The sequence below is a fragment of the Malus domestica genome, chromosome 14 (genome assembly GCF_042453785.1).
Source record: "Malus domestica chromosome 14, GDT2T_hap1".
Classification (NCBI taxonomy): Eukaryota; Viridiplantae; Streptophyta; class Magnoliopsida; order Rosales; family Rosaceae; genus Malus; species Malus domestica.
In genome coordinates, this window is record NC_091674.1 from 24,657,623 (window position 1) to 24,728,110 (window position 70,488).

Sequence of the window (70,488 nt, forward strand, 5' to 3'; positions counted from 1 at the left end):
TCTGTAAGGCCCGTAAGATCATGCTCATCTTCTCGCCCAAGGCCGCAATCTTCTTGCCCTTGGCTGCAATCTTATCGCCTTGGGCCGCAATCTTATCGCCCTGGGCCGCAATCTTAGCTTTTAGGGTTTCCACTTCCTTCGTCAAGGCGATGACCTATGTTGTGGTCGATCTGGAAGAGGAGGCACCCGTCTCACGAACCCGCGCCTTCCCTATACCCCGAACAACCTTGCCATAATGATGATCGAGCTTCTGATCCAGAACGAAACTACAACAGGTAGCGATGCTGCTATGCTGCTGTGAGGTAGCCACTCCACGATGTCGCGAGTCATACGCAATCTTGATCAATTTGTTGGACCTACGTACGTTGTGTACCGACTTCAGCATTCGATTAAGCCGCCTGGTGTTTTTTTTAGCTGCCCAAAATAACTTAAATGGTGAAAACTCTAATCTTAAATTTCTACAAAAAATTTAGCAAAACCTCCCTTAATAGTATATCATTTCCCAAAACCTGAAAATAGTAAAATAACATTAATTCACACCCACAACACATTTTCACAATGCAGCAAATTTTCACAATCATAAAAATAATAGTTTTAAAATGAAAAAATACAACGTAGAAGGACTTAGAAAAAACTAACTGGCTGGGAGCCCCCACCCTCAATTGTGGATGCAAAGGAAGTGTGATCAGAAGGCTCCGGATGGCAGCGGCGTCGAAGAGGCCGCCGTGCACTGAGCGGCTGAACCGACACTGATGACGCCGATGATGCGGGCACCTGGGATGCCCTAGGAGTAGCCTCAGTAAACGATGTAGGCTCCCCAATGAAGCAGTAGGTGCTGAAAATGCGGGCAGCGCATTGGTCACACCTTGACGACAAGTGATCAACTGCGACATCTATACAATTTTTGAACCATAAAAATATAACATTAGAAACTAATCATTTCTTGCATTTGAAACTAATCAATTAGCAGCCAAAGTAATATCATATCCTTTCTTGCGTTTGTTCACATATATATAAAGCAGTATTGCAAAGGTAGAAACAATACCAATTCAAAAGAAGTTTTGGTTGATCAACTCCAAACACATGTTTTACTTGAAATAGCTAAAACAATAAATATAAAAATATACACACATGTGTATAGTTTCATGCCGTGCAAGCTAGGTTCATTTAGTTTCCTTATATACATCCACACATATATACTAAGAAATACAAATATACACTAGCTATTATGCATATCGTGCCCCCTATGACCTGCCCATGGCCTAGGCTCCACCACAGCGCTAAGATGATAACTACATTCTTTCATATGCATAACAATCAAATACCTATGTATTAAAGCAAACTGAATGAGTATAACTACACTAGGACAAACAATACTTAGGAAAAGAATGAAAGCAACAGCGCACCACAAGCCATAAACACACTAGAAAGTCATAACCTATCAGACCATAAAGTTTTAATTTTGAAGAGCACCCCATTCTAGAATATCCAGAATGAAATATAAAACCATTACGCAGAAAAAACATATAATCCATAGAGATACAAATTTGTGAAATTTGTGAGACTTGATGTACAAAGCAAAACTCAAGCCTCACAATTGATCACAAGCAGAAACATATGATTGAATTCAGGTTTACAATCATAAAGTTCTGTGGGTACAACACTTCATTAACTACGGAAGGCAACTACTACCCTCAAAGTCTTATTGACTTATAAGACTTGCAACATAGATAGAGGTTTTACACAGAAATCACACATCAAAAGGCCATAACTGGAAAATCAAATAATGGCACTTAATATCAATTGTAGCAACCGAAACACCAATACAAGCCGTAAAATAGTACGATTCTTCAAGGCTTTATCACATTAAAGTTCAGCTTCCACTTCATTATATTTAATGGTTCTCACAGCAAATTGAAAGCTTAAGAAAACACTCTAGTATTCAAGATTCATAAATGGCTTTCAAGTCCCAGTACAAGGTAAGCGACTAAGTTTAAATGACCATACCAAATTCTACTACCCCATAAATTTTACAGCAACCTATTTCCAGAAATTCATAATATCAAGAAAATAAATAAATTTATTAATTTATTTTGTACTAGAAAAGATAACAAATTATAAACGAAAAAGAATGAGAAAAAGGAAAATCAGCAAAAAAGCTAGCTGAAGAAAGCAAACAAGTACAGACCTTCCATATTAGCAAGCACCATTGTCATCCATAGTGGATGAGCTACCAAGATCAACCAGAGACAAACTGAATTCCCAACCTTTATCTCCATTTCTCTCACTTGCATTTTACAAGTCTCAGATCCAAAGGGTATCTCACCCCCAAACACACCATCCCAGAAACCCCCTAAAACCAACCCAACTCACTCAGATTACCAAATCCCAGCTCACAAATCTCACCCTAACAACAAACTCACCATTACCCGCTTCCCCAAATCATAAAAATCACCCACTCTACCAAAAAACAATCCACCGATTAAAGCAAAAAGCAAAACATTGAGAGAGAGAGAGATGTGAAAGGACCTTCGGAATTGAGGAAACGGCAAGGAATTCCGATGGAGTTGAAGCGGAGGAGGAGCAGATGGGTGGGTAGTGGCTGTTGTCTTCCTTCGTCTTTGTTTTCGTCTAACGGAGTGGGAGAGAAGAGCGAGATGGAGTTAAAGAGCCACATCCTCAGTCAACTCAACAGTGCCAACTAGGATCCAAGTCCTTAGTACAGTAAGCAATTACTTAGTGTATAAGTTTAGTGTTACTTTAGTATTGTAACTAATCTTAGTTTAATGTTAGTTAGTTACAATAGTTAATATCTAAGCTTTATTTTAGCTTACTGGTATAAATACCATCATGTAAATCATTTCTTCAGTTAATAAGAAATATCTTTCTAAATATGGTATCATCCCTTTTTGCTTAACCGTCTTTCTCTCTCTCTCGATCTTCTTTCTCGTTTCCTGCGATCTCTGATCTTCGTGGTTGTTGATCTTCGCAGTTTCTGTAACCTTTGCGATCTACAATTTTTGTGATTTCTGTATTTGCTTCAATTTGTGATCTTCGACTCTTGAGATCTGTCGTCGTATTTTCGATTTCTGGAAGGTGGAAGCAATTGCACTATCAGTGATCTTCGCTCTTCTGCACTCTCTGTGATCTGCTGAATCTATGACTTCATCAACTTCTTCTCCAACGGATCCTGAAGTTTTTGCCCTAAATTTGGCCCCGATGAACCCTAATTTGGCTTCGGTTCCTCTTTCTCCCTCAATTTCTTCTATTTCCATTCAGAATAGCTGTATGGTTCCTACAAAGCTCAAACGCGATAATTACCTTGTTTGGAACGCTTTATTTGCTCCGATCTTTCGTCGGTATAAGCTTATAGGAATTGTTGATGGCTCTGAAGCTTGTCCCTCGCCGTTTCTTCTTGATGAATCTGGCCAGACCACTGCACTTCCAAATCCTGCTTTTGATCTATGGTATGAAAAGGATCAAAATATCCTTATTTGGTTGAATTCTACTCTTTCGGAATATCTTATTCCTTTCACAGTTGGTGTCCAATCCTCTCGAGAACTTTGGCTCATTCTTGAACAACGTTTTGAAGGCGTCTCAGCTGCTCATATTCACCATCTTCGTTCTCGCCTTCACTAAGTTTAGAAGGGTGATCTACCTATTTCAGAGTACATTCAACTCATCAAGAACATTTCTGATGCACTCATGGTTGCTGGAGCTCCAGTTTCTGAAAGTGATCTGATTGATATCACACTACAAGGTCTTTCTGATGATTATGAGTCTTTCATCGACTCGATTATGCTCCGTATCTCGTCCACCTCTTTGGATGAACTCCATGGATTGTTGATTAATAAGGAGCTCTTTATGAATCGCAAAAAGAAGTCTGTTGTTTCTAAACCATTTGAGGCTTATGCAGCTCACTCTTCTCAGCCTCCTTTTCTTCCTACACCACATGGCTATTCTCCACATCATTCTCGGGCCACTTACTCTCGTGATCATTCTCAGGGCACTCACTATCGTGGCAAAGGTTCTTTCCGGGGCCACAACAACAACTTTCGTGGAAATAATGCTCGTGGTAATTATCGGGGCAATTACAGAGGTAACTCTCATAATTTCAATCGCAATTTTGGAGGCAATTCCAGAGGTAACAACACTGGTTCCAAATCTCCTTGTCAAATCTGCCATTCTCTTGAACATGAAGCTATTGACTGTTTTGAACGAATGAATCATGCCTACTCTGGTAAAGTTCCTCCTGCAAAACTGGCAGCTATGTGTGCTCAAACCAACTACAAACCCTCTGCTCCTACTTGGCTCATGGACTCCGGAGCTACATCACATATCACTAATGATGTTTCTGCCCTTCAATCTCCAGTGCCTTACAATGGTCAAGATAAGGTCTATATCGGTGAAGGTCAAGGTATGCCAATTCATCATATTGGTACTACCACTCTTCGAACTCCTCTTGCTAATTTTCGTTTAAATAATGTTCTTCATGTCGCTGCAATGAAGCATAATCTTCTATCTGCTTATCAATTCCTAAGAGATAATCACTGCAAATTAACCTTTGATTCTGATGGATCTAAAATCAAGGATCGTATTTCGGGGATGATGCTTTTTCGGGGCCCTGTTAGCCGTGGCTTCTATCCATTTCAAGGCTCACCAACTGCTTTCAACTCTCATTCTGCACTTGTTAGTACAACAACTTCTTTACAAGTCTGGCACAACCGGCTTGGTCATTCCTCATCTGTTATCTTCAGAAAGACTTTGAATAATAGTTCTATTGCTTATCGTGGTAAAAAGTTCACTTCGTTCTTTTGTTCAGATTGTGCAATTGGCAAGAATCACAAACTGCCATTTATTACCAGTGTTAGTACCGTGTCTGTTGCTTTAGAACTTGTGCATTGTGATGTCTGGGGACCTGCCCCTACATCTTCTGTTAGTGGCTATCGTTACTATGTCTTGTTTGTTGATGAGTTTACAAAGTATAGCTGGTTCTTTCCACTGAAGTTGAAATCTGAAGTGTATTCCATCTTTGTTCATTTCAAGAGCTATGTAGAAAACTTACTTGGAAATAAAATCAAAGTTCTCATAACTGATTCAGGGGGTGAATTCACTGGTACTAATTTCAAGTCTTTTCTGCTCCATCATGGTATTATGCATCAGTTTTCTTGTCTTCACACACCAGAACAAAATGGTTGTGTTGAACGGAAACATCGACATCTCACAGAAACTGCTCGTACTCTGCTCACTGCATCAAAGGTTCCTCATAAATACTGGGTTGAAGCATGTTCTACTACCTTATATTTGATCAATTGGCTTCAGATTTCTGGTCTTACACTTTCTCCATGGGAACTGTTATTTCACAAGCCTCCTGACTACTCCAAGCTTAAAGTGTTTGGTTGCAGCTGTTATCCGTGGCTCAAACCATATACTACCTCAAAGTTGGATGGTAAAAGTGTTCAGTGTGTTTTTCTGGGTTATAGCTTACAGCACAAAGGCTACAGATGCCTTGATCCTCTTACATCCCGCGTCTATATCTCAAGACATGTTTTGTTCAATGAAATTCACTTTCCTTTTCATGATTTTAAATCTTCTTCTGTGTCATCATCATAGCAATCCACTTCTTATCTTCCTATTTTTACCCTTCTTTTTTCAATATCCTGTCTCACACCACCCTCCTTCTTTCAGTCACCTCTCCCACTTTCCCCTAGTACTTCCAGTCCTGTTAATGTACCACAACCCCAAACCACTAGTTCATCCAGTCCACATTCCTTATCTCCTCATACTTCTCCTTCCCCATTACCCTAACCCCATATCCTTGCCAACACTCATTCTATGACCACCCGATCCAAAGCCGGCATTTTTAAACCTAAAGCCTTGGCAGCCACCAAACATCCTTTTGACATTTCACAATTTGTTCCTACTACTTACCTTCAAGCCTCCAAACATGCTCATTGGAACCAGGCCATGGCAGAGGAATTTCAAGCACTGCAATCTACAAGAACTTGGTCCCTTGTTCCTTCTTCTCCTACTCAAAATCTGGTTGGTTGTAAATGGGTTTTTCTAGTTAAAAGGAAACCTGATGGCACTGTGGACCGGTAGAAAGCCTGTTTGGAAGCGAAAGAGTTTCATCAACAAGAAGGGATTGACTTTACAGAAACCTTCAGTCCCGTTGCAAAGCCTATTACTATTTGGATTCTTTTGACTTTAGCAGTACAGTTTGATTGGTTTTTAAACCAATTGGATATTAGTAATGCATTTTTGCACGGCACACTCAAGGAGGAGGTCATTATGCAACAACCTCTGAGATTTATTGATCCATCTAAAGCTTCTTATGTTTGCAAGCTCCACAAATCCCTTTATGGCCTCAAGCAAGCCCCCCCGGGCATGGTATGACAAGCTTTTCCAGACTTTGGTTTCTCTTGGTTTCACCAACTCTCCTTCTTATTGCTCTCTGTTTGTTCAATATCAACCAGCTCTTGTTATTGTTATGGTCTATGTTGACGATATCATTGTGACTAGACCCAATGCCCAACTCTGTCAAGCTTTTATTCATAAGCTCAGTCAACTATTTCCGGTTAAAGACCTCGGCCCTTTACACTATTTCCTGGGTTTGGAAGTTCATCGCAGTTCAGCAGGAATTTTTCTTTCTCAACATAAGTATGCTGCTGATCTTCTACATTCGGGAAATTGATTATCACTACATTCGGGAACTTGTCTTAACTTCTCTTCTATTTGTTCGCTTTGTACTCAGTCACCACCAAATTGCAGATATTCACACCAAATCATTGTCCAAAGCTCGGTTTCAGCTTCTTAAATCCAAGCTTTCACTTGGTCTTCCTCCGTTCAGCTTGAGGGGGTGTAAAGAGCCACATCCTCAGTCAACTCAACAGTGCCAACTAGGATCCAAGTCCTCAGTACAGTCAGCAATTACTTAGTGTATAAGTTTAGTGTTACTTTAGTATTGTAACTAATCTTAGTTTAATGTTAATTAGTTACAATAGTTAATATCTAAGCTTTATTTTAGCTTACTGGTATAAATACCATCATTTAAATCATTTCTTCAGTTAATAAGAAATATCTTTCTAAATAGGAGTGAGAGAGATCGCGAACTTGTTTTTTCATCTGGCCAGATTATGAGATTATAATAATTCTTAAACCATTTCTACTGTTAATTCATATTTATATAACAACAACAAAACCTTTTCCCACTAAGTGGGGTCGGCTATATGAATCCTAGAACGCCATTGCGCTCGGTTTTGTGTCATGTCCTCCGTTAGATCCAAGTACTCTAAGTCTTTTCTTAGAGTCTCTTCCAAAGTTTTCCTAGGTCTTCCTCTACCCCTTCGGCCCTGAACCTCTGTCCCGTAGTCACATCTTCGAACCGGAGCGTCAGTCGGCCTTCTTTGCACATGTCCAAATCACCGGAGCTGATTTTCTCTCATCTTTCCTACAATTTCGGCTACTCCTACTTTACCTCGGATATCCTCATTCCCAATCTTATCCTTTCTCGTGTGCCCACACATCCCACAAAGCATCCTCATCTCCGCTACACCCATTTTGTGTACGTGTTGATGCTTCACCGCCCAACATTCTGTGCCATACAACATCGCTGGCCTTATTGCCGTCCTATAAAATTTTCCCTTGAGTTTCAGTGGCCTACGACGGTCACACAACACGCCGGATGCACTCTTACACTTCATCCATCCAGCTCGTATTCTATGGTTGAGATCTCCATCTCATTCTCCGTTCTCTTGCAAGATAGATCCTAGGTAGCGAAAACGGTCGCTTTTTGTGATCTTCGCTAGATTGCTCCGGTCATTAGTGTGGATAAGTATATAAATGGATAGAGATAGGAAAGCAAACACAAGATATACGTGGTTCACCCAGATTGGCTACGTCCACGGAATAGAAGAGTTCTCATTAATTGTGAAGGGTTTACACAAGTACATAGGTTCATGCTCTCCTTTAATGAGTACAAGTGAATGATTTAGTACAAATGACATTAGGAAATATTGTGGGAGAATGATCTCGTAATCACGAAACTTCTAAGTATCGGAGTGTGGTGTCGTCTTGACTTGCCTTATCTGTCTCATAGGTAGATGTGGCATCTTCTCTGGAAGTACTCTTCCTCCATCCAGGGGTGGTATCTTTAACTGGTGGAGATGCACAAGGTAATGTATCAATTTCACTTGAAGCTTACTTGTAGTTTCAAGCTTGGTCAAGCGCGATACAAACCATGTAGTAGGAGTCCCCCAAGTCGCCGAGCTAGGGGGTCTGCTGAAAGAGGTGACAGACAAGGTAAGCAATCAGAGCTCCGACCGATTGTTCACCTTCTCCCCATCTTGCAGCAGCATGAAGGATAAAGAGAAGAAAAATGAGAAGAGATGATATGAGATACTTTTGCTTTTGAAGAAGTAACTTTCCACAGGCTTATTCTTGAACTGAGCTGGAGGGTTTTCTGGTTTCCTCCAGAGTATAAGGCCGACTGAAGAATTTGAGGGTCAAAACAAGTCCATCAAATCTAGAGTACGTTCCACCCTGCTGATATGGGATACTTTTGCTTTTGACAGAGTAATGGATGTATCGGCACGTGTGCTGTTACGCTTGTCTCCACATGCTTCCTTGTATCCTTCGCACTTGCCCTATCTGTTCCTCAAGCAGATGCGGAATCTTCCCTGGAAACATAAGATGTTGAAGATGAGTACTCGAGAGCAATGCCAGGTAAGTAATCAGGTAAGGGGTTCCAGGCAGTTAGTTCCTGGCTGGAAGCTTGATTCCAAGTGCTGACTGATTGCTCTCTTTCTCCTTGTCTTGCAGGTAAAAACAAGGCCAAAGGAAAAGACAGGGAAAAAGCATGATATGGGATACTCTTGCTTTTAACCCTGATGATATGAGATATTCTTGCTCTAGTATAGCTTGTTTGCAGAGGTATTATCGGGGGGAAAGAAAGCTGAATATTTTGAAAGGCTTCGTTGGGAGTGCCCTCTCAGATATGATGAAGGGTTGAGCATTTTTGCAGGTCTGCCTGTCCGTTGGGGATGGAGGTCGACATATATAGGAGTCTCCCTAACAAGTAGTAATGCTATTCATTTACCCTGCTTGGTCATAGCACGGTAGTGGGAGCTGCCAGTTTCACATGTTTTAACTCTGTCAGAGCACTTTGAAAAAGTGGTCTGTGGTATCTGGCTCTCGAGATTCGGAGAGCGATGCCTCTTCGATTTTTGAGAAAGCAATCATGCTGGGGGTCTAGCTCTCGAGATTCGGAGAGCAGTGTCTCTTCGATTTTTGAGGAAGTAATCATGTTGGGAGTCTGGCTCTCGAGATTCGGAGGGCGGTGCCTCTTCGATTTTGGAGCAAGCAATCCTGTTGGGAGTGTTGTCTCGAATGTGAGTAAAGGTTGGGCATGTTTGCTAGTCTACCTTGCCCCGAAGCACAAAGGTTGACACACAGGAACTTTCCAATTATCTAGCAATGGTACTGTTCCTTTACCCTCTCTTCGCTTTTGAGAAAGTAGTCATGTTGGGAGTCTGGCTCTCGAGATTCGGAGGACGGTGCCTCTTCGATTTTGGAGCAAGCAATTTTGTTGGGAGTGTTTTCTCGAATGTGAGTAAAGGTTGGGCATGTTTGCTAGTCTACCTTGCCACGAAGCAGAGAGGTTGACACACAGGAACTTTCCAATTATCCAGCAATGGTACTGTTCCTTTACCCTTGTGGGTAATAATATGGTAGCTAGACCTTCAAAATTTATGTGTCTAAACTTTGTTAGTGCTGTTTCTTTGCTATTCTTTTACCTTTCTTGGTCAGAGCGATGTAGTGGGAGCTGCAAGCTTCACGTGCTCAACTTTGGCAGAGAACTTTGGCAAAGTTATCTGTGGTACCCATGAGCTATTGTTGCGTGTGGGAAGTGGGTGATTGAACAGTAAGATTCATGTGCTTTCTACTTCACCAGAAGTCTTCGACAGAATGCCCATAATTTCTGCAAAGCTGAGTGTGCGTGTGACAGGTGCTGACAAGGCTAGAATAGTAGGTGCCTCTTCGATTTCTGAGATCGGCCCTCGTGGTCTCTGACCAGCCCAGCTTTTGAGAAAGCGAGCGCCTCTTCGATTGATTTGGAGAACGATGCCTTATCGATTTTTGAGAAAGCAATCATGCTGGGGCTCTGGCTCTGGAAGATTCGGGGAGCAGTGTCTCTTCGATTTTTGAGAAAGTAATCATGTTGGGAGTCTGGCTCTCGAGATTCGGAGGGCGGTGCCTCTTCGATTTTGGAGCAAGCAATCTTGTTGGGAGTGTTTTCTCGAATGTGAGTAAAGGTTGGGCATGTTTGCTAGTCTACCTTGCCACGAAGCACAGAGGTTGACACACAGGGACTTTCCAATTATCCAGCAATGGTACTGTTCCTTTACCCTCTCTTCGATTTTTAAGAAAGTAGTCATGTTGGGAGTCTGGCTCTCGAGATTCGGAGGACGGTGCCTCTTCGATTTTGGAGCAAGCAATCTTATTGGGAGTGTTTTCTCGAATGTGAGTAAAGGTTGGGCATGTTTGCTAGTCTACCTTGCCACGAAGCACAGAGGTTGACACACAGGGACTTTCCAATTATCCAACAGTGGTACTGTTCCTTTACCCTTGTGGGTAATAATATGGTAGCTAGACCTTCAAAATTTATGGGTCTAAACTTTGTTAGTGCTGTTTCTTTGCTATTCTTTTACCCTTCTTGGTCAGAGCGATGTAGTGGGAGCTGCAAGCTTCACGTGCTCAACTTTGGCAGAGAACTTTGGCAAAGTTATCTGTGGTACCCATGAGCTATTGTTGCGTGTGGGAAATGTGTGATTGAACAGTAAGATTCATGAGTTTTCTACTTCCCCAGAAGTCTTCGACAGAATGCCCATAATTTCCGCAAAGCTGAGTGTGCGTGTGACAGGTGCTGACAAGGCTGGAAAAGTAGGTGCCTCTTCGATTTCTGAGATCGGCCCTCGTGGTCTCTGGGGAGCCCAGCTTTTGAGAAAGCGAGCGCCTCTTCAATTTCTGAGATCGACCTTCGTGGTCTTAGAGCAGCCCAACTTTTGAGAAAGCAAACGCCTCTTCGATTTCTGAGATCAACCCTCGTGATCTCTAAGCAGCCCAGCTTTTGAGAAAGCAAACGCCTCTTCGATTTCTGAGCAGGCGCCTCTTCGATTTCTGAAGCTCCGTCGAGTGCAGATTTTTATAGGGGCTGACATTAAGTTCCAAAGCACACTTGAATCTCCACCAGTAGAAGCTTCATTCTTGCACTTCTAAGATCTTGATTTGTCCGACCTCTTCTCTCTTCAACACCTTTGAAAATGTCTGGCCCCTCCGACCGTCGTTTTGACTTGAACCTTGTTGAAGAGGCAGCCCCGCCTTCTCCAGACAACATATGGCGCCCATCCTTCGTCTCCCCTACTGGTCATCTTACCGTTGGGGATTCCGTGATGAAGAATGATATGACCGCTGCGGTGGTGGCCAGGAACCTTCTCACCCCCAAAGATAACAGACTACTTTCCAAACGGTCTGATGAGTTAGCTGTTAAGGATTCACTGGCTCTCAGTGTTCAGTGTGCAGGTTCTGTGTCTAATATGGCCCAACGCCTATTTGCTCGAACCCGCCAAGTTGAATCATTGGCGGCTGAAGTGATGAGTCTCAAACAGGAGATTAGAGGGCTCAAGCATGAGAATAAACAGTTGCACCGACTCGCACATGACTATGCTACAAACATGAAGAGGAAGCTTGACCAGATGAAGGAAACTGATGGTCAGGTTTTACTTGATCATCAGAGATTTGTGGGTTTGTTCCAAAGGCATTTATTGCCTTCGTCTTCTGGGGCTGTACCGCATAATGAAGCTCCGAATGATCAACCTCTGATGCCTCCTCCTTCTAGGGTTCTGTCCAGTACTGAGGCTCCAAATGATCCCCCTCCGGTGCCTTCTCTTTCTGGGGCTCTACCGACTGCTGAGACTTCTCCTAAGCAACCTTTGTGAAGGCTCCCTCTTGTGTGTTTATTTTGACTCATGTATATGTACATATTTGTAGCTTATCGGGGATATCAATAAATAAGCTTTCCTTCATTTCAACGTATTGTGTTAAATACACCAAAGCCTTCTTCGCTAAGTTCTTTGAATTTTCTTTTGTTGAAGCTTGTATGTTGAAGCTTTCTGAGTGGAGCATGTAGGTTGGGGTAGTGTTCCCTTAATTTCCCGAGTGAGGAAAACTTCTCGGTTAGAGACTTGGAAAATCCAAGTCACTGAGTGGGATCGGCTATATGAATCTTAGAATGCCATTGTGCTCGATCCTGAGTCATGTCCTTCGTTAGATCCAAGTACTCTAAGTCTTTTCTTAGAGTCTCTTCCAAAGTTTTCCTAGGTCTTCCTCTACCCCTTCGGCCTTGAACCTCTGTCCCATAGTCGCATCTTCTAATCGGAGCGTCAGTAGGCCTTCTTTGCACATGTCCAAACCACCGTAACCGATTTTCTCTCATCTTTCCTTCAATTTCGGCTACTCCTACTTTACCCCGGATATCCTCATTCCTAATCTTATCCTTTCTCGTGTGCCCACACATCCAACGAAGCATCCTCATCTCCGCTACACCCATTTTATGTACGTGTTGATGTTTCACTGCCCAACATTCTGTGCCATACAGCATCGCCGGCCTTATTGCCGTCCTATAAAATTTTCCCTTGAGCTTCAGTGGCATACGGCGGTCACACAACACGCCGGATGCACTCTTCCACTTCATCCATCCAGCTTGTATTCTGTGGTTGAGATCTCCATCTAATTCTCCGTTCTTTTGCAAGATAGATCCTAGGTAACGAAAACGGTCGCTCTTTGGTATTTCTTGATCTCCGATCCTCACCCCTAACTCGTTTTGGCCTCCATTTGCACTGAACTTGCACTCCATATATTCTGTCTTTGATCGGTTTAGGCGAAGACCTTTAGATTCCAACACTTCTCTCCAAAGGTTAAGCTTTGCATTTACCCCTTCCTGAGTTTCATCTATCAACACTATATCGTCTGCGAAAAGCATACACCAAGGAATATCATCTTGAATATGTCCTGTTAACTCATCCATTACCAACGCAAAAAGGTAAGGACTTAAGGATGAGCCTTGATGTAATCCTACAGTTATGGGAAAGCTTTCGGTTTGTCCTTCATGAGTTCTTACGGCAGTCTTTGCTCCTTCATACATATCCTTTATAGCTTGGATATATGCTACTCGTACTCCTTTCTTCTCTAAAATCCTCCAAAGAATGTCTCTTGGGACCCTATCATACGCTTTTTCCAAATCTATAAAGACCATGTGTAAATCCTTTTTCCCATCTCTATATCTTTCCATCAATCTTCGTAAGAGATAGATTGCCTCCATGGTTGAGCGGCCTGGCATGAACCCGAATTGGTTGTCCGAAACCCGTGTCTCTTGCCTCAATCTATGCTCAATGACTCTCTCCCAGAGCTTCATTGTATGACTCATTAGCTTAATACCCCTATAGTTCATGCAATTTTGTATGTCGCCCTTATTCTTGTAGATAGGCACCAAAGTGCTCGTTCGCCACTCATTTGGCATCTTCTTCGTTTTCAAAATCCTATTGAAAATGTCAGTGAGCCATGTTATACCTGTCTCTCCCAAAAGTTTCCACACTTCGATTGGTATATTGTCTGGGCCTATTGCTTTTTTATGCTTCATCTTCTTCAAAGCTACAACCACTTCTTCCTTCCGGATTCGACGATAAAAAGAGTAGTTTCTACACTCTTCTGAGTTACTCAACTCCCCTAAAGAAGCACTCATTTCATGTCGTTCATTGAAAAGATTATGAAAATAACCTCTCCATCTGTCTTTAACCGCGTTCTCTGTAGCAAGAACCTTTCCATCCTCATCCTTGATGCACCTCACTTGGTTTAGGTCCCTTGTCTTCTTTTCCCTTGCTCTAGATAGTTTATAGATATCCAACTCTCCTTCTTTGGTATCTAGTCGTTTATACATATCGTCGTAAGCCGCTAACTTAGCTTCTCTGACAGCTTTCTTCGCCTCTTGCTTCGCTTTTCTATACCTTTCACCATTTTCATCGGTCCTCTCCTTGTATAAGGCTTTACAACATTCCTTCTTAGCTTTCACCTTTGTTTGTACCTCCTCATTCCACCACCAAGATTCCTTTTGGTGTGGGGCAAAGCCCTTGGACTCTCCTAATACCTCTTTTGCTACTTTTCGGATACAACTATATAAATAATTATTTGCTTTTATACAATACATATTGTGAATTATTTGCAGCACATTTTTCTGGTCTTGTAACAACTTTAGACTTAAAACTAAGCATATCTTGAGGATAGTACCGCTTCTATTGCATGGTGGATGCGATATAACTTCTCCTCGTGCGTAAGCTTTTTATGAATTTCATTGTATATATCCAGCAACATCTGATAGCAGACTTTCATATACTCTGGTAGTTGATTCATGACTGAAACATCCTACCTGATCAAGTAATAATATAAACCAGTCGTGCGTAATTAGGTTAGATTTTGCTTTTGATCAGACGGTGATGTAAGGTAAGATAGTTTATATATAAGAGAATTTTAACTAACGATGTATTCATGCCTCTCAATAACTTCAGTAAAGAGCTCTAGTTCTTCATGTGTTCCATATGCATCATAAACGTCATCGATAGTGGATATAATAGCAGTAGCTTTGCATAATGTCCTCCTAGTCAGTAGCGGAGCCATGACTTTACTCCCTTTAAATTCAATTTTTTTTTACATAAAACCCATAATAATATATTTTTCTAATAAAAACCCGATCCGAACTACAATAATAAATTTAAAGCTACTTAATAAATATATATACCATTCAATTTCTTAACTATTATAAACAAAAAATCGAGATAGCATACACCAAAAATTGCAAAAAACAAACATTCAGAGATCAAATAATAGGACAAAACTTTTCAATGGTTATAAACGAAAAATCACGATTTAACGGTTATTTTAACTCCAATTTTGATGATTTTTTTACAGCTACACTCCTTGACCCTATACGAATACAATGAATGAATTCGATCTTCAATTTAAAATATTTACACTAGTGGATACCACAAAATCTTATGTGATACTTAATGAAAGTATAAATAAATTCTAAATGTTAGTGAATCTATTGTTTTGATGGGATAAGCATTCTCCGAAACTAGTTTCAATAAACTTGTTTGTATATACTTCGAGATCGCATATGCCAAAAATCGCAAAAAACAAACATTCAGAGATTAGCTAACTGGACAAAACTTTTCGATGATTATAAACGAAAAATCACGATTTAACGATTATTTTAACTCTGATTTTGATGATTGTTTACAACTACACTCCTTGACCCTATATGAATACAATGAATGAATTCGATCTTCAATTTAAAATATTTACACTAGTGGATATCATAAAATCTTATGTTATACTTAATGAAAGTATAAATAAACTCTAAGTGTTAGTGAATCTATTGTTTTGGTGGAATACACATTCTCATAAACTAGTTTCAACGATCCAACCGTCAATTTTGTTTGTATATACTTCAAGATCACATACGCCAAAAAAAAAAAAAAACATTCATATATCATGTAACGGGACAAAACTTTTCGACAAATATAAACGAAAAATCACGATTTAACGGTTATTTTAACTCTGATTTTGATAATTTTTTTACTGCTACACTCTTAACCCTATATAAATACAATGAATGAATTCAATCTACACTCTTAACCTTATATAAATACAATGAATGAATTCAATCTTCAATTTAAAATATTTACACTGGTGGATACCACAAAATCTTATGTGATATTTAATGAAAGTATAAATAAACTCTAAGTGTTAGTGAATCTATTGTTTTAATGGGATATGCATTCTCCGAAACTAGTTTCAACGATCCGACCGTCAAACTTGTTTGTATATACTTCGAGATTGTATACGCCAAAATTGCAAAAAGCAAACATTTAGAGATTAGCTAACCGAACAAAACTTTTCGACGGTTATAAACAAAAAATTACTATTTAACGGTTATTTTAACTTTGATTTTGCGTGACACATTTGTCCGTCGCGCAAAAAACCTTTGCGCAATGCGGTTGTTCCGTCGTGCAAACACCCTTTGCATGACGCATTGGTTGGTACGTCGCGCAAAAACCCTTTGTGCGACGCATTTGGTTCGTCGCGTAATTTTCTGGCTCCAAACCAGAATTTTACAGCAATTTTCTGGTACAATAATATATTTTTCTAACAAAAATCCGATTCGAACTACAATAATAAATTTAAAGCTACTTAATAAATATATATACCATTCAATTTCTTAAGTGTTATACGTACAAAATAAATAAATTTAAAGCTACTTAATAAATATATATAACATTCAATTTACAAGTTTATATTAATCTTCATCCGAACTACAATAATAACTATCGCTATCCTCACTACTATCATTTTCGGATTCCCATTCATCCTTATCTTCGTTTGCCTCTTCCGGTGCATTGTATCACGGCAGATCACCAAGATCAATTGAAATTGACTCTATTGGCATTTTGATTTCAGGAACTCCAATTACTTCAAACGGTTCTTGGACAACATTAGTATCCCAAAGTGTTTCTTCACCAATTTCTATCGAAGATGATAATTGTTGGTCAGCAACGTTGTCGTCGTTGTCATCATGAAATAGTGTTTGTGCAACGGTGAACCAAAACATCACGCAAAGGCCATTTGCGCGACATGGTTGGTCTGTCGTGCAATTTTTTGCCGCCAAATCAAGGCTTTTACTGCTTTTTCCCAACATTGCACAATGAAAGTACACATTCGTTGCGTTAAACCGTTTTGCTCAATGGAATGCTTTGTCGTGCAAAACTGTTTTGCTCGATGGAATGATTCGTCGTGCAAAGTTTCGTTGCCCAAAATGTCCTTGTGTGACACTTAGTTGTCAACGTTGTGCAAAATGTCCTTGCACAACATAATTTGCTCCGTCGCGCAAGTGTGCTTAAGTACTAGCGACAATTTTGGAGTGGAGGTTGAATACAAGCTTCCATGGCGGCTCCGTACAAATGGTGAAACTTATTGCCTTGGTTTTAAGCAAACTAAACGAAGCATTGGATTGAGAAGTAAAAAGGTAAAAGATTTGTTGAAGCATTGGTCTTTTTCTCCTTACGCAGTGCTGCAGGACGAATGAGACGACATGTCGTTCGTGGGCAGGCGCCATTATTAACGACTGAACGACAGCATGCAAGTGGGCAGCCCTTTGGTGTGAGGAGAAATGAGAGGAGGAGAAAAATGAGTGAGGAAGATTGGTGTGTAGAAAATGAAAATAATGATTTTGTAGTGAGTTGATCTTAAAAGTGAAAAATCAATTTAACATAGGGTGGCTTCGTCCATTTCAGATCGATCTAACGTTTAAGTTATAGTTATGTTAATAAACTGTAAGCGGTGCGGTTTAGTTTGTTTGAACTAAAATTAGAGATGAAATTAAATCAAACCAAACTGTTAGTGAGTAGTTGGTTTTGCTTGGTTTGACGATTTAGGAAGAATCTCAATACTGTTTCGGTTTTGTAATAATTAATTACTTGATTAGTTAAGATAAAAAACAAAAGAAAAACATATTGTACCATTATTAAACCGGAACATAGATATCCTCAATTTGTCTAAAGCAACCACGAGATGGTGGTTTAGTGGTAAATACCGGATTACATGACTTCCTTAAAACTAAAACTGGAGGTCTCGGATTCAAAACCCGTTGTTGGTCTGGAAGCTAGACTTGTAGTTAAGGGAGGCTGAAATGTCTCTGTGAGTCCCGGCCCCCGAAAGGGGTGGGGAAATTTGGAAAAGTAACCATATTTTAGACCCTATATAAAATTATAACCACCATTTTAGTTTTATGATAATTCTAACCAAAACTTGATGTAAAAGTACTAATATATCCTTAATATTAGAGTTTCTCGCAACAAAAACAAAACCTCTTTTAAACTCTCTCGCAACCATCTGGCTTCTCACCCTAAACCAAAAGAGCCCCGTTTGTCGATTTCTCATGGTTTTATGTTTAGTTTACCAGGTTATCTTCATTTTTTATGTTCTCTGATTACATTTGAATATCAATATCTACTCAGTATCTATATACATACATATATATATATATATATATATATATGTATATGGGTTTATATTGATTAAAAAGGAGTGTAGGAAATGGAGGGGTTCGAGAGTAGGGGTACTGGATAGTATTCAAGAGGCACCTCTTTTATGTTTCAAGATCTTAATTAATTGTTGTTTTTTCATGGTTAAGAGCAATGAGGATTTTTTTTGTCATTAAGGGTATATTAGTACTTTTACATCAAGTTTTGATTAGAATTATCATAAAACTAAAATAATGTCTATAATTCTATATTTGATCTAAAATATGGTTACTCTTCCAAATTTCCAAAGAAATGGATAACCGTGATTTGCCACTAATTTTTCCTATTTTAAAAAAAATAAAAAATTGTCTAAAGCGAAGAACCCCAATTCCCAAATAATCCTGAAATATGTGGGCTATCCAAACAACCAAATTCGCCACCCTACACACACCTCCAAGCTCACTTCTCGGGACCCACGCCTCACGACCGTTAGATTCACCAAGCATTAAACCCATTATACACATCGAACGGACATAAACGACCTACCGCCACCTACATAACCCAACCCACTTCTTCCTCGCTGAAAAAACCCTAAACCCTAACCCCCACGAATTTCAGCTCTCCTCCCCTCTCTCCACCGCCGATTCTGACGGTTCTAGAGAGAGAAAGTGAGGGTTCCACGGACAAAGCCGAAGCCCTGAACGCCGCCGTTTCGCGTTCTTCATGGCGCTCTACCTGCTCTACGAATCAGCTTCAGGCTACTCTCTGTTCCTCGCTCATGGCATCGACCAAATCGGGCAGAACACCGAGGCGGTCCGGAGCTCCATTTCGGATATCAACCGGTTCGGGAAGGTGGTCCAGCTCGCAGCTTTCGATCCATTCGAGTCGGCCCTCGACGCCCTTAACCAATGCAACTCAGTCTCTGAAGGTAAAGAATGAAAGCTTGTTTCTTTTAGGGTTTTTTATTTGATTATGTTTGTATTGATTACAATGATTAGGATTTTTTATTGGCTTTGTTTCTGTTTGAATATTAAGTTTGAACATTGTTCTGTAACTGTTTGTGTGATTGTTTTTCTGTTTGGTTGATGGGAAATTGAAGGAAAATAAGTTATGCATGTATTGGGCTGGCATTCAATTATCTACTGTTTTCGCTATCGATTATTGAGAAATGACGAAAATTTTGACCCAATTGAACCAGCTTCCTGCGTTTACATGAAAACTTGTGAAAACTTGCAAAAATATAAGATATTGGAGCCTTGTTGAGCTGCCTAGTTGTGTTAAGGTCCCCAAGTTCAATATGTTCCCTTCTCCCTTATGCTTCGGAAAACTTGCTAGTTTGTCTCGTAATGCATATGTGGAATTTCAATTGGGTTAGTAGATTGTACAATTTACTAATGTTGATAGTTGAAGTATAGTGTTGCCTCTCTTGATTTGCTTGGTGTGTTTAAATGAAGTTTACTCTTTTAATTTGGGTTGGTGAGGTTCCTTCAACACAAAGGGTTTTGCTTATTTGTTGTGGTTGCGTTTCAGGGGTTATGACTGATGAACTAAGAAAATTTTTGGAAAAAAATCTCCCAACAGTCAAGGAAGGTAAGAAGCCAAAGTTCAGTTTGGGAGTTTCCGAACCTAAGATCGGGTCACACATATTTGAAGAGACTAAAATTCCATGCCAAAGTAATGAGTTTGTCCTTGAGTTGATTCGTGGCGTCCGACTACATTTTACTACTCTTCTCAAGAGTCTAAAGGTTTGAATTCAACAAATCCTATTTCGTTGTATAATAAATTCATAGGTGTTCTTGTTTGCTATATTTTGTGGGTTTATGATGTAAAGACATTGCCTTTAGAATTTGTATCTTTCACTTTTTGATTTTCGTTCTTTCCTTACCCTAGCCTGGAGACTTAGAGAAAGCCCAGCTTGGTCTAGGGCACAGTTACAGCAGGGCCAAGGTCAAGTTCAATGTCAACCGAGTTGACAATATGGTGATTCAAGCAATCTTCCTTCTAGATACCCTTGATAAGGATATCAATTCCTTCTCCATGAGAGTCAGGTATGATACTGGCATTTGTGCACCTTCATATTCAAAGTTCAGTAATTTGAATTGGGATTTTACTGAAGATATAATATTTTTGTGTATTCTTGTTTATCCCTTCTCTGCAGAGAATGGTACTCTTGGCATTTTCCTGAATTGGTGAAGATCGTCAATGACAATTATCTCTATGCCAAAGTGTCAAAATATATTAAAGACAAGTCAACACTGTCTGAAGACAATCTATCAGATTTAACTGACCTTGTTGGAGACGAAGATAAGGCAAAGGAGATTATAGAAGCAGCCAAAGCCTCCATGGGTAGGATTCCATAATATATGCCTTTCATTTATCTGTTTCTCTATCAATTCATTCATTTTCCTTATTGTTATGTTTGTTTTAATTTTTTCACAGGGCAAGATTTGTCTCCACTTGACTTGATGAACGTTCAGCAATTTGCACAGAAGGTGATGGACCTAGCCGAGTACAGGAAAAGGCTTTATGACTATCTGGTTTCTAAAATGAATGACATTGCTCCCAATTTGGCCTCTTTAATTGGTGAAGTAGTTGGAGCGCGTTTGATTTCTCATGCTGGTAGTCTTACAAATTTGGCTAAATGCCCTTCTTCTACCCTTCAGATCCTAGGCGCAGAGAAGGCTCTCTTCAGGTAGTTTTACACTCACTTTCCCTCAAGATGTTACGTAAAAGTTGGTCCTGTATGACAAGAAACAAGTAAAAATGCCCTCTGGATTCATTTTAAGCCCTTTGGTTGACTCTTTTGTTCTTCTCCTCAGGGCACTAAAAACCAGGGGAAACACACCCAAATATGGACTGATATTCCATTCATCTTTTATTGGTCGAGCATCTGCACGGAACAAGGGCCGAATGGCTCGTTATCTTGCAAACAAGTGCTCTATTGCTTCTCGCATTGATTGCTTTGCAGGTGACTTTGAGCCTTCCTCATACAGTATTGGTTGTCTAGCTTTTCTTTTCTTGCGCAGCATGGTTTTTCCTGCATAAATAGTTTTGTTGCGACTTTCTGTGGTTCAGATAGTAGCACTACTGCTTTTGGGGAGAAACTTCGTGAACAAGTTGAGGAGCGACTTGACTTTTATGACAAGGGTGTTGCACCTCGCAAAAACATTGATGTCATGAAATCTGCAATTGAGAGTACTCAAAGCAAAGGTGTGTAACTAAGAGAGTATGGTCTTAAGAGTTTTTTACAGGACATCAATACAACCATCGGAATATATCGTATTTTTGGTCATGAATCTGTCAAATTATATTGTATGAGAACTGGGATCAACCTTTGATTTGACATAAAATGTTGGTAGACTTGCTTTCTGGCGTGTAACTTTGATAGTTTACTTGTATGTAATAGATACAGAGATGGAAACAGAAGAAGCTTCGGTGAAGAAAAGCAAGAAAAAGAAATCAAAATCTGTAGATAATGGTGATGCTATGGCTGTGGATGAACCAGCTGCCACTGCAAATGGAGATGCCGCTGAGGGTAAATCTGAAAAGAAGAAGAAGAAGAAGGACAAGAGAAAATTGGATCAGGAGGATCAAACCATGGAGGATGCGAATAATGGACATGCCGAGGAGGATGGAATGGCCAAGAAGAAGAAGAAGAAGAGCAAACAGGAGAATGGAGACGATCTACAGGCTCCCAGTGATGTCAAGAAGAAGAAGAAGAAATCTAAAAGTGAAGACAGTGACTAAATTACAACTAACGTTGTTCTTGGTACTCAAGGGGCTCGTGGATATCCCGGCTTGCTGCCATTATGTTGTTTTGACGATGTCTACGGTTTCCTTAGTAGGTTTTTATGTTATCAGCATAAACCATGTTCTAATGCTCTCTATGTAGTAGTAACCTTTCTAGTTGCACTCTTATCTTAAGTTGATAGAATATGAGTGTCGGTGTTTTTGCGGATTCTGTCTGTGAACTCAAAGATCTAGACGTGCAGTCAATAGAAATTGCAGTTGAACGTAGGTTTTTGACAATGATTTTGTTATATAAAGCTGTTTGTGTTTATGGTTATATGCTAGTGCTTATCATGCGATTCATTTGGTGCGAGAAGCAAAGCTCGAAAGCTCGATTCCTAGCTGCCACTGGAACTCTGCCGGAAGTTCAGCAGCTAGACGAGCTAGGAAGAGCAGACGAGCAACCGATGGAATTGATTTCACATGGTTTTGTTTGGTGAATGCATGACTCGACCTGTGTTTCTCAAGGTGCTGTTTATGTTTCAATATTTGCAATTCCTTGTCATTCAATCCTCATGGAACAATTTCTTTTAAAGAAGTTAAAGTGTTAAAATCAAAATTCTTCACTATTTTTTATTCTTTTTTTACATTTTCCATCTCTGGTTTTTCAAATTTTGACATTTTCTCTATATTTTACTAAGCTAATTAAGCAAATCATAATTTGACTTTACTTTTTAGTCTTATGTGTATTTGTAACCGAGAGTCACTGAATTCTCGATTACGGAATTTCTGTATATGATGATATGTAATATTGTATCAAGATGACTCATCGTGTATTTAGCTGCAATGCTATTTTTCCATTCATATTTTTTTGACTTTTTCTCTATATTTTACTAAGCTAATTAAGCAATCAAAATTTGACTTTGCTTTTGTCCTTTTGACTCCTTATTACAATAATGCCTATTTACCCATTCATAATTTCTTACTTCAAATTCATTTCCATTTGTTTTAAATATTATCTTATTCATGTCTGTTAGTATTTATTTGCATTTGTAACTGAGAGTCACTAAATTACAGCGAATGACGACATCTAATAAGATGACTCATCGTGTAGTTTGGGGCCATTTGCCCATTCAAAATTTCTTGTATTTCATTATCATAAACAAAAAAACAAAAGAAAATTATTATTTATTTCAAAGCAGAACCAAGGGACAGGGGTAAAAAGGTAATTCAACAGACCTAGGTAGGTAAAACGGCTGCTTGAGTTCGAAGCATTGGAGGGTCCGAAGTCCGAACAAAGTACAACCACCACCCCACACCTTAAACACACAACCCAACTCCCTCTCTCTCTCTCTCTCTCTCTCTCTCTCTCTGCGCACTCTTACCGTAAATCTAGAGAGAGAAAACCCTACCCTAAAACCACAGAGAAACAATCAGCCATGGCGGGCAGCTCCGCGGTAGCAGCGAACCTGGAAGATGTGCCCTCCGTCGATCTCATGACCGAGCTCCTCCGCCGCATGAAATGCTCCACCAAGGCCGACAAGCGCCTCATTCTCATCGGTGACTCTTTATTCTCCATTAAAGCTCTTATTTTTTGTTCTTCTGGCTCTCAATTTCGGGTCAAGTTTTGATTTTTAAGAACAACCCAGATCCGAGAATTGCATGCTTTTGTAGATTCAAAGTTTGGTGTTTTTTTTGTTTTTGCTAATTGATGTGTGAATTATTGTTCCAATTTCGGTTCTCAATCCTGACTGATCGGTTAGTGAGAAAATGTAGGAAAATCCCATCAAATGTTTGAAACAGATAGAAAATAACTAATGAAGAAGATAAGGTTGCTGAAAGTGGCTTGACTGATTTGGTTATTGCCCTTTTGCACTCGTGCTAATAAACCAAATATCGATTGGGGTTTCGGGATGTTTGATAGTTTGATTAAGATTGTTTTGTTTTGTTGTTTTTCTTAAGATGTAATAAGATAGGGTGCTCAATTGTCAATTCATATCCGGTTCTTTTTCTCTTGCCATTGTATTCTATATTATGCAGCGAAATGCTGAGACATTCGTTTCCAAAGGATGTCATGATGGCGAATTCTGGCATGCCGGCATGCCACCTGTTAGTACATTGCATACTCATGTAGGTATCCCTGTGTGTGTCAATATGTATGTTCTAGATTCAGATTTTACCCCCACCTTTGCCTCCTCGAGAAGGAAGATGGGGAAAAACTATGAGTTTTGGATGTCTTTACTTTGTTGCTTCTTTCGGTTATGATGCATGAAGGACCAATTTGGTTGATGCTTGAAGAATGTTCTTACAGTTAGCAGTATTTCTATTGAAGGAATTCTTCTTCCTTTCTTTTCTTGAATGTTTTCATGTGTGTAATCGTACAATTTGTATGGTACAGGCCCACCCGGATCAGGGAAAGGTACCCAATCACCTATAATTAAGGATGACTATTGCTTGTGCCACTTGGCTACTGGTGATATGTTGAGAGCCGCTGTTTCTGCTAAGACTCCTCTTGGGGTTAAAGCTAAAGAGGCTATGGATAAGGTGACTCCTTTTTATATGTTATTTTACCATGAATTTTTTTCTTTGGACTGTGTTCTTAACTCCTTATATCACGCAATAAATTTCTGATATGGTGTTATGTCACTCTATTCAGGGAGAGCTTGTTTCCGATGACTTGGTTGTTGGCATCATAGATGAAGCAATGAAGAAGCCTTCATGTCAGAAAGGTTTCATTCTTGATGGATTTCCAAGGACTGTGGTCCAAGCAGAGAAGGTCTGCATTCTTTGGCATCTGTGTATATGTTACAGTAGGTATATGTTCAAAAGTATCTTGTGTTTGTGTGCCCTTGCGCTCTAAAGAAAGGTTATATTTCTTTGAATGCAGCTAGATGAGATGCTGAAAAAGCAGGGAGCTAAGATTGATAAGGTGCTCAACTTTGCAGTTGATGATGCAATCTTGGAAGAGAGGATTACTGGTCGCTGGATACACCCATCCAGTGGTAGATCCTACCACACGAAATTTGCGCCACCCAAGGCACCTGGTGTTGATGATGTAAGGGGGCAATATCTTTCCTTTTGGTATTAGAAAAACATTGTGCATCCAAAAATATTAGAAGAGAGACGGGCAAGGATATTTGGCTAAAAAGGAAAACAGCATAATGTCGGATGTAACAATCAAGTGATTTAAAAATATTAGTAGCTAGTGTTATGTTAATTTGTTTGTATCATACTCTGCACGAGCTTCAATTATCTTTGGAAAAGTTGTGCTGAATAAGCATATGCTTCCCTTGCTCCTTGTTTTGTTCAAGGTAACTGGAGAACCTTTGATTCAACGTAAGGATGATACTGCAGCAGTTCTCAAGTCAAGGCTGGAAGCATTTCACAAGCAAACTGAACCGGTATGGCTTCTTCCTTACATTTGGGGAGGCAATAATTATGTGTTTTTTCTTTTTGAGGTGTCTTTTTTTACTTGTATGTTCTCCGTAGAACTGTAGCAAGTTGTCTATGATAATCTAAAGACCTGAGGCAGTATGTGCTTGAAATGTCTCATGGTTGTGCAGCGATATTTTAACCATTGTTTCTGAACTGATACTTCTGCGAATTGTTATATTATTTGTTCCGGTGCAAAATCCTCCCCGTCGCTGTTTTTTTATTTTAGTGTTGGATATTTTTTTTTTCAAATTGCTTGTTTATTACACCATTTCATGTTTCGTATGTTTTCGTTTTGCTTCTCATTATTTTCTGTAACGGGGCTCGTTATTTTGATGTGCAGGTTATTGGCTATTATTCCCAGAAAGGCATTGTTGCCAATCTTCAAGCGGAGAAACCTCCTCAAGAGGTCACTTCCGAGGTTCATAAAGTGCTCTCGTCGTAGAACAGGGTCCCCTTGCCCCTTGGCTTGGATAATTTATCCAAAAGTCCTAGTTCTTTTTTTGTTCATTTGTTTTCTGACATACAATTGAATCCGCCGATTCTGCGCATGTTTTGTTGAATTTTATATTGATAGTACCGGCTGCTGTCAACTCTTGAGAGTTTAATGAGAGGAGTAACTTGTGAAATAAGAATTATGAATTTTAGTGGCAGTTTAGTTTTGTTCATTACTTTGCTGCAGTGCTACCTCTATTTTGTCGTGCGATGTTTTTCTCTATGTGCTGTCGCTTGTACTGCGAAGATTGCCGCTGACATAGTGCAATGCTTTTCTCAATGTGCTGTTGCTCGATTAAACCGGACAGAGAAATGCGAAGGAGGAGACACTCTCAAAGTTGAACTCTTCATAAACTTTTTGACACCCTGCAGTTTAGTGCTAATTCCTGTGCGAGCGCTATAAAACATTGTGCAAAAACACAAGGTGGTAGAGAGTTCAAAGAGTCTCCTTGCGATTTTTCAACCGTACAAAATGGAATTTCTTAAAGTCGGATTTTGATGAATTAGTGTTGGGTTGAAGTTGAACTCTAAGTGTTGTGTAGACCGATAAGGCCTAGCTGGCATAGCGGGAGGAGAGGGTTTCTCACATTGGGTACAGGTACACAACAGTGGCGGTAGTATCACTGCAACGTGAGAAAGTTAAAACACATAGCATAGCATAACATCATGTTATTGGTTAAACTTGCAATACGGCCGGTATTGCGTCCCTGGTGATGGTAAAATTCGTGACTTCGGCCTAATGCCAATAAGTCCAGCACTGCATGATACATTGCTAACCATCTTTACACACTGATGGTCAAACACGCCACGAGCAACTAGCAAACTCCTCGTATGAACTTCCAAGGACGACGAAGACTGGAGGACCATAGACCTACGCGTCTACTTTAATCTTTGCATCCAGATGAGTGAACTCCTGGAAGAAGGCTTTGAAATGCTCGTATGAATGCTTCACATCATCAACAGCACACATTTCTCGTATGCTGTGCATCGACAGCTGTGGTGCACCTACATCAACTGTTCGTATTCCCACTCCACTTGCCAGAATGGGACCGATGGTCGAACCGCATGCCATGTCATTACGAACTACAAAGTCCTGCATTTGAAGCAAACTCTATGATATTAATCAAATTATTTGTATCACATCAGCTCTCTCGCCGTAGATTGACATTAACAGAAAGTGTGCTCGGTTTCAGTTATTTAACTTTCACAGCTAGAATACAAATCGTAGGGAGAGGCTGACCTGGACAGGAAGGCTGTGATTCCTTGCTATCTCCCTGAATATTAATGCAGTGACGGCATTGGTTGCGTAGCGTTGATTTGCATTGTGTTTGATCACAAGGCCCCCATGCAACTTGGGTTGGTGATTCTCTTCGTGTTTGTCCTGAATTAGATCCCTCGGTTAATATTGAGCAAAAGTAACAGCACTGAGAAAATTGTTAGTACATTGAACAAACATACCATATAATTAGGATGTAAGGCATGTGCCATGTCAGCAGATACAAGAAAGCTCCTCTGAATAGCTTTCTCGAGCAGCTTGGGAAACGAGAAAAAAAAAAACAGTGCAGTGTATAAAAAACAAACTTTCCTGATGAAAACATAGTTACTAGGGTAAGTCTTCAATAGTCCGGCTTTATATCCATTAGATTGACAAGTAAGCTAGTATTTCTTCAATACATTCCAGACCGTTTATTTTCCGCACTACTGAGTAGTCTGGACTATTAAAGAAAAACTGTAGTTACCAAATCCAATAGGGACAATACCATACAATTTGACATCAAAGAGTCACTACCTTAGAATCTGTGGTGAAGGAGCTTGTAATTCGTGAAAGAGTATTCAACATGGCTGGAGACCCAGCGCCCTGGGCAGAATCAGATCCGACCTCCTCATGATCAAACAAAGCCACCATTCTAACACCAGACTCATCTTCAAGGTTGCTATCAGAAGATGTTGCATCTATCAATGCCTGGAAGTAAGCAATAAAGTAAGAAATAAGAATCAGCTGCTCCATATTGCAACAACATAGTACAATATACTTTAACGTAATACCTTCGTACCCAGTGCACAAGGCTCCTGCTTTACGCAGGGTCTGGGAGAGGTGAATGTCGGCTAGCCTTACCCCCATTTATGGAGAGGCTGCTCCCAAGTCTCGAACCCGAGACCTACCGCTCATGGGCGAAGGCACTTGCCATCGCACCAAGTGCGACCTCTATACTTTAACGTAATACCAAACCAAAAAAAAAAAATATACGAAAGCATACGGGTAGTATACAGTAGAGAAGAGAACTAACCTACAACTGGAATCTTGACAGAAAGATAAAGCCTTAACAAACTTTAAAAAAGTTTCTTACCTTAAGAGAACAAAATGACATGCAAAGATTATCAAGCCTTCCTGAGAAAATAAATTCTTTTGCGGCACCAGCTATTATGCTTGGTTGAGTATCACATGCTTGCAATTCAAAATCAGATATATGTTCCGGTTCACATCCAAGCTGATCTGCAAGTAGCTGGAAGAAAGAAAGAGAAAATCACTATAATATTATAATCACCATAACAGCATACCCAAAGTTGAAACTGTACTCTTGTGCACCTACAGCACTCGGCTAGCGCGCAACCCCGCCCCGTTATGTTATTTTAGAATTGAACTTATTGCTGGGATCTAAATGAGTAATAGTTGTCTTATCATCTGCTAATTTGTTCATGTATATGAAATCAACCAAAAGGCCAACTGATTCTCCAAGGTCAAATAGAAAGCCTAGGTTCAAGAATTACTGACCTGTAGTAGAAGTGAGTGATGCTTCGATGCAATTGAGGTTGTTTTCTCATTGGATTTCTTCCCATCATTCTGAGCATCACTATTAGCCCCACCATCTTCAGCAACCACTTTATTGAGCTCGGCCTACATAAAAAGTTTTTTTTTTTTTGGTAAAAGAAAGCACAAGTGAATAGGAAGGAAGGAAAATTGACAATTCTATGATAAACTATGCAAGAAAATTCAGTAGTTACTCCACTTTCAGATACTAAATACCATCCTCGTTAGATCTAATGAGCATGGGTATAACAACGTATATGATGTGATTCCAAGATTACCTTGACTGCCGTTGCCAAGACGGGAAGAAGATGCGTCTGTGCATTCACCTTGAATGCATCTTTAACATCCCTGCCAAAGGACGATGAAAATATACTTGAAAGTGAGAAAGCAGAAATAATTTAGCTAAAGAAAAAGAATCACTAATGCATATTAATTTCAGTATCAGTCATGCATCATAGCGTGATTACCTGTCTAAGTGAATTGCCAGAGTAGGGATCCGCATTATGGGCTCCTCAATTCTAACAAGTTTATGTGAATACGAAACAGAGCCATCCTTTTCTTCTGTCACTATCACCCTGCCTGCAATCGTCAAGTCACGGTCGAACCATGTATGCCACAAGCCACTACCATAAGTTTGGACACCCACTTCCAAGAACCCGCCTTTAGCAACCTGCACAAGCCGTCCATATTCCAAAACCGTTCAAATTTTTCCACACCATATCCATTTGTTAATTGTGATCATTTCAGGCTTATCAGCTCCTTTTCGTAACAATCAAATTCAAATTCAAACAAATCGAGACAATACCTTGGAAACCGGTTTCAATTTGAGACAAGGACTATCAGTATGAGCACCAACCATATGAAATCCGTTTCCAGCAACATACCTATACATAAGCATACCCCATACACATTTTAGCTTTCCGAATAATTAAACCCGAAAAGATCAAAACTTTCAACTCCATCACCTCTCCCATGAATTTCTCGACATCAAACGAAGCTTAAATCAATGAAAACAAACAAGCAGGCTCGATTTAAAAGCGCTAAACAATGAAAAAAACTGAGCGTACTTTTTTCCGATTGCGAAAGCAACAATGGTGGAGTAATTCCTGGTGAAGAAATACTTTTTACCAGTTTCCAATTTCCAATCCTCCCTCTCCAAAACTTGCTCGTACCCCGCGCTTCGCAGCAGCTTCTTCGCCTCGTCTGCAGAAGAAATCGAACCAGATAACAAACAATTACCAAAAGCAACGAACTTTGGATTGAAATTAAGCAAATAAGGGGATTTGGGTTTTTACCGACGGCGTGGAAGGCGGTGGGGGCGGCGTTTAGGAAGCTGATGAGATCAGAGACGACGGAGTTTGGTTCTTGCTTTGCCATATCCGCTGTGCTGGGCTGAGCCGACTCAGTAACGCGCTCTCTAAGTCTCCTAGTGATATAGTTCTTGTTCAGTGGATCGTTCTGACTCTGCGTGCGAATTTATTTGTTGAATCCCGGCAACCAGAATCGGTTTGCGTGCGAATTTATTTGCTGAATCCCGGCAACCCGAATCTGTTCGCGTGATTTATAAAACTTTAAACGGTTCATATTATAAATAATTCTAGGAATATCGCTTTTACACCGAATCAATTAAAACCAAGAAGAAAATATCGGTAATATCGGAAATATCGGTAGTCCGAAAATACAGAAATATCGATAGAAATATCGGGATAATATCGATATCGATAAAAATTACATGGAAACCACGGAAATTGTAAGAAAAACTTGGAAATTTTTATTGAAACTTTGCAAGATGTTTATTTAGTCAATTATCTATTAGTTTATCACAAAAAATTGGAAGGAAATGCATTGCATGATGGATTTAACTGATTTAAGTTGATTATATAGCGAGCTGTCAAACATTGTGAATGTAGAAAATATGTAGTAATTAATGAAAGAAGTTTAAACACACCATAATCATTTATATATAATGAATTAGTACAATATTTTACACTTTATACATTGTATGGTAAGATACATGAGTGACTTAGTACCACATAGTGTTCATATGAGGTTCAAAATTTTCACTATCTTCATCATCTCTATTTGTAGAGTAAGTGTATTGTGAAGAGTAGTCAGCAACCATGGCAATGGTTTTCAAGAACCAAAACCCAAAAGTCAATAGGAAACCGAATACTTCGGTATTTTTCAGGATTACCAAACAAATGGGATTTGGAAACCAATCCCATATCGAAAATTTCGGTATTTTTCGGGATGGGATTCCCGAACTTCAGGATGGTTTTGGTTTGGGATTTTTCGGTTTGGGTTTGGGACTTTTTCGGTTTGGTTTGGGATTTTCGGGAATTTTTTCCAGCCCTATCATGTAAGTGACCAAATAAAAAATAGAAAAATTAAAAACCACATGCCATTGACTAAGTAATTAATTGACACAATTTAAAATATAATACCACAAAAAATTTGGAATATGTGCAAATTTGTTTCTTGTAAAAAGAATTCAAAACAAAACAATATATATAAATATAGTAGCATATCATCACAACAACATAAGTGATATGGTGGTTAAGGCGTTAAGGAGTCAAATGGTAGGCGGTTCGAATCCCTTTAGTCTCAAAATTGAGACTTTTCAGAAAATTTTAAGAATTTTTGGATGTCATATCGCGATATTATCGATAATATATTTTGACGAAAACTCATTAGATATTCATTAAAATATCGGTAACTCAAAAAAACGATTCGCCGATATTTTCGATATTTAAATCCTTGATTAAAACTAACATTTAGTCCCACTATAAAAACACATGAATGAAATTGATAAAAATATTATAAATCATCTATCTATTTGTTAGAATAAATTAACTAAATAATCTTAGTTTTAATTCGTTTTTTATATAGATTTTTTACAATGTGATTCATAATATGAATAGTTTTAATTATAAGCACAAAACTCTGTGATTCAAACATAAAAAATTTTGAGCAGAAGTTCCTACTCATATTTGAGTAGCCAAGCATTGTTCGTGCAAATTTACCCAAACTGACCAACCCAAAGTTGTGGTGTCACTGTTGCTCACGCGGGTGTGAATAGTTAACAAATGATAAGTTGTGAGACTGTCAGTCGTTTGTAATTTTAAAAAGAATTATGAGTACTACGGTCTAATAGTATTCTTCTTTGCTTAGAAATGAGAGGTCTTAGGTTCGAGTCTCGTAAATGGCGAATTTGATACCAAATTAGGCTGTTCATAGTGTGGCTTAGCCGAACCCCACTCTTCCTAGTGTAAAAATATCAATGTACTAAAAAAAAAGAATTATGAGCATTTGAGTAATGATTTGACCAATAATTATTTACGTTGTGCTTTTAATTCAATAAAGTAGAAGATCCAATTGGTATTTCCCGCGGTGTGTGAATGATTGTTAATATCACATATTAACCAGGCGACTGTTGATAACTTATAATTAAAAGAATTATCAGTTTTTGATATTGTAACTTTTTGTATGCTTGTGTAATATTTGGATCAATTTAACTATGAACCATCCAAATTGCCAACGACGCATCTTAAAGTTAGAAATAAGAAAACTTTGGGCATCAAAGATAATGGAAATGAGTGACATGGGATCCATATGAAGAATCATATAAAGCAACAAAAGCACTTCGTACTAAATATATGACATATGCTAGGTAAATTCGCCTAAAAAGCGAGCCTCAAGCCACTCGCTGGACGCATGTTCTGTATACCTTAACAATTAACATTCATGTTTGGGCTCGCTAAAATTTAAAAAAAAAAAAATGTTAAACTTGTTCTCACTCTTCTAACTTCTCGTCTCCCCAACAGATGAACTCAAACAATCTCTCTCTTTTCTTCTCTGCCATTCCAACACGACGTCTATAGATTCTTCAAAGAAATAGAGAATTTAATTTTTGAACTTGCTTCTTGATGGAAATGTACAATTTTTTATGAGTAAATTACACAGTAACCCCTCAGGTTTGAGGTCTTGCACAAACCCATATAACATTTTTAAAACATTTCACTTTTATACCTCACATATCATTTTATTTCAACATAATACTTTCGTTACATTTTTCATCAATTAATCCGTTAAGTGTTGACGTGGCTATCAAATGTGTGCCACGTGGCAATTTTTTTTTAAAAATAACCTAAATCTTCTAAATAAATATTTAAAAAAAAAAAAAAAAACTGAAACCTTCCCTCATCCTCCTCTCTTCTCCCCGCAACCCCCAAACCCATATCCCCCATCTTCATCTTCTTGCCTGCAACCTAGAAAGAAAAAAAAAAACCCAGGTTCGTGAGGTGGAATCGGGTGCGAGGGTGGGTGCAGGGGGAAGATGAATTGGGTTGTTGTTGTTGGGTTTTTTTTTTTTTTTTTTTTTTTTTTTTTTTTTTTTTTCTTTTCCGGGTTGCAGGAGGGGTTTTGGGGGAAGAAGATGAACATGGAGGAAGGAGAAGGGGGAGGGAAGGTGAGTGCGGGTGCGGGGAGAAGACGAACTGGTTGCAGGATTGGGGATCTGGGAAGGAAGGGTCGCGGGTTGGAGGGGTGTGTTCTGGTTTTGGGGTGGGGGACGCGGGTTGGGGGTTGTGTTCTGGTTTTGGGGTGGGGGACGCGGGTGGGGTGGGGTGGGGGGGGGTACAGGGGTGGTTTATTTTAGTTTTATTTTATTTTATTTATTTATTTAGAAGATTTAGGTTTTTTTTTTAAATTAAATTTTTTTGCCACCTGACATACATTTGGCAGCCACGTCAGCACTTAACGAATTATGGATGAAAAATGTAACGGAAGTATTATTTTGAAATAAAATGGTACGTGAGGTATGAAAGTGAAATGTGTTAAAGATGTTGTATGAGTTTGTGCAAGACCTCAAACCTGAGAGGTTACTGTGTAATTTACCTAATTTTTATTTTAATTCTCTGTGAGAATCTGCATCCACCACCTAAAACGCTCAATCTCTGCAAACCGACTGGAATTTTTACAATTGTTGCCTGTGGGTTCATTGGGCCGGAAAGATGAGACATGGTAGAGAAGAAGAGAGAGAAAGATTGTTTAAGTTCATCGACATGGGCGGAGCCATGAAAGGATCATAATGGTCTCGAGCCTACCTGGCATTTTTTCACACAAAAAATTAGAATTATTCTTATAATTTTCAAAGATTTTTCTTAGGATTAGGGCTCCAACTGGAATTTTTTCTTTATTATTTTCACTGGGTTTGATTTGAGTCTGGTGTCTCTTTTGTAGTTAACTAGCAACACTGTGAGTTTTGCAGAACTTAGGTGATCAGAAGAGAGAGAGTAGGTGAGATAGTTGGTTTTTATTTTTATATTTGCTTTATTCTCCTTCTCATTCCTTCCATCTTCCGCTTGCCATTTACAAGAACTTTAAATTGTATCTGAGTCATGATACTAGGCATGAGAGTTGAGTTGAGGAAAACAATGACAAGAACGACGTTACACCAAACCCAAATAATGGTGGTCGTAGCTTAGGACACGACACAACCTAATTTTTCTTATATCAAGAGAGTATTTTAGGGTGAGATTTTTAGGCTCCTCCTGAGCTACTGTTCATCGGGTTGGGGAGACGAGAGGTTGGAGGAGAGAGAGACCAACTTTAACATTTTTATTTAGTAGACCTAAACAGGAATATTAATTGCTGAGTAGAAAAAACACGCGTCTAGTAAGTTGCTTGAAACTCACTTTTAAGACAAGTCTGCCAAGCATATTTCTATATATAGAAAGAGAGATATAGGACATACATGAGAATTTGTGAAATTTTAAACTTAGTACACAACTCTTTACTCTAAAATTTTGATAAAAGTAATAAAGAATTTACAACTTAAGTGATTGAAAGCGCTTGTTCCTGTATTCAAATTTCCTACCGCAATATTACTTGTATTAATGAATTAGAAACTCTGAGTCGCCCTTGATTCCATTTACTATATGTTGTCTTTCTAGTCACTCATTCTATTCCATCAAAACCATCTTTGTCTTTTTCTTTCTCCTTTTCTTTTTTTTATCACTTGCCAAACAAAGCATAAATTAAAATGCATTTAAATCATCTCTTGTTAATATACATCTCTCCAAAAGTCGAATACATAATTTGTAGTTAATCACACTCGGAAAATATGGATAACTACTAACCTAAATCACAGTTTTGCTTTTGCCAACAGCCCAAGTATTAGCAAAACTACTATTACAAGAGGCACTTTTGAGCTAACCTGCTTTTTATTTTCCCGGGAAAACCAAACGGAATAACCGTCGACTTCATGATTGTGTACAATTACCATAAAACCCTCTCGTGGGTTCATTTTACTGAGCTAATTTTGCAATAAATCAAGGACAAATCGGACATTTACGAAGGTTCAAGAATCAAGAACTATATAGCCTTACACAACAAGCTTCTCGGTGCTTTCTTTCATTTCTTCTCTTACAATCTTTCAAACTCCTCACTTTCCCCCCCCCCCCTCTCTCTCTCTCTCTCTCTCTCTCTCTCTCTTTCTCTCTCTCTCTCTCTAAAAACCCAAAATTTACAGAAAACAGAGCTTCTTCCAAAACCCCAATTACAGAGAAGCACCACTCTGTAATTTCCATGGCGAAAGCAAGAAACTTGAAGGCTTCCACATTCACCACAAACCCACCACCGCCGCCGCCATTCTTCCACCTACTTCCATTCACTCCGCTCACCGCCTTCCTCTTCTCCCCGAAAACCCTCCGCCACCGAAACCCGATGCTCTGCAGCAACAGCAAGCACCCATTAGCCGTCCCAATCTTCTACCTCTCCCTCCTATTTTCCATCACTTTCTTGGGAATTTCCTTTCTCACCCTCGTCCCCTCATACCCTCCTCTCCTCCCCTGTTCCCATTTCTCCTCTCCAACTCCTTCTCCCACTTCTCCAGTTTCTGCCACCAAAGGAGAGGAAGATAATGACCGGCCGAGCCTGTCAACCAGTGCAATGGTACCGCTGCCTGCTCGCGGGGCTTTCGGGAACCTTTCAGAGGCGGAAAGGGAGTTCTGGCAGCAGCCCAGAGGTGAAAATTACCGGCCCTGCTTGGATTTCAGCCTCGGGTATCGGAGAATCTCTCCCAGGATTTCTGAGGAGAAAAGGAGGTTCTTGGTGGTGGTGGCGTCAGGAGGTTTGAACCAGCAGAGGAATCAGATTGTTGATGCTGTCGTCATTGCAAGAATTCTTGGAGCTGCATTGGTTGTTCCAGTATTGCAGATCAATCTGATTTGGGGAGACGAAAGGTTTGCCATATGCGTTTTTTTTTTCCTAATTTTTAAATCATGTTTTGATGTTGTTCTTGGTCCGTTTTGGTCAATTTGGTTATGTTAAAACATGATTTCTAGATTCTGGTACCAAAATTGGACATTGATTTTGTTCGATTCTTCGTGTTTAGCAAGAAAGTCATTGTTTTCGCATAAAAAATAAGCATAAAACAAGCGGCTTTGGAATCATCTACTAGTATTTTAATAGGGGTTGATTCTGTCGAATGCTTGTGCTGATCGGTTTGTTTTTATTGAATTTGCAGTGAGTTCTCGGACATTTTCGATGTGGCACATTTCAAAAGGACTTTACAAGCTGATGTACGAATTGTATCGTCTCTTCCCTCCACACATTTGATGTCAAGACAGACAATCGAAAACAAGATTCCGCACGACGTTACTCCACAGTGGATCCATAGCAGATTCTACAATCAAGTACGGAACATCTCTCATATTAATTATTACCAGTCTTCGGGTTGAGATATGAACTGAACTAAGAAAGAAAATAATTTTCCTACTTTGTTTTTGATGTTTATGCAGCTGAGGAGAGAAGGCCTTCTTGTGTTAAAGGGGTTGGATTCTAAGCTCTCCAAGAATCTCCCCCCTGATCTGCAGAAGCTTCGGTGTAAGGTACGTTACGAACTTAACCACCGTCATCAGATATTTGTACATAATGTAAGTTCATGTTGTCATTGATCCCATTTTGTGTTTACATTTCAGGTAGCTTTTCATGCATTAAGGTTTGCAGCACCAATTCGAGAACTTGGAAATCGACTTACAAAGAGAATGTGGATTGAGGGTCCTTACATTGCACTCCATCTCCGGCTAGAGAAGGATGTGTGGGTCAGAACTGGATGTCTCACTGGTTTAGGCCCCGAATACGATGATGTGGTCACCAATGTTCGGGAGTCTCAACCCGAATACCTCACTGGACGGTTAAACATGAGCTACACCCAGCGGAAACTTGCTGGACTTTGCCCCCTAAATGCTTTAGAAATAGCAAGGTATGTATAGGAGTAGAAATGCAGAGTTGTAATTTCATAGTTTTATTTTTGCACCATGGTTGAAGTTGGATGTTTAATGCAGGTTTCTGAAAGCTTTAGGCGCACCAAGAGGTGCACGGATATACAGCGCAGGAGGCGAGGCATTTGGAGGCAGCAGGGCTCTGCAGCCACTTGTGGACGAGTTTCCAAATTTGGTGACAAAGGAGATGTTGGCGCGAGATGGAGAACTCTCTCCATACATGAACAAGGCTTCAGCTCTGGCTGCCATTGACTACACCGTGTCTCTGAGCAGTGATGTCTTTGTTCCATCGCATGGTGGAAACATGGGCCGAGCAATGCAGGTAAGCACTCAAAACTTTCTTTATTCTGATAGTTCGAAGTAAAATTAACTTTAAATCATTACGTTTGATCAAATGCTCTCGATTTAAGTTGCATTTTTGACATGGCAGGGTCACCGTGCCTATGTAGGACACAGAAAGTTTATAAAGCCGAACAAGCGAGCAATGCTGCCTCTTTTTGAAGACAGCTCCATCGGTGATGCAGAGTTTGGAAGCATCATGAGAGGGTTGCATAGGAAGTCTCAGGGGCAGCCGGAGCCAAGGGGTTACAGGAGAAACCGAGATGTGATTGCATATCCTGTGCCTGAGTGCATGTGTAAACACAGTACAGGCATTTTCTAGTGCCATTAGAGAAACATTAGGAACTCTATATAGGACTCAAATTTTCTGGTTCATTGATTGTGGGAGTTTTATTCCAATTTATAGGAATCGAACTCAAAATTCTGGCTAAGCCACTACCTTAACGTGAATTGGACATGCAAATGGCACCCAACTGAGCTCTATTCAGCTAATAAATGTTAAAGTTTGCACTTGAAGGGAATTGGTTGATAACAAGGAAGGAAGAAAAATGAAAAAAAGGCAGCAAGAAGTGAAGATAATTGTGTAAATCCGATGTTACCACCTTGAAGCTAAGAAGAATGAAGATCAAGGGAAATGAACACAATGACATTAAGGGGGAGTGTTGAAATGCACTTACGTTACGTTTTGTTAATGTCTTGAATTGCTTATATTTTGTAACTAGAATGAATGGGAGCTTTGACAAGTTAATCCATGCACAATTTGATGATGCACTGGGTATATCACCAAGATGTGTGTGTGTGTTATAGTTGGGGTGTACTTCAGAATTTCTCTCGCAGGTAATTGTTGAGAGTATAATCCTGTGAAAAGAAGGGACTTTGCACGAGCAAGTGAGTTGAGCTAATCCCATATTGCCATTTGGTTTTATGGTGGAACCTCAACTTTCTTCAATTATTGTCGTAGGAGCAACTTTTTCCAAGATCCCACCCAATGTGAATCGCTTTTCCAATATGTAAAGTTAGTATTAATGTAAAACTAGACTAGTGGTTTATTGTGTTAATTAATGAACTCGATTCGTTGATTTTTAAGTCTATTCTACCCGATATGAACATTTGTTATAGACAACAATGAACTTATCCATGGGGTTTATTGTGTTAATTAATGAACCCGATTCATTGATTTTTAAGTCTATTCTACCCGATATGAACATTTGTTATATACAACAATGAACTTATCCATGGGGTTTATGAGATTGAAGAATCTATAACAGTAACAGAGGTTCAGTTCAGGGTTTATGAGATTAGTGGAACCTTTAACAGAGTTCGATATGTGGGTTTGTGGCCACTAGTACTACGGTTTAGTGATATTCCTCTTTGCTTGTAAGTGAGAGGTCTTAGGTTTGATTCTCACCAAAGGCGAATTTGAACCACATCATTGTTAGCTCATTGAGGCTAAGCCCACCCCTCTCCCCTTAGTGTAGATAATATCGTCTGTTCAAAAAAAAAAAAGTGGGTTTTGTGATAAAATTTCGTTATTTGCTAACACTAATAAACACAAACTCGAATCATTAACAAAATGTTTGTTGTTGGCACTCCACAAAAAATATCTCGTATCTTACTTAATAAAAAAGAAAAAGAAAATGAGAAATGCATGGGGATTAGTTTGCTAATAATAATTCTGAATCAGCTTGTTAGAAGTTATAAATTATAGTACTACAATTTTGTTTTTGGTGATTGTTGTAACAACAATAATATTGCCAGCATTTGCAACCGGATTAACCCTTTCTCCATCGGAATCATCCTTTTCTTCATCGGAATCACTTTCAACTTCAATCGTGTATCTGCCAGAATGCAGCAGCATCGGATTTGACAAGATCTATGGGAAAGAAATTTACTATAATATTCTCTATGAAGACAATGTGGACATCGAACCAGGTTGCTGCCTTGAGCTTTTAAGAGAGGGCTTACCATGCCACAAAGCATTGGTGAAAAGAGCTCTTAAACCACCAGTTGGAAAAGGTGCTGGCACATTAGGATTCTGGAGTATTTGGCCGAAGGCGGAATTTGGTGCACCGTTCCTTGAACTCCTTCTCGGCTATCTCACATTCCCTCTCTGAGGAGTCGGAGAAGCGCCATCGGCTCTAAAGTGAGCGAGAAACAAGGAATGGCATAGGGCACCCTTAGAGATAGCCCAGTTGACGAGCCAGGAAATTGGGATGATATACTTCCCAGCTTCATCGACGAGCTTCGCAACCATAGGGTAGGTCACGAGTTATGATGAATGATCCCCAGGATTTTCGAAGATCAGCTTCCTCAGCTTTTTCCTATGCCGATTGTGGAAGGATGATGGAAGATGGGTATGTCCAACAACGGCATATTTGGAATTCATCGTCTGACAGGTCCTCTAGGCCGAAGAAATACGTGTGAGTAGGAATCGGGCATGAGGCTAGCTCAAGACCCATTGCTTCAGAGGAATTGAAGCTTGGAACTTCTAGTCGCAACATTGAGAAATAGACCTGCAGCCAAAGTTGGAAGACCCAGAGTGGGTCATTTTGGTAAGGGTTGATTTTCGCTACGATAGCTTCGGCCAAGCACCTGGTGAGGTTGGCAAGAATGGCTGGACTAAAGGTCAGGACATGATCGCTGGCCAAGGCTTCGGCGACGGGCATGTTCTTGGCTAGACACTTATTCGTCTTAACACAAAAGGTGTACTTGTTGTACCAATATAATAAGAAGGCCCCGTTTCCCCCTTCCGAGTCTACGAAGTGGGTGATCAAGGTGTTGTAATTGAAAAAGTTCTTGTGCAGTTTATGCGTGTCCTTTTTCGACGGCTTTTGGTTTCCTTTCATCAAGGCTTTAATGGCACTTTCTTCGAAGATTGTCTTCAGGTCCAGGTCAAATTTATACCCAAAGAAAGAAGTGTCGATTGAAAGGTCGGTGGGAGAGGTGCCAAGTATGGCAGTAATGACCAGCACCGTTGGACTAAGGGGGTCGAGGGGAAGAACCATCGTGTTGGTGACCGAGCACCAAAAGCTAAGGGCAACCATCACAAGTTCTCGATCCAAGTTCATCTTGATGGTCGAGAGTTTGGTGGCATAAAAAATGCCGAGAGATTTCCATTCGTCGCCAAAGTATGGCTTCATTCGAATGACCCAAGCAGCCCAGGTCGCAGTGGTCGAGGACTAGACACCTTAGGGTTTAGTCGATTCCTATTTCGACCAATCATACCCTTGGAACAAAGCTTTCAGGCAGTGAACCTTCAACATTTCGATGATGACTTCTGGAACATCATCCTTGGAAAGTGGGCCAAGGGTTTGGTGGAAAGTACTTGGCTCATCCTCGAATTAGATGGTTTTGATATTGTTCCGATCAGTGATGTTACGACACTTATCGCATTTCTCGGCGAACTTGATAATGAAAGTATTGGCAACCATTGAGGAAGATAAAGGTTTTTTTGGGTTTCAAAGTATGGTTTCTTTTCTGAGTTTAGGAGCAAATGGCAAGAGATTTGAGATATTTGAAAGCGTGAAGATCTGAATGAAGCAGAGTTGGATATTTATAGGCATTTAGGAAAAAGATCAATGATTTTATTTTTAAAGAATAAGGGGTAGATTCGACCACAATATTATGTAATCATGATGGATATTCAGAGAATCCAAATGAAGAAGCAGAAAAGCTCGTGTATTGAGGATGCATGATTACGTGTGACATCGAGTTTTATGGCGAAGGGACGTTTTAGTGCTCGCACGACTCAAGGATGCTGAAAAGCTCACGAATCAAGGCTGCACGATTGCATATGACGGTGATTATGGCGAAACGACGTTTCAGTGTCTGCATGCCTTAAGGGTCATTATTAAGAGATATATATGCTAAGAAGATGCCATGTGGCAGGGAGTCTGACATGATTAAAATCGTGCAATCGTACTCCATAAATGTGCCTGAATGGTTGGGAGATTTGAGGTTTCTTAGTGTCCGTTAGGAATATGTTGAGGGTCAATTTTGGTTATTCAAGGTCGAAGTTTGGCCAAGACTTGTAGGCCGAAGACCTTAGAAGAAGGGGCAATGTTTGGGCCCAAAATATTATTTTGCGCCAAGCTTAGAGTTGTTTTTTGCCTAGTAGTCTTCTTCTAGAATTATTATGGACCGTCTAGTCATCATGGGCCATCCGGTCAGGATTGACCGAATCCTATTACAGGACAGATTGGTTTAGATAGGGATGGAGTAGTCGAAACCTAGTGCAATTAGGAGTCTTAATAAACTAAGATGCTGAGACTTAGGAAATGAATCTGGTTTGTTAATTAGCTCGGTTCATAGTCATTTTGGAGTTAGGATTGGCCGAAACCTTATCAAATTAGGTTAAGGAGTTCTAATCCGAATATGATTTTAGCTCGGCTATGAATGGTTTCGCTACAATAAATAGATGAGGGAGTGTACATTCAAAAGCCCCCTCCAATTCAACACATAAATTGCTCTGCGCAAATCTTCTCAACAACATTTGAAATTTTATCCTCTTCCCATTTCTTCCACCAACACATCTTTAGTTTGGATAAACAGCACTGTGAAAGCAACTGGCGACATTTTCAGTCTGGATAAATAGCATTGGAGTCGTAGAATCAGCCGATCAAGGAGCACATTCAGTTTGGATAAACAACACTGCTTTGAGACCGACTAGTTATTTATCCAAGTCTTGGTCGACAAGGACTTTCGAGTTCCTATTGGTAAAGGTCATCTCATCAACCTTCTCGGCGAAGTGAGGTGTTACAGGTTACTAGGCCTGACACATTGAAAGCCGAGTTGTTTTATGATTGGATATTCATAAATGAGTTTCAGAGTTAGGCATTCTGATAGCCGATTCACATTTACTATCAAGACATACATCTCTTTCGAGAACTTGTGTCCATATAGCCTGGTGCCAGTTCGGCATGCTTATACTCTTACGAATATAATCATCGTGACCGAACCCGGCTTCGACGATTCATGAACTTCACAGGACCAATAGCCTTGTCTTTAGGCTCTAGAACCCAAAGGCCGAGACACGTTCCTTCCTTGATCTCAATCGCAGGATCAAGAAGTCAGCAATGCGCTCAACACAACATCAACACATTTTACTCCTTGGTCGAGTTGGCACACACCGCACATAACTGAAGGACATAGTTAGCTTATTAGTTACTCGACTTGCGCGTTACGTAGGCTTGGTAGTTTTTAGAGTAAGCAAATTGTAAATAGATTAAGTTTAGATATGGCTCGATTGAGTCTTTAGTGGACTAAAATTGTCAAGGATAAAGATGGTATTTGTTTAGATGCGAATTATTCTAAAGATCAAAATTCATTTTGATTAGATAAAGATGAATTAACCTCACAAAAGGACTAAGTTCATAATCCTGGTTTGAATCAAAGAGGTTCAGACTAGATAAAGGTGACTAAAGAGGGGATAAAAGGAGATAAAGAAAGAATTATTTAGGTAACTGGCTAGTGACACAGTTCTATCAAGACTTTACCTCAGCAAACCTGATTATTCTTCAAAACCATCCTTATAAATAAAAGAGTTTACTGCAACATGATATGCCCCATTCAACTCAACAAACAACTCAAAATGCTCTACGCGAAATCTTTCTCCCTTGAGAAAAATACTAACTATTGTAATTAACCCGCCTGCCAACACACCTTCAGTTTAGATAAGTAAACATCACTGTTTTGACAACCAACGATATCTTCAGTTTGGATAAGTAAACAAAAATGGAGCTGTAGAACCAGACGATTTAGTAGAACCTTCAGTTTGGACAAGTAAACAACATTGCTACTGGTCGGTTGGTTATCTATCCAAGTCTCAGTCGGCGAAGAGTTCTCAATTCTTTTGCATAATGAGGTTACTTCATTAACTTCCCAGTGGAGTGAAGTGTTCTATAATTGGTTACTCTCATGTGCATTTTGCAATTTGGCATTCAGATGGCCGAACCATGTTCATGAAATGCATATCTCATTTGAATGCATGTGACCTTACAACCTAATACTAATTTTGCACACCTATATTCTCATGAATATAGTCGAAGTGGCATAACCTGTTGCAGGAGATCTTGAACTTCGCAATGAACATGGCGACATTTTCTTTAGGTTATAAAACCCAAGGCCGAGACAGTTCCATCCTTTGCCATAGTTGCTTAAATACAAAAGTTAGCAGCGCATTCAACACCATCACCACCACATCTATTCTACACACCCGACTGAGCTTGATCGCAAATCGGCACGCCCTCATTCACATGAGGAACATTAGCTCATATTTACTCGGCCTGCATTGCTACGTAGCCTTTGGAATTTTGAGGGTCAAGATTTACACAAGAATTAAAAAAGAACATTAATCAGGAGGGGAAAAGATAGGATGAAAATTTCCTAGACAGAAGGAGACCATATTGTTGTTTTTGCCACATTGGTGCATCATGTGCCAGATGCAGGCGAAAAGTGCAGATTACTTTCTAGGTGATATCAGGAGGGTGCTTCTCAATTTTAATCATTAAAACCCATTTTGCTAAACCCTTAATCCTAAACCCTAATGTTGTATCTTTCTCTCCTTTTCCTTGTTGGGATTTTCATTTATCTCACCCATGCTATCCTTCTTAATTTCATATATGTATTGAATGTAAGGTAATCGTCATTTCCACATTCGCTTTAGTTTTCAGGCAGCTTTGTGATCACCAGTTTGAGAACTTAGAATCTACTTCCATAGAGAATTTGGATTGAAGAGCTTTACTTTGCACTCGGTCTCCGGCTAGAGATAATATGTCAGTCAGAACCAGATGTCTCACCGGTTTAGGCCCTAAATATGATGACATCATCCCCAAGGTTCGAGAGTCTCAACCCGAATACCTCCATGGACAAGTGAACATGAGCTACAACCAATACATACAAGTCTTCAGCTCTAGCTGCCATTGACTACTTTGTGTCTCTGAGCTAGGGTTATGTCTTTGTATTGTACTCACATTGTGGAAAGTGGGCCAAGCAATGCAGGCAAGCATTTCCATGTGTAAAGTAATGAAACTAACAGGGTCACCTTGCCTACAGGGGACACAGAAAATTTATAGAGCCGAGCAGGCGAGCAATGCTGGCTCTTTTCGAAGATTCTTCCAGTAGTGAAACCGATATGTGATTGCATATAGTGCATGTGTAAATTGAACTTTTCTGTTTGTTCAAGCGGTAAATTGAATTTTTCGAGCCTTATATTTCCAGAAGGAAAAATTAGTAAACATCTGAGCTCTTTCTAGTTTGAACTCAGGTTTGAAAACTCTGAAAACTCAGTGTGACCTCTTTGTAGTACTAATTAAATTGCGAAACAAAATTGAAAACTCAGTTTGGATTTATTTGCATTTTTATATTTTATGAAGTGTAACCTAACCTAAACTGTCCTACACAAGTATTCTTACCATGATATAACAGATGGATACCACAAATTGAACAGAAAATTCTTAATAGCATACATAAATTGTTTAAAGTCACACATGCGATGCGAGAGTCTTGATTATAGAAAAATATGAAGTACGTACTACATAAAACCGAAATGATAGATTATGTAACTAAGTCGATCTACTAATTGCAGCACTGTTGTGGTTGAAATCACGGAACCACTTAGCTGATTGCTTGGGGTAGCGCTTGTAGTTGTCATTAAAATCAACGTAATAGAGTCCAACTTGTTGAGACAACCCTATACCCCATTCAAAGTCATCGAACAGAGCCCAACAAAAGTATCCTTTGACATTTGCTCCATTCCTGCGATAAATAAGAACGTGATTATACATTGAGTCGATTTATGTTAATTAAGAAGTTATATCACTTACTTCATTGCCTTATTGAGCCAATACAAATGCCGAGCGATGTAGGAGATTCGATTTGGGTCTTTTGCTTGTTCATCGAGCGGAAGTCTGTCATTTCTTGGATTACCATATCCTATAAAAGTTACAGCAGATGTAACAATTCATGTTAACGTTCTGTGATAACTTCCATTACTAATTAGATACTTTCCAACATATGTGGATTAACTGAAGCATAAGTTAGAAATCCAACCATTTTCGGAAATGTAGATTTGTGGGCTACGATATTCATTCTTCACATAGTTCATGAGCTTCTGCAGCCCTTGTGGCCAATGGTTCTCGGACTGTACCACAAGGAAAATGTAAGCACAAGTTTCATTCAAGAAAGCTTCAAGAATTGTGATAAAAAAAGCAAGAACATAAAAGGTTAGAAGTTTCTTACCACACCAGGAACATCTTTCATATCTGCAATAACCAAACAAATCAAGAAACATAAAAGGTTAGAACCTATACTTATGCTTGATTTGTTTTATTTATTTTCTCCCATTACGGCTATGACAAGTACTGTATTTGACCTTTTTCTTCCGCCCATGAATCGAAGGAATAGCTCAGATTCTCTGCAGGAGGAGGAGGCCTATATTTCGCATGAACTGATTCATAATAGTTTATCCCAACAAAGCCTAAATTCCCCTTGACAAGAGATTTCTCTTCAGCGGAAAATGTGGGCAGCCTTTCCTTCACCAGCTCTTTCATGCTTTGTGGGTATTTTCCAAATACCAACGGTCCCATAAACCTAATGCAAATTCAACAAGAAGCTAATATTAATCAACTGCTAATGAAATTAAATTAATTAATGGACTTCTTAAAGTTATCATTAGTGGTTATACAGACCATCCTAGATAAAAATCAAACAGTCTCTTTGCTGCAGCTTGATCTTCCTGTGAATTAGAATATGGCTTAAAATACTTAGTAGCAAGGACGATTCCGATCTCTCCATTTTGCTCTACCTGCAAGACGACATTCAAAACAAACTTTATCAAGATTCCTTCAATGAGTTTTGAACTTTGAATAGAGATGAACGTGGTTTCTATAAGTTTAACCTGGTATCTCTCTTTATATAGCTTCACAGCAGTGGCGTGAGCAAGGATGATGTGATGGGCAGCAATGTAAGGCTCTGTGGACGAGTTACCACCAAAGTTACAGGGACCGACGGGCACCATACATCGAGGTGGAGATCCCAACCCACAACGTCCTTGTGGAAGCGAGCACCTTCCTGGTGGGGCAATCCCAATCTCGTAGCCATATTGTGCAAGAACATTTGGCTCATTAATGGTGAACCAATGCCTAACTCTATCACCAAACAATTTGAAACAGAGCTCAGCATAATCGCTGAAGTCTTTCCTGCAAACACAGACCATCTTACTTACAGGATGCAGATAGATTCCATGGATATATAAAAGATTAAGCACAAGAAGGAGAAAGCATGCATAAAGTAGAAGAAGGGAAATATACGACGAGCCACAATAATCATTAGAGGCTCGAGTTTGCTTTTCATACACAGTCATGTTCGCAATATCAGATAGATAGATGAAGTGATTTATTAAATTAAACGAACTGAATTTCGAAATAAACATTACATGATAATTCTACAAGATTAAACTTACACAAACATGTGATTCATCAAGCCTCCATACTTCTCTTGCAGAACTTGGGGCAAGTCAAAGTGATAGATCGTGACAAAAGGCTCAATGCCTGCATTAGGACACAAGAAACACGTTAAATCAAACACATCCTTGAGAAAATTTGAAGCGTAAACAAGAAACTCAAGTTACAAATGTTGAATTATGGCCAAAACAAGCCATCACCTTTCGGCTAATAAAGAAATCAAAAGAAAAAAAAGGTGAAAGACAAATGATGATGTTTCTTCTTTTGTGGTTTTTTATTACCATAATTATTGTTGTTGTTCGGGTAGAAGAGAAGAAAGGGTGAGCTCATTTTTTAGATGAGAGCAGAAGAGAGAAGTGTGAGCTGCAGAGAAAAGGAGTGCATCAGAAAAATAGAAAGGGTGCAGCAACCCTTCGTTGAAGAGAAGAAGAAAGTGCTCTTCTTTTTGTTAGCAATCATCCATCATAATTGTTGTTGTAATAGCTTTGAGCTATATGTATAGAGAAGAAATTATACATTATATTTCTTTCTCTATTTGTTTCTGTGGTGTGTGAGAGCTATTGGGTGTATTGGGTTATTTGGGTTGTGAGATTGCCAACACTTTGTAAACTCCCATTTGGTTGATAGTGGATTATTGGGTGAGCTCCTACTGCTCCGAGGACGTACTCCAGTTACACTGACTGTTGAGGAACCTCGTTAAAATCTTGGTGTTCTTTTATATTTTGTTCTTGCATTTTCATTTGATAAATTTCCTGTGGGTTAGCTTGAGTTGGTTCCAACGGGTTTGGTGCTATCCTAGCACAACAATTGGTATCAGAGCACTGGTTGCTCTTGGGTACTGTCTAGTTGCCAAAGATGTCAGACGGGCAAGATGAAAATCCTTTTGGAAGCAGCTCCGGGTTTGCAAGAACGACGGTGCAAAATGCAAAGTTCGAAGTGGAAAAGTTTGATGGCACAAACAACTTCGGGATGTGGCAATGTGAGGTCAAAGATGTGTTGGCTCAACAAGATCTACTTGCCGCGTTGGGAGAGAAGCCGGAAACTATGTCGAAGCCGGAATGGGAAAAATTAAATTTGTGGGCTTGCTCTTCAATTCGGTTATGCCTTGCAAAAACTCAGAAGTATTTTGTGATGCGGGAGACATTAGCAAGTGTGTTGTGGCAAAAATTGGAAGACAAGTATATGACGAAGAGTGCAGAGAACCGGCTACACTTGAAGAAAAAGCTCTACCGCTTCCAATACAAAGAAGGTACAAAAATGATTAGACACCTTGATGCTTTTAATAAGTTGATTGCCGACTTGTTAAATTTAGATGAGGATATTAAGGATGAAGATAAGGCCTTAATATTGTTGAATTCCTTGCCGGACTCTTATGAGCATTTTGTTACCACTATTATGCATGGTAAAGAAACTGTGAAATTTGAAGATGTGTCAAATGCCTTGATGAATTATTAAATGAGGCATAGAGATAAAAATCATGATAGTACCTCTGAAGCTTTATTTGTTAGAGGTAGATCATCGGAGAGGAGATCATCTTCTAGTAGGAAAAAATCAAAGTCTCGACCTAGAGGAAACTCTAAAGGTAGAAAACCTTTGGAAAGGGATGAATGTGCCTTTTGTCATAATAAGGGTCATTGGAAGAAAGATTGTCCTAGGTTGAAAACCAAAGGCAAAGAAAGTTCTGAAGCTAATGTTGCTGAGGTTGAAACAGATTTTTCTGATTTTGCTTTAACCACTTCCTCATCATTTGATTGTGCTACTAAGTGGGTGTTGGATACGGGTTGTACTCATCATATGACTCCTCACAAGGATTGGTTTTCAAGCTTGAAAGAGTTTGATGGTGGCGTTGTGTTCATGGGAGATGACAATCCTTGCACAACAAAAGGGATTGGTACAGTTCGTTTGAAGTTGCATGATGGCATGGTTAAAGAGTTGACAGGTGTTCGGTATGTACCGAATTTGAAGAAAAATCTTATTTCTTTGGGTACTTTGGAATCCAAGGGTTTCAGGTTTCATTCAGATGGACAAACATTGAAAGTTACTTATGGTGCACTTGTTGTGATGAAAGCTCCTAGATGTGGCCATTTGTATTTATTGCAGGGAAGCACTGTGACAGGTGAAGCATCTGTAGTCTCTGAGAATATGGGCACATCTGATTCAGATACTACTAGACTGTGGCATATGAGATTAGGCCATGCCGGTGAGAAAGCTCTACAAGGGCTTGTGAAACAAGGTCTTCTAAAAGGTGCCACGACTTGTAAGCTTGATTTCTGCGAGCATTGTGTCTTGGGGAAGCAAACTAGAGTGAAGTTTGGTACTGCTGTACATCAGACGAAGGGCATTCTTGATTATGTGCATTCGGATGTTTGGGGTCCTACAACGACTCCCTTTTTGAGTGGTAGACATTGGTTCGTGACCTTTGTTGATGATTATTCAAGAAGGTCTTGGGTTTACACTATGAAGCACAAGAGTGAGGTGTTAAGCATTTTCTTAGGTTGGAAGAAAATGGTTGAGAACCAGACTGGGAGAAAGATTAAGATTTTGAGATCGGATAATGGTGGTGAATATACATCCGATCCTTTCTTTAAAGTTTGCAAAGAAGAAGGAATTGTGAGACATTTTAGTGTTCGGGGAACTCCACAACAAAATGGAGTTGCAGAAAGATTGAATCGAACCTTGCTTGAGAAGGTTAGATGTATGTTGTCTCAGTCGGGTTTAAGCAAGTCATTTTGGGCAGAGGCAGTTAATTATGCATGTCACATCATCAACCGGTTACCCTCAGCTGCTATTCAGGGTAAGACACCAATGGAGGTATGGACTGGAAAACCTTCTTCTGATTATGACTATATCCGTATTTTTGGTTCACCTGCTTATTTTCATGTGACTGAAAATAAACTTGATCCTAGAGCCAAAAAGGCTATCTTTCTTGATTTTAGTAGTGGTGTCAAAGGTTACAGGTTGTGGTGTCCAGAGATGAAGAAACTGGTAATTAGTAGAGATGTGACATTTGATGAAGAAAGTATGTACAAAGGCTCTGAGAATAATGTGAAAGATGTCCAACAGGTGGAGTTTGAGAAAGTTGCCTCTGGTACTTCAAATCCTATTTCCGCTGATGTCGAAGCCACTACAAGTGAAGAAGTTGGAGACCATGAGGATGTTGAAGAAGTCGAACTTGAAGATTCCATTCAAGTTGAAGAGGAAGTTTCACCTCAAGAGTCTATTGCCAAGAATAGAGGAAAGAGACAAATTACCAAGCCAGCTCGGTATAGTGACTATGTTTCTTTTGCTCTTCCTATTATCACTGATGAGATTCCATCTAATTTCGAGGAAGCCATTGAGAGTGAGGAGAAGAAGAGGTGGTGCAATGCCATGGGTGATGAGATGAATTCTCTCTTGAAGAACAAGACTTGGGAGTTAGCTAAATTGCCTAAGGGCAAGAAAGCTATCGGTTGCAAATTGGTGTATGCCAAGAAGGAAGATGCTGATGAGAAAAGCAATGTGAGATTCAAAGCAAGATTAGTTGCTAAAGGGTATGCACAAAAGGAGGGCATTGACTACAATGAAATCTTTTCTCCGGTTGTGAAGCACTCCTCAATTCGCATTATGTTAGCTCTTGTTGCACAGTATGATCTTGAGCTTGTGCAACTTGATGTGAAGACGGCTTTCCTACATGGTGATTTGAATGAAGAGATTTATATGTGTCAACCGGATGGGCATATAGTGAAAGGGAAGGAAAATTTGTTTTGCAAATTGAAGAAATCGCTTTATGGCTTGAAGCAATCTCCAAGGCAATGGTATTTGAGGTTTGATAAATTTATGAGAGGCCAAAATTATTCTAGAAGTCAATATGATCATTGTGTGTACTTCAAGAAGTTGCAAGATGGGTCTTTCATTTATTTATTGATATATGTTGATGATATGTTGATTGCCTCAAAGAATGTTGAAGAGATTGAGAAATTGAAGAAACAAATGAAGAATGAGTTTGAGATGAAAGATCTTGGTGAAGCAAAGAAGATCCTTGGCATGGAGATCACTAGAGATAGAGAGAAGGGTTTGGTCAGTTTGAATCAAAGACAATACCTTGAGAAGTTGATTCGGAAGTTTGGAGTTCATGATTCAACCAAACCGGTTAGTACCCCTTTGGCTCCTCATTTTAAATTGAGTTCTCTACAATGTCCTAAAAATGATAAAGAGAAGCTGCAAATGAAAAATATACCATATGCAAATTTGGTTGGTAGTTTGATGTATGCAATGGTATGCTCTAGACCGGATATTGCTCATGCAGTTGGCATGGTGAGTCGATATATGCATAATCCAGGTAAAGAGCATTGGCAAGCAGCTAAGTGGATATTGAGATATCTCCATGGTACTCGAGATGTTGGTTTATGCTTTGAGAGAGATGACTCTGGTATTGGTCATTTTGCAGTTGGTTATGTTGATTCAGATTATGCAGGTGATCTGGATGGAAGGAAGTCTACTACAGGCTATGTGTTTACTATGGCTAAAGGACCAGTTTGTTGGAGGTCCATTTTGCAGTCGTCTGTTGCCTTGTCTACTACAGAGGCTGAATATATGGCAGTTGCTGAAGCTATAAAGGAGGCCATTTGGATACATGGGCTGATTAGAGATTTGGGGGTTGATCAGAAGCAGGTGGAGGTACATTGTGATAGTCAGAGTGCCATTTATTTGGCTAAGTATCAGGTTCATCATGTGAGGACCAAGCACATAGATGTGCGTTATCACTTTGTTCGTGAAATTGTTGGTGAAGGGGAAATCATTCTCCAGAAGATTCCAACTAAAGACAACCCCGCTGATATGTTGACTAAGGTTGTTGGTGTAGCCAAGTTTGTTCACTGTTTGAACTTGGCTCACATTTTGCCTATATAAAGAAGGCGTTGAGCAGTAGGAGTTTTGGAGCATTTGGCTCGGCATGAGTTGTTCTCTTGCTAGTGTTTGGGAGTGATTTTTTGGGTCAATTGTGTTGGTTGGCTTATCATGGCGTTTTCGGAATTTGGCCAAGGTGGAGATTGTTGAATTATGGCCAAAACAAGCCATCACCTTTCAGCTAATAAAGAAATCAAAAGAAAAAAAAGGTGAAAGACAAATGATGATGTTTCTTCTTTTGTGGTTTTTTATTACCATAATTATTGTTGTTGTTCGGGTAGAAGAGAAGAAAGGGTGAGCTCATTTTTTAGATGAGAGCAGAAGAGAGAAGTGTGAGCTGCAGAGAAAAGGAGTGCATCAGAAAAATAGAAAGGGTGCAGCAACCCTTCGTTGAAGAGAAGAAGAAAGTGCTCTTCTTTTTGTTAGCAATCATCCATCATAATTGTTGTTGTAATAGCTTTGAGCTATATGTATAGAGAAGAAATTATACATTATATTTCTTTCTCTATTTGTTTCTGTGGTGTGTGAGAGCTATTGGGTGTATTGGGTTATTTGGGTTGTGAGATTGCCAACACTTTGTAAACTCCCATTTGGTTGATAGTGGATTATTGGGTGAGCTCCTACTGCTCCGAGGACGTACTCCAGTTACACTGACTGTTGAGGAACCTCGTTAAAATCTTGGTGTTCTTTTATATTTTGTTCTTGCATTTTCATTTGATAAATTTCCTGTGGGTTAGCTTGAGTTGGTTCCAACGGGTTTGGTGCTATCCTAGCACAACAACAAAAATTACATGGCGCAAAGCAGTACTAGGTTACTAATTAATAAACTTTCAGAAGTGAAGTTTATTTACCATTTCTTATTAATTCGTTGATCAGACGATTGTAATGATCTACACCAAGTTGGTTAACTCCACCACTTATGCTTCCCTCTGCATAGGTTTCATCAACATGAGCCCCCATCATCTTGTTATAAAGGATTAAATTAACTTAAACAAGTAGAAGATAAAGAAGAATGAAATTAAAACTAAAGCAAATGGACGAGAAAGAAAGGAAGCTTACTTGGTAAAATTCTACTCCAGGAAATGGAGAATCTATAGGAGTTCACTCCAAGCTCCTTGACAAGCTGAATGTCCTCCTAAATTCAGATTATTCCATACAATACATTAGTTTAAATTCTCAAAACAATTAATTATTTGCATTGTCAAAGATGTTTTGACCCTTTTTGCTACTCACCATGTATCGTCTGTATCCATCAATTGCCTTAGAGAATTTCTTACTGTCTCGAATCGCACCTGCAACTGATACTTGTGAGATGAGGATTCCAATATATTGTAACATCCACATTGACCAACGGAGAGGGGGTGATGTGCCTTATATATACATGGCCACCTCCTATAGCACGAGGTCTTTTGGGAACTCACTAGCTTCAGATTCCATCGGAACTCCGAAGTTAAGCGAGTTCGGGCGAGAGCATTCCCAAGATAAGTGACCCACTGAGAAGTTTTCGTGTGAGTTCCTAGAAACAAAACCGTGAGGGTGTGGTCGGGGCCCAAAAAGGACAATATCATGCTACGGTGGAGCTGGGACTGGGATGTGACAGAATGGTATCAAAGCTACTCTGCCGTGTGAAGCGAGTGTGCTGACGAGGACGTCGGGCCCCTAAGGGGATGGATTGTAACATCCCACATCGACCAACGGAGAGGGAGTGATGTGCCTTATATGTACATGCCCATCTCGATATAGCACGAGGCCTTTTGGGAACTCACTGGCTTCGGGTTCCATCGGAACTCCGAAGTTAAGTGAGTTTGGGAGAGAGCAATCCTAGTATGGGTGACCCACTATGAAGTTCTCATGTGAGTTCCTATAAACAAATCTGTGAGGGAATGGTAAGTCTAAAGCAGACAATATCATGTTATGGCGGAGTCGAGACTGGGACGTGACATATATGAACAAAAGATAATGAAAGTTAAGTCAACCTGGGAGTATTTTGGCACGATGATCCCAGACACTTGGGGATCGCCCTTCTTCTTCGACTGCCCCTTCCGTCTGCACAACATCACATTAATATGTTTACTTTTAGTGATCGTTTAGAAGAAAGTATGAGGCTATACATGTATCATAGTTTGAAATTGCATTGCATAAGGCGTCGCGTGGGAGGTTCTACGATGCAATGTCGTGCTATGTAGCGATTTCCCGTAAGGTATTCGAGACTTGCAATGCGTAAAATAGTAATGAATAAATATACAATACTTGCACCAAAACACATAATTTAACAATAATTTCATATTAATGCATAATAAACTACCAAAATACATATGGTTCAAGTTCAACAACACAATATAAAATCAAAATATTCCAAACATAATGATGATCTTATAAAGATAATTCACAAAGTTACAAACTATTCATAAACCAATTACATAAAGAAAAACTAGACTTTTATCATATCCTCATCAAGAATATCATCACCATGCAAACTATGGAGATAGAAGTAGGAGTAATAGGGGGGACAGAAGGACTAGGAGCGGTAGGATCACGAGGCATTTGGTGTGGTATATGGTGGAAGATCGCTAAAAAATTGAACCTTTTTTTAGACCGTGATATTTTTGAGTTACATCACAAAATCTTTTTGGCGGTGCAATATAGCGCATACGTGTGTGTGTATATATATGTATGAGTAAATTGACCATTTTTAACATCAATGTATGTACCTGAGCAGCTGAAGTGCCAACTCCAATGAAAAAATCAACCGGAAAATCAGCCCGGTGAATGTTGAGTTCAAGAGTGGGTGCAGCACTGCTTGAGTTCATCACCTCAACTGCAACAACGCCATTTAATTGTGCTAAGTAGAAAACTTGATTGATCACCATATGATGAAAGGGTAAACATATAAGGCATAGGCAGAGAAAAAGACTGGCAAAAGAGTTGCACAATTACACAGGGCAAGTGATTGACATCAATTGAAACACAAGTTATCTGAAAGTGTCCAAGACAACACTATCGATCGTTGATCATATGATTGTAAACAGAAAATTTTATTATTAGCATTATCTGACTCTAGGAAAAAACATTACAAGTTGTTGCACTCTAAAAAAGAATGAACACCTAAAGGACTACAAGTAAATAAGATTGTTCATGGACACGAGACTCAACAAGATTGAATCAACAGATTTTTCACGACAATCACAAACTAAAAATTAAAAACTAAACGAACAGGTACGAACGCTTAAACATAAGAATAGAAGAACAGTTTTGAACAAGGATATTTGGAATAACCGTCAACAAAAGAAAGCAACACAAACAACTACTATATATCTTTTAAAAATGCTTGAAGATTTTTACTGAGTACGTAGTTTGATGTTTCGACAATACAGTAGTTTCACTCAAGCTTAAGAGAGGACATGAAAAAGATGATAAAAGAAAATGAAAATTTCAAGGCAGGATTAAAGGCAAACCTTGTTGGGCCTCTGCAGATAAAAGCAAAGCTATTAGAAAAATGGCAGCAGCAATGACACAAAGCAACTTCTCTTTCTGCAGCAACATCTTTGTTTTCTTTCTCTCTCTCTCTGCTCTCTTGTTTTGCTCTCAGACGTTTGAAATGGAATGAAGAGGTGGAGGAGCGACTCCACCTTTTATAGTGAAATGCCGCTGGTCTGTATTCTTTCATCACCGTCGGATCTTTTCTCATTTCTTCTCGACCGTTCATCATCCTAGTACTAACATCTTCTGTCTTGTATTTATTTGGTTCCTTAAAATTTTTGTGCGCTAAATTGCTAATCAACATACTTCTACTTCAGCTTCTTCAGTTTGGTTTGGTGCGATAGTTATTGATTATTTAAGATTTTCGTTTAACTTTTAATCGCATTTTATATTATTAAATTGGTCATGAATTCCATTTTATTAAATTATGTGTTCTAAATCGGTTCTGGGTTCGAAAAGTCTTTATTATATTGGTTTTAAAACAAGTTTGCTAATTAACGTTCTCATTGCACTGTAATGTCACATTACTAATGTGCATAACAGAAGGTGCTCAAAAGAATTGAAGTTGAGGAGACTTGAAAGTTCATTCGGTAAATTACTCGATCCAATTCGATACGAAGAGTTACGTGATCCAATTCGACAAGAAGAATTGTATGATCCAATTCGATAAATTGCTCCATAGAGCATATTATTCCGAAAGATTATTGACAAACAAATCCATTAGAGAGAAAATTATATTCCTTTCATTTTCTAATCAATATCATACTATTAATTTAATACAGACATAAAAATATTAGTTGTTTTCATTAATGGTGGTGCTCTCTACACCATTTTTGGTGAAAATGTTTGTGGAACTAATCCTTAGTAAAAACGCAAGTAAATTTTGTAAAACACTTAAAATTCTTTTTGAAAGAAACTCATAACTGACACTTCTTTCAGGAAACACTTCAAGTGATAATTGGAAACCAAATTTTTTTTTTCTCAAAAAGAGCTTTTAGTTATTTTAAAAGTACTTCCAAACAAATCCTAAATATGTACAAACTAGACATTATAGTTTTTTTAATTGTTATTGACACTCCACAAAAATCATCTTATATTCTTTCTTAATAAAAAAGAAAAAGAAAACGAGAAATGCATGGGGGTTAGTTTGAAGTGCTAATAATTTTGAATCAGCTTGTTAAAATTTATAAATTATAGTCCAAATTAAATAACAAAGCAAACCGATCATGAATGAAGAAACGTCATTATAAATTTCTGACTAAATATGAATAAATTAGTTGAACGTTTAGTGATAAGTTATGAAGCGATAACAGTTTAACAATTGGAAATGCATCTTGGTCGTCTTGACAACTCTATAAATTCTTTCCCATCGTAAGTAATAAAAAAAAAAAAAAAACATATATATATACCATCTTTATAAATAATGGCAAGGTTCAACTTTTACCCAAATGGTATTACAATTTTGTTTTTGGTGATTGCTGTAACAATAATAATATCACCAGCACTTGCAACCAGATTAACCCTTTCTCCTTTGGAATCGCCCTTTTTTCATCGGAGTCACTTTCAACTTCAATCGTATATCCGCCAGAATGCGGCAGCCTCGAATTTGACAAGTTTTGTGGGAAACAAATATACTATAAGGCCATCTCCAGCTCATGGCTGGCCAAATGGCTCGTTTTAGCCATCTGGCCTCCAAGATTCTTCAAGATATTAATATTTTAATGAACAGTACTGGACCATATTTACCTCCGTCTCCAATCGAGGGCTAGAGGGCTCATTTTAGCCATTTCACAAAAAACCGTCTCCAACCAAGGGCCAAAGGGCCATAGGGCCAAACATAATTTATTATTTAAAACTTACAACTTAAATTCAAATCCAACGGCTAAATGACGTTAGCTAGCCATTGGATTTGATTTTTTTTTTTTTGCTATAAATAGGGTGGATATTGGGATATAATTCACACAACTTTGAATTCAATCTATTTAAATTCAATCTTTTTCAATTCAATCTCTTTCAATTCAATCTCTTTCAATTCAAGTTTGAAATGAATTCCAACGTTGGATCCTCTTCAGATTCCAACTGGGAGTCCTCATCCAATTCCAAAAGAGAAGCAAAATGGGTACAAATGAGACGAGAAGATGAGGAGTCTTATGAAGAAGTTCAAGTAAGGTGCAACAAACAAAACATAGCAGCAGCCATAACTGCGGCCATGGTGTGTCAGCCAACTCAGGAACAACCTTAATGGGGTGGCTTTATTGCTGGTCACTCTTACAAACCATGAAACAGAGCGATGACGCATGCTAATCTGATGAACAACTACTTCGACCCTAACTCGGTGTACACAGAAGAGGATTTTAGACGTCGCTTCCGGATGAGGCGTCATGTCTTCGAGCGTTTACTTTGTGATGTCCAGTAGGTCAATCCGTACTTTCGACAGAAGCGGGACAGAGCAGGCCACCCTAGTTTCTCATCTCATCAAAAGGTTACTGTTGCACTCCGAATGATGGCCTATGGCTCCCCAACTGATTCGATGGATGAAATCCATGGTATGTCTAAGTCTAAATGCCTTGATACTCTTCAAGAATTTTGTGACACAATTGTTCAGCTTTACAAAAACGAGTACCTCCGTGAGCCAAATCAAGAAGATCTAAATCGGCTCATTCGCAAAGCTGAAGACCATGGGTTTCCGGGCATGATAGGGTCATTAGACTGCATGCATTGGGATTGGAAGAACTGTCCCACCGGATGGCAAGAAGGCTTTAGCGGAAGGTTGAGAAAGCCAACTGTTGTGTTAGAGGCGGTTGCCTCATATGACACATGGATCTGGCATGCCTTCTTTCGAGTCCCTGGATCCCAAAATGACATTACAGTTTTTGGGCGTTCACCCCTCTTCAATAACTGACGGAAGGTAAATCACCTCAACTTGACTACTACATCAACGACCGTCAATACAATATGGGGTATTACTTAGCAGATGACATCTACCCAAAGTGGGCGACACTTGTCCAAGCAATTCCAAACCCTAGGAATGACGCGGAAAAATTGTTTACCTTACACCAAGAGGCATATCGGAAAGATGTTGAGAGAGCTTTTGATATTCTACAAGCACGGTGGAAGATCATTAGCGAACCGGCAAGAGGGTGGAGTTGAGAAAATTTGGACTCCATCATGATGTCTTGCATCATATTACACAATATGATAGTCGAGGATAAGTGAGATGGGTATATTGATGGAGAGTCCGATGACGACCAAGAAGATCCAAATAGATCAAGAAGGGCTCGTGCAAAAATATATGATGAGCCTAATTTGCCTTTCAATCCAAGAACCGGTAGTATCTCTATAGATGAGTACATGATGTGCTATAGAATGATACGTTCTCGTGCCACAAACAAGTACCTACAACAAGATCTTGTTGCACATCTTTAGGCCCAAAGAAGCATGGAGTAGGCATTTACGTTTTATGTTTTTAAATGTTTTTAAAAATGTTGTTTAAGTTTCATGTTGTATAATTTTTGGTTAATGTTATTTAATGTTGTTTCATATTGTTTAATGTTGTTTCTTGTTACTTAATTTAATTTAATGTTGTATAATGGCTTAGGAAGTTATAGGAAAAAAAATAGAATTTAAAAAAAATATGAAACAAATTTTGTGAAATAGAAGTTATAGGAAAAAAAATGGAATTTAAAAAAAATATGAAACAAATTTTGTGAAATAGAAGTTATAGGAAAAAAATGGAATTTAAAAAAAGTATGAATTAAATTTTGTGAAATAAAAGTTATAGGAAAAAAATAGAAGTTATATGAAAAATTTTGTAAATAAAAAATAATAATAAAACTGTAAAAACAAAAGAAAAAAAAATGGCCAGCCCCGGGCTAGCTGGCTCTAGCCCTCCAGCCCTCTCCGATTCCGTGGGGCCCTCCCAGATTCCAGAGTCCTCTGGCCTAGCCCTCGGTTGGAGACGGTTTTCGGCCCTCTGGCCCTCTGGACCCTTCGGTTGGAAATGACCTAATATGCTCTATGAAGACCGTGTAGACATCGAACCAGGTTGCTACCTTGAGCTTATAAGCGAGGGCTTACCATGCCACAAAGCATTGGTGAAAAAAGCTCTTAAACAACCTCTCCCAAATGTAAACAAATTAAAGATGAGTAGAAAACAATGGGATGCTTGTCTTCCAATTGCTAAAGAGTTCGACTACATGAATCCTTGGTAATCTTTACCACACCAAAGGCAGTGTGATGGTCGCGTTGAAAATTCACCAAATATCCGAAGTTTCTTCTACCGTAAAAGAATAATGCTTTATTTGAAATTTAAAATTACAAAAGAATTTTAAAATGATAAAATCTAATTTTCTGAAATTTATCTATTATGCTATTTTGGATGGGGAAGTACTAATTTTCATGGATTCTTAATGACCAGAATTTACCATTTACAGCAATTAAAATCTTTTTAGTTTAAACTCCATTGTTTGAAAGTTGGACACATAAATTTCATTGTCTGAATAATTCCTAGAATTATAAATTTACACAAGAACAAAAAAGAACATTAATCAGGAGGGAAATGATAGGATGAAAACTTCCTAGACAGAAGGAGATCATATTGTTGTTTTTGCCACATTGGAGTATCATGTGCAAGATGCAGGCGAAAATTGCAGATTACTTTCTAGGTGATCTCAGGAGGGTGCTTCTCAATTTTAATCACTTATAAAACCCATTCTGACTAACTCTTAACCCTAAACCCTAATCTTGTATCTTTCTCATTTTCCTTCCCTTGCTGGGGAATTTCAATTATCAACCCATGCATACGCTTCTTTCGTATATACATATTGAATGTTCAGATGATCATCATTTCCACATTCGCTTTAGTTTTCAGGTAGATTTTTGTGATCACCAGTTTGAGAACTTGGAATCTACTTCCAAAGAGAATATTGATTTAGGAGCTTTACTTTGGACTCCATCTCCAGCTAGAGAGGGGATATGTGAGTCACAACCAGGTGTCTCACCGGTTTAGGCCTAAATATGATGACATCATCCCCAAGGTTTGAGATTCTCATCCCGAATACCTCCATGGAGAAGTGAACATGAGCTACATCCAACAAATGAGCTCTGGCTGCCATTGACTACATTGTGTCTCTGAGCTAGGGCTATGTCTTTGTATTGTACTCACATGGTGGAAACGTGGACCAAGCAATGCAGGCAAGCACTTCAATGTGTAAATTAAGTAATGAAATTAACAGGGTCACCTTGCCTACAGGGGATACAGAAAATTTATAGAGCCGAACAAGCGAGCATTGCTGGCTCCTTTTGAAAGGTTCCTCCATTTGTGAAACCGAGATGTGATTGCATATAGTGCAAGTGTAAATTGAACTTTACTACTTGAACTTTTCTGTTCGTTCAGGCAGTAAATTGAATTTTTCTACTGTCAAAAGAAGCCTTGTATATTCAGAAGGAAAAATTGGTGAACTATATCTTAGCTCTTTCGAGTTTGAACTCAGGTTTGAAAACACTGAAAACTTAGCGTGACCTCTTGCAGTACTAATCAAATTGCGAAACAAAATTGAATATCCTTAAGTTATTTGTAATCGAAGCTGTTTGGATTTATTTTGATTTTTATATTTTATGAAGTGTAACCATAAATGTCCAACACAAGTATTCTTACCATGATATAAAAGATGAATACCACAAATAGAAAATTCTTAATAGCATAGATAAATTTTAATGTCACACCTGTGAGAGTCTTGATTATAGAAACATATGAAGTACCGCATAAAAACGGAATGAGAGATTATGTAACTAAGTTGATCTATTAATTGAAGTACTAGTAGTTGTTGTTGTTGAAATCACGGAACCACTTAGCTGATTGCTTGGGGTAGCGCTTGTAGTTGTCTTCGAAATCAATAATAAAGTCCAAATTGTTGCAACAATCCTATACCTCATTCAAAGTCATCGAACAGAGCCCAGCAAAAGTATCCTTTGACATTTGCTCCGTTCCTGCGATAATCTCGATAAGAATGAGAAATGATACATTGAGTCAATTCATGTTAAGAAATTATACCGCTTACTTCATTGCCTTATTGAGTAGATACAAATGCCGAGCAATATAGGAGATTCGATCCGGGTCTTTTAGTTGTCCATCAAGCGGAAGTCTGTCATTTCTTCGGTTACCATATCCTATAAAAGTTGCAGCAGATGTTACAATTCATGTTAAGGTTCAGTGATAACTTTCTTTAGTCATTGGATGCTTTCAAACATATGTGGATTAACTGAAGCACAAGTTAGAAATCCAACCATTTTCAGAAATGTAGATTTGTGGGCTACGATATTTATTCTTCACATACTTCATGAGCTTCTGCAGCCCTTCTGGCCAATGATTCCCGGACTGCACCACAAGGAAAATGTAACCACAAATTTCATCCAAGAAAGCTTCAAGAACTGTGATAACAACAGCAAATTTTTAGAAGTTTCTTACCACACCAGGAACATCTTTGATATCTGCAATAACCAAGACAAATCAAGAAACAAAACATTAGAACCTCTATATGAAAGTTTTTTTTTTTTTTTTTTTTCTCCCATTATGGCTATGGCAAGTACGGCATTTTACCTTTTTCTTCGGCCCATGGATCGTAGGAAGGAATAGCTCAGATTCTCTGTAGGAGGAGGAGGTCTATATTTGCATGAACAGATACATAATAGTTTATCCCAGCAAAGCCTAAATTCCCCTTGACAAGAGATTTCTCTTCTGCTGAAAATGTGGGCAGCCTTTCCTTCACCAGCTCTCTCATGCTTTGTGGGTATTTTCCAACTACCAACGGTCCCATAAACCTAATGCAGATTAAACAAAAAGCTAATATTAATCAACCACTAGGTCGTACCCAGTGCACAAGGCTCCCGCTTTACGCAGGGTCTGGGAGAGGTGAATGTCGGCTAGCCTTACCCCCATTTATGAAGAGGCTGCTCCCAAGTCTCGAACCCGAGACCTACCGCTCATGGGCGAAGGCACTTGCCATCGCACCAAGGTTAAATTAATCAACCACTAATGAAATTAAATTAATTAATGGACTTCTCAAAGTTATCATTAGTGGTCATGCTGACCATCCTAGGTAGAAATCAAACAGTCTCTTTGCTGCAGCTCGATCTTCCTGTGACTTAGAATATGGCTTAAAATACTTAGTAGCAAGGACGATTCCAATTTCTCCATTTTGCTCTACCTACAAGATGACATCCGAAGAAAACTTTATCAAGATTCCTTCACTGAGTTCTGAACTTTGAATAGAGATGAACCCGGTTTCTATAAGTCTAACCTGGTATCTCTCTCTATATAACTTCACAGCGGTGGCGTGAGCAAGGATGAGGTGATGGGCAGCAATGTAAGGCTCCCTGGATGAGTTACCACCAAAGTTACAGGGGCCCGTGGGCACCATACATCGAGGTGGAGATCCCAATGCACAATGTCCTTGTGGAAGCGAGCACCTTCCTGGTGGGGCAATCCCAAGCTCGTAGCCATATTGTGCAATAACATTTGGCTCATTGATGGTGAATCAATGCCTAACTCTATCTCCAAACAATTTGAAACAGAGCTCAGCATAATCGCTGAAGTCTTTCCTGCAAAAACAGACCATATTTTTTACAAGATGGAGAAAGATTCCATGGATATATAAAAGGTTAAGCACAAGAAGGAGAAAGCATGAAGTAGAAGAAGGGAAAGATATGATGAGCCTTGATAATCATTAGAGGCGAGTTTGCTTTTCATATATAATCGTGTGGATGCAAATTTCTTCCTCCTTGATCTTGGATAATTTTGCACCTACAAAACAATTAACACCTTAGGTTAAGGCCAAGAGCCTCACACGCCCACGATGAATGGGGGGGCTTTAGCCGAAGAACCTCCGATGCCAAAGTTAGAATTTAGAGAGAAAGAGTGTTTAGGGAATTTTGGGATTTTTGCCAAAGTGTTGGAATGAATATTTGGTGAAAATAGGAGCCTATTTATAGGGCTGGTTGGTTCACTTTAGAGAGGAAATGTGGCCGGCCACTAAGTAGGGTTTTTAGGTTTTATTTTGGTTTAATTAGCCAATTAATTGGCTAATTAAACATAAAAGGAAATGTTTTGGTAGTTATGGAATTAATTGGCTAATAAATGGGAAGAAATGGTGAAGAAAGGTAGAAAAAGTGATGGATTAGGTTTTGAATGGGGATAGCCAGCCCTTTAGTATTTTTAGGTGTGAATGGGTGTTTTAATTGATAATTAAGGGATTGATTAGGTAATTAATCCCTTAATTAATCAATTTTTAGGGAATATGAAAGGAAAATATTATTTAGCTAATTGATTAGCTAAATAATGGAATACAAAATATATAGAATAAATTAGGTTTTAGGAATTACCTTATAGAAATGATTTGATGAAATAGGCTTTAAATTGTTACCTATTTTGGGCACTTTTGACTTGGTTGAGGATGATTATCCGCAGCTCGCGCGTAGGAATCTCGGTATGCCTTAAGGGTATTTTTGTCCTCTTTTACCCAAAAATCTACGTGTCGCCTTGTGATTATTTTTGGCTCCACAAATGCCCCCACATCTGTTGGGCTGCTCGCAGGAAAGGGCAGCAGGTGTAGAGATCTTCTTGCTTTAGGAAACTTAAGACTGCTTCCTATTTTGATGTTGATTCTCTCTTTAATAGGAAATTAGATCCTTCTAGGAAAGGGAAATAAATTTCTCTCAAAGCCTATTTAAGTCCACCTTAAGTGGGTTATTAAATCAACTTTGTAGAGCGATTTATTCTACCCTACAAGAGGGAGATAGCTTAGAGGATATTTGTTCCCATTCCTCTAGCAATCTTTTACATCTTGCCCGTGCAAATGATCGTCTTTCGTTCCTTTCTTCGTTTTCTTTATGCCGCACTAAGGTAAGAAAAAATTAATTTTCCTTGTCTTCTTCTTGGATGGTACTACTGCGGGGCAGCCGTCGGGGTAATGCAGCACGTCAGCTGGCATGGGCCAGGAGTAGGCTCGACATGGGCCGATGAGGTATTGTGGTAGGGACCACTGCTTTAAGCTGCTCGACTTGGCTAGAACCAAGGGCAGCTTGTGTGGCTTGGGCCTCGGATTGTGGCGCTGGGGCGCAGTACTAGGCGAGTCACATGGCTCATGTCCTTTTAGGTTTTTGGACATGACGCGAGCTAAGCGGGTGATTGAGAGAAATGAAGAGGTTGCGGGCCTCATGAGCTGCTGGAATGTTGGGTTGAACTCCCCTGCTAGGTACCACGAATGACGTTGGTTACTTTAACTCTCTTCGTTAGGAGAAACGTGGGCTGCTCCCAAAAGAGAAGGTGAATAGGATCAAGGCAGATGCATTGGCTCGCCCAATCACTGTTGTGGATCCTGTTGCAAGTGAAGGTGGGAAAAGGGATCTTCCCTGCCTGCTCAAGAGATGCCGGCTGAGAAAAAACCAAAGACTTCTTTTGTTGCTCGTGCGGGTTCGCCGACTGCCTCTAAGCTTGTGATTGACTTGACTTTTTCCTAGGGGACGAAAAATGAGGCTGCTAGATCTGAGTATGTGGCGCTTACCATGTCAAGAATGGCTAGTACGATTGCTGATAGGATTGTTCGGCATAAAGGTCCTGTCATGCCCCTAGTGCCAAATTTTGTACCAAGACGTCTGTTGGGAGCTAAGTTTGGTTCACATTTGGAGATGCTTGCTATTATGAAGAGCGATAAGGTGGACTCTACTGCTAAAGTGACGCCAAGGCCCACTCCCTTTGCTGCTAAGACTGATTCGCCTGTTGCTTGAAGTCATGAACGCTTGTGCCAAGTTTGTTGATAGCGGTAGAAAGGTTGTTTACCCAAGTTCCTTTGCGAAACATACGACCCAATATAGAAGGACTGCTCTGCTTGCTATGATGCATATATAGCAAGGCTGTCAAGGAGGTGGCGAAGATTATGGTAGCTGAAGCTTATTCCTCAGCCAAGGAGATCAAGAGGTTGGATTCTGAGCTTGTTGCTTTGAAGGGGTCTAATATTTCTGCCCCCACTTATCTACAGCTTGGGACCACTCGCCACGAGATCGTTGACTTAAAGACTAAGCTTAACGCGATCCAAGTTAAGTATGAAAGTACAGAGAAGGAGATTTGAATGTTACAATACCTCAGATTCAAGATCTTGAGTTTGCAGTTTCTGAGCTTCGTTTTGCTACTTATGTAAATGATGAAAAATTGATTGCTGTTTATACTAGGAGTGAATGAGCTGCAGTGCATCTGTGTTAGTCTGCTTGAGAAGAATGAGCAGCTGAAGGGTGAGAAGGATGGGCTTGAGGTTTCAAGACTTTCTCTATTTCTCCGGAAGACTTGCTTGCTTTTACTTTTGAGGCTTCCATTGGAGAAGTTAGTGCCCAGGCTAGGGTAGCCGGGGGTGAAGCGCCGGATGATGCCGCTGCTAAGAGCGTTACGGAGGTGTGGCGACCGAGTAGTCATGGGATGTCCAAGCTGCTGTAGTGTAGTATTCTAGGTAGCCTTTAGGATCTTTGTTTTTCCTTGAAGCTCTTGTTTTGCTTGAACTCATTCGGCCTTTGCTAGTTTTTTATAAACATGTTTTCCTTCGTTTTACTTCATCTTCGCTTCTTTTGTTCATGCCCTAACCTTTAGACTTGATAGACCAGTGGCAGGCATGCTACTTTTTTATAAACAGACAAGCTCGCATAGCCTATGCAGCCGTAAGAGTTGGTGAAGAACTTTGCAAAGTTGTTTGCCATAGGGTTGGCAGCCGGATGCCTTACTTACAGAAGCAAAAAGGTCCGCGTAACCACTAGGTTGTTAACCTTCACTTTCTCCAATTCCGTAGGTTGCGTAGCAAGTATCACAACACTTTAGGACTTGGTGTAGGTTGTTCCGCGCTTGCCAAAGGTGAAGCTTATCGATTATGTAACATGTCGGCAATGGATAAACTTCGTATATGCGCGCTAGCTTGTTTAACCTTTCACAAGAATGTGCGATTGTATAAGTCTAGCGCGGCTTTACTGCTCGAAGGGCAAGCCGTAGGCAGTCTTCCGGAATCCGTAGGCTACCTTAGTGCACTCGGTAGCAGCTTTAGGGTTCCAAGGTAGCCGTCTATAAGGCGTACTGCGTAATGTGCCCCCTCCGTCTCTATGGCCCGGTTCCTCGCGGATTAGGCCAAGAGACCCAAAATCCTTCAGTTAGCTAAGCCTTGAAAAAGACCATTGTGGTTAATTCTAGGAATCCCAGCGCAAGCCATCGTGCATCTAGTTATACTAGGGCAGCCTAGCTCATCCATGTCTGGATATTCGGAGTGTAAAGTTTATCCTCTCGTCTTGGAGAGCTGACCCATATAGGTGTCGGGGAATTGGTTTACCCTCTCGCACTGGAGAGCAATTAGTTTACCATCTCGTACTGGAAAGCATGGTTGGTCCATCGGGAGGCGCAATTCTTGCAATGGGTCCCTAAAAAGGGTGCAGTCTTCTTTTGAAGTGCCGGAGTGATCAGTTGTTGTAAGCATGCAGTCGAGCCAAGTTGTGATTACTTCTGAATTCCTCATTGAAAAATGAGTGAAACGAACGAGAACTTAGCTGTAAGGTAGGAACTGCATAATAACTGGATAGTCTTTGACTTTTAAGGTGGTGCCCGTCGAGCTTCTTAAGTCTTTGGGCTTTGATGTAGTGGGAGGTCACACATGGTACTTCTTCAGATTGTAGGCGCTCCACTACTTTTCGATCTTTTTATCATTTCATGGTGGCGAGGGTGTAATTACTCTTACCACCTACTCTGCTGAACTTGTACGGACCTTCCCAGATGAGATCCATCTTTTTGAAGCATTCTTTGTGGGCAGTGATGAAAGCTTTTCTTAGGACTAGATCTTTGGGTTGAAACTGCCTGATCTTGGCCCTTTTGTTGTAGCTGGGGAGGAGTTGTTGCTGGTAGGCTACGATTCAAGTGATGGTCTGCTCACGCTTCTCCTCTGCCAGATCAAAACTTGTGGCCATCTCTTTTTCGTTCGGTTATTCATCTTTTGGTGGTGCGATATGCCCATAGACATCCGAGGAGTTCGTTTAGCCATTTTCCCTTCTTGCTGGTGAGGGATTTCTTGAGGCAGTCGAAAATCGTCTTGTTGGATACTTCGGCCTGCCCATTGCTTTAAGGATATCTCGGCGTGGACATGTGCTGCTAGATGCCATATTCTTAAGGCACTTTTGTACTAACTTCTTAGCATTTTGGTGCATGGTAGGCCAATAATAGCATGCGTTAAAAGCCTTCTATGCTAAGGATCGGCCTCCGGAGTGGTTTCCACATACACCTTCGTGGATTGATATTAGAACTTTCAAATCGTCGGGAATGCGCTAGGCAGCAGATATGTGGTTCAGTGTGGGATCTTTGGATGAGAATGCTATGACACTTAGGCTGCTGGCTTCATCTCTATGCTTGGCTTGTCAAGATATTCCACCAGAATAGAGCGTTTTGAGTTGGTGATCGAGTGCGGAGCCTAGGCCGGCTAGTACGTTTGCATGGGCGTTGTCTGCCCGGGGAACTTGAGTGAGAGTTTAAGTCTGAAATGCCTCAAACTGCTTGCGTACTTTCTCTAGGTATTACGTCATCGATATGCAAATGCCAGAAATCTCCATTGAGGGAGCAGGTGCAGCTAAAGTGTGCTTGGCTGCCTTCGGGGCGCCATTGGGCTGCTTTGTTGCATTGTCAAGGCTAGGTGTGAAGGCATGGTAGGGAGCCGTGGGGCTGGGGCCATGTTATATGTAGTAGGAAATGCTCAATTTCCGGTATTGGGCCACTCTAGAGTTGAATAATGGAGAAAAGGTTGGCTAAGGTCGTGTGACGCGCAGCAGGAGGTAGTGCTCAACTGCCGGTACATGTTACTTTTATGTAAAATCTTCTGGGGCGACGAGGACAAAACTTGCTTTTGAGTGTTCCTTCCAATGTTCGTTTACCCTTGAAGTGTCTAGTTGTTGCGTTCATCAGGATTCGGTGGAATAGTGCATCATGATGATAACCGCGTGCGTTTAAAGGTAAAACTTGAGCTTTTAGGTTACAACAACTATTGCCGAAGTTAGCTTTTGAATTTCTGATAACATCAATGAGAGCTTTTAAATCGTGGAATATAACTGATAGCATCGAAGAGAGCTTTTAAACTGTGGAATACAGGTAGTTGGACACCCAGCTCTTCTCGTATGATGGTAGAGCTTATTTCTGCTCAGATACGATTACTCGTCTAGTCAGACTTTGAATCTCTTTCAAAGAAGTAGGGAACTTCATATTCAAGATCGCTTGGATTTGTCTTAAATGGGCATCGGCAAACTTCATCCCAAAGTGCATGCTTATCTGCCAGAGCGAAAGAGTCTACTAGAGTTAGATCTTCTTTCATTATCAGTTTTTTGAACAGTGGGTGGTCTGCTGGAAGTCCTTTTTGGAAGGCTGCTTTAGCTATCGAGTCGTTGCATCCGACTATTTTTGCCTTCTCTACTTTGAACCTCCTCACATAGTCACGAAACGACTCTTTTGGGTTCTTATTGACGTCGAACAAATGGTTAGACTTTTTTTTTATCGTGTGATATGATGAATATTCTTTGGTGAAAACCAAAGAAGGTTTGTAGAAATTCCGGATGGATTGTGGCGGCAGGGTGTAGAACCAATCTTGCGCCTCGTCTTGTAGAGTGGTGGCGAATATCTTGCACATGAGATCATCGTTGTTTCGATAAAGGATCATTGCGCTTCGGTAGCGCTTTAAGTGTCTCTCCGGGTCTTCATTCCCTTTGAAAGATGCGAAATGTGGCATGCTAAACTCGCATGGAGGCTCTGCTTGCTCGATCTCGTCCATGAAAGGTGACCTACTTATGTTGGTCATGTTCCATCGTAGTGCCTCCTCAGTGACCTCATTGTGTTGGAAATTACGCAATCGCTTGGTCAAGAGTCTCTCTACTTCTTCCTGAATTTACCTTTGTTGGGGTAGCGGAGCTCTTGGCTGCCCCGAGTCGTGACTTACTGGTCTAGGTTGTTCTTCCATGTGTTTGGCTCGTCTATGCCACGGATGCGGTGCATGTAGCGTGTTCCTAGCAGGTGAGTGAGTTCTTCGCAGGCTGCTAGTTGAACTTAAGTCCTATTGAGTGATTGCTTCTCTTTGTCCGTCGTGCTGCCTACTCCGATGTGAGATGGATGATGCTCCTTGCAGGCTTAACCACGAATGAACATTTCGCCTAGAAGGCTGCTCATGTTGACTATCGGAGTGTGACCCTAACCGTGAATGTATGCTCATCTGTGGGCCTAGTCGAGAATGCACACTCCTTTGCGCTCTAAGACGGGAGTATACGCTATCTCGAGGGCCCAATCAGGAATGTACACTGCCTGAACATTCGGCTCGTGGCTGGTCGAGTGGCTTCTTACCGGGACACTGCTGGAAAGGTTCGTCTACCCTTGTCTTACTTCGGGATACCTTGTCCGGGGCACGTTGGATCCTGATGCGTTGCAAAAGTTGATTCACCAAGATTGTCTGTTGTGCAAGGGCACTCGTCAACTCTATGACTTGTCGAGATAAGTGTTGTTCACCATTTGGATTGGAAGAGCTTGGAAGGAATACACCTCATTGGGCGGTGGAAGGGTGGTAGACTCCGAGCGCGAGATTTGAGTTGGAAAATGTCAAATCTATGAAAAAATGTTGTAAGAATGCCCCCAGCTCGATGGTAGGTCCTGATGGTTGAGATAGTCTTGGGCCGACTTGGGCTGTTTGGAAAGCCACGGGAGTAGGCTGGGCCACGAGAGCAGGCTGTGCCGTGAGAATGGGCTGCTCGACTGGAGCATGCTGGGCCACATGAGTAGGCTGCTTGTCGGGAGCAGGCTGGGTCACGAGAGCAGGCTGCTCGGCATGAGCAAGTTGGGACGTGAGAGTGGGCTGCTCGATGGGAGCAGGCTGGGCCACGGGAGTGGGCTGCTCAACGGAAGCAGGCTGGACCACGGGAGTGGGCTGCTCGTCGGGAGCAAGCTGCTTAGTATGTGATGCATGCGAATACGAGGCTTGAGCTCGGGCCCGTGCAAACTTGGATGGCACGGCTTGGGCCGTGACCTTGGTGCCGTGAGCCTTGGATGGCATGGCTTGGGCCGTGGTGAATGCACCATGGACCTCGCCACATGTGGCTACCGAGATAGCCACCGCGGTGGTTCCCGTGGTGGAAACTCGTGGTGGTGGTGCTGCTCCACTTATTGTCGCATTTAGCCTCACAGATCTCCGCAATCCCATTTCTTGAACATTAGAATTTTCACTTGTGGAATTTTCTAAATTTCTAGCCATTATATTTTGCTTATACGTTTTATCAAAGACCCTTTGCAAATAAAAAATTCTAATAATAAGAATGTATGAAAAATATTCAAATGGACTAGAAAATAAAGAAAAAACCTTTTTGTGCGAGAGTCTTCACACACCCATTTGTGGATGCAAATTTCT

General features: G+C 39.9%; 6 protein-coding genes across 6 annotated transcripts; 4 read left to right on the forward strand and 2 right to left on the reverse strand.

The window, feature by feature from the left end:
* Positions 1-18,512: 18,512 nt before the first annotated feature.
* Positions 18,513-22,197, forward strand: LOC103455020 (nucleolar protein 56-like). The gene is made up of 8 exons (XM_008394613.4): positions 18,513-19,059; positions 19,662-19,876; positions 20,022-20,179; positions 20,290-20,477; positions 20,571-20,823; positions 20,951-21,099; positions 21,207-21,341; positions 21,538-22,197. The coding sequence occupies exons 1-8, from the start codon at positions 18,855-18,857 to the stop codon at positions 21,876-21,878; spliced, it is 1,644 nt and encodes a 547-aa protein (XP_008392835.3). The 5' UTR covers positions 18,513-18,854; the 3' UTR covers positions 21,879-22,197.
* An 858-nt stretch (positions 22,198-23,055) lies between these two features.
* Positions 23,056-25,945, forward strand: LOC103415174 (adenylate kinase 4). The gene is made up of 6 exons (XM_008353524.3): positions 23,056-23,420; positions 24,259-24,404; positions 24,517-24,636; positions 24,748-24,915; positions 25,172-25,261; positions 25,636-25,945. Exons 1-6 carry the CDS (start codon positions 23,300-23,302, stop codon positions 25,735-25,737), a joined length of 747 nt encoding a protein of 248 aa, XP_008351746.1. The 5' UTR covers positions 23,056-23,299; the 3' UTR covers positions 25,738-25,945.
* A 441-nt stretch (positions 25,946-26,386) lies between these two features.
* Positions 26,387-30,229, reverse strand: LOC103455017 (probable aspartyl aminopeptidase). Its single transcript, XM_008394611.4, has 11 exons — positions 29,892-30,229; positions 29,664-29,799; positions 29,402-29,480; positions 29,064-29,266; positions 28,875-28,944; positions 28,561-28,683; positions 28,136-28,291; positions 27,577-27,750; positions 27,246-27,320; positions 27,028-27,168; positions 26,387-26,880 (listed from the first exon to the last, which is right to left on the reverse strand). Exons 1-11 carry the CDS (start codon positions 29,971-29,973, stop codon positions 26,659-26,661), a joined length of 1,461 nt encoding a protein of 486 aa, XP_008392833.3. The 5' UTR covers positions 29,974-30,229; the 3' UTR covers positions 26,387-26,658.
* Positions 30,230-35,108: 4,879 nt separating this feature from the next.
* On the forward strand, positions 35,109-37,595 carry LOC103455135 (O-fucosyltransferase 37-like). Its single transcript, XM_008394734.4, has 6 exons — positions 35,109-35,840; positions 36,125-36,293; positions 36,399-36,488; positions 36,579-36,862; positions 36,945-37,203; positions 37,312-37,595. Exons 1-6 carry the CDS (start codon positions 35,185-35,187, stop codon positions 37,540-37,542), a joined length of 1,689 nt encoding a protein of 562 aa, XP_008392956.3. The 5' UTR covers positions 35,109-35,184; the 3' UTR covers positions 37,543-37,595.
* Positions 37,596-44,782: 7,187 nt separating this feature from the next.
* Positions 44,783-55,108, reverse strand: LOC103455137 (beta-glucosidase 13-like). Its single transcript, XM_070811820.1, has 12 exons — positions 55,021-55,108; positions 54,277-54,383; positions 52,625-52,700; positions 52,417-52,494; positions 46,681-46,768; positions 46,117-46,417; positions 45,908-46,023; positions 45,592-45,809; positions 45,459-45,481; positions 45,270-45,360; positions 45,044-45,152; positions 44,783-44,975 (listed from the first exon to the last, which is right to left on the reverse strand). Exons 1-12 carry the CDS (start codon positions 55,106-55,108, stop codon positions 44,783-44,785), a joined length of 1,488 nt encoding a protein of 495 aa, XP_070667921.1.
* Positions 55,109-57,548: 2,440 nt separating this feature from the next.
* LOC139191244 (uncharacterized) lies at positions 57,549-57,947 on the forward strand. The gene has a single exon (XM_070811821.1). It carries the CDS (start codon positions 57,549-57,551, stop codon positions 57,945-57,947), a length of 399 nt encoding a protein of 132 aa, XP_070667922.1.
* The last annotated feature ends 12,541 nt before the right edge of the window (positions 57,948-70,488 follow it).

Coding starts and splice junctions, on each gene's coding strand:
- LOC103455137 (XM_070811820.1), bottom strand. CDS start 55,108: ATGTTGCTGCAGAAAGAGAAGTTGCTTTGTGTCATTGCTGCTGCCATT. Junction 45,810..45,907: donor TTTGATTTTTATCTAGGATG/GTCTGTATAACC, acceptor AATTTGCATTAG/GTTTATGGGACCGTTGGTAT. Junction 45,153..45,269: donor AATCTACATTTCCGAAAATG/GTTGGATTTCTA, acceptor TAACTTTTATAG/GATATGGTAATCCAAGAAAT.
- LOC103455020 (XM_008394613.4), top strand. CDS start 18,855: ATGGCGCTCTACCTGCTCTACGAATCAGCTTCAGGCTACTCTCTGTTC. Junction 19,060..19,661: donor ATGCAACTCAGTCTCTGAAG/GTAAAGAATGAA, acceptor GTTGCGTTTCAG/GGGTTATGACTGATGAACTA. Junction 21,100..21,206: donor TCGCATTGATTGCTTTGCAG/GTGACTTTGAGC, acceptor TCTGTGGTTCAG/ATAGTAGCACTACTGCTTTT.
- LOC139191244 (XM_070811821.1), top strand. CDS start 57,549: ATGGCCTATGGCTCCCCAACTGATTCGATGGATGAAATCCATGGTATG.
- LOC103455135 (XM_008394734.4), top strand. CDS start 35,185: ATGGCGAAAGCAAGAAACTTGAAGGCTTCCACATTCACCACAAACCCA. Junction 36,863..36,944: donor AATGCTTTAGAAATAGCAAG/GTATGTATAGGA, acceptor TGTTTAATGCAG/GTTTCTGAAAGCTTTAGGCG. Junction 37,204..37,311: donor ACATGGGCCGAGCAATGCAG/GTAAGCACTCAA, acceptor TTGACATGGCAG/GGTCACCGTGCCTATGTAGG.
- LOC103455017 (XM_008394611.4), bottom strand. CDS start 29,973: ATGGCAAAGCAAGAACCAAACTCCGTCGTCTCTGATCTCATCAGCTTC. Junction 29,481..29,663: donor GCTTTCGCAATCGGAAAAAA/GTACGCTCAGTT, acceptor GCTTATGTATAG/GTATGTTGCTGGAAACGGAT. Junction 28,684..28,874: donor TCTTGGCAACGGCAGTCAAG/GTAATCTTGGAA, acceptor CTTTTTATGTAG/GCCGAGCTCAATAAAGTGGT.
- LOC103415174 (XM_008353524.3), top strand. CDS start 23,300: ATGGCGGGCAGCTCCGCGGTAGCAGCGAACCTGGAAGATGTGCCCTCC. Junction 23,421..24,258: donor CAAGCGCCTCATTCTCATCG/GTGACTCTTTAT, acceptor TGTATGGTACAG/GCCCACCCGGATCAGGGAAA. Junction 24,916..25,171: donor AGGCACCTGGTGTTGATGAT/GTAAGGGGGCAA, acceptor GTTTTGTTCAAG/GTAACTGGAGAACCTTTGAT.